Source organism: Azolla caroliniana, unplaced genomic scaffold, assembly GCF_043228905.1.
Source record: "Azolla caroliniana isolate FFs.n. ecotype wild unplaced genomic scaffold, voAzoCaro1.0.p SCAF_8, whole genome shotgun sequence".
Lineage (NCBI taxonomy): Eukaryota > Viridiplantae > Streptophyta > Polypodiopsida > Salviniales > Salviniaceae > Azolla > Azolla caroliniana.
In genome coordinates this window covers 3,846,605-3,918,693 of record NW_028230443.1, presented here as the reverse complement: position 1 = coordinate 3,918,693, position 72,089 = coordinate 3,846,605, and the positions used below count along the sequence as shown (strand labels likewise).

Genomic DNA, 72,089 nt, shown 5'->3' with positions numbered 1-72,089 from the left:
CGTTATCTCGGGCTCGGCTTGCCACGCTAGTTGTTGCCACTCTGACTAAGCCGCCGAGATCTTCGAAGCGGGCGTGGAGGATCCTTCTCCAGCATGTATATCTTTCCCGGTCTCTGACCCGTGCAGTTCATCGCGCACCCCTTTCAGTGTTCCCGGCACCATCGCGTGCGTGCCATCCTTTAGTCGTGCTCCGATTTGGCCCTCGATGGCCACTTGCAGGATTCTTCTTCAACTCTGGGTGTGCCCCTCCCGGCTTGGCACACCGCCCATACTTGCCCTTACCGGCTCCTTCAGAAACCGTAACCGGCCGGTAGGGGTTTTGCACTTAGACAACTTCCGTCTTGTTGGCTATTGTCGATGTCAGGTCTCGTTCCTTGCCGCCACCATCCTTCTCTCTCAGTCTTACGTTGCCACGTTGGCCGAACAGCCGGAGTCTCCGAATTGGTGTGAAGATCCCAAAGGACCGATCTTCGTTTCGTTGCTTGCCGAAATTCGGGTGTCTTTTGTTTGAGTCCCTCCCAGACTCTCCTCGTGTCTTCCACGTAGTCGGGTCCCGTTTCCCGTCGCCGCCAGCCTTCTATCACGGTCTCACGTTGCCACGTTGGCCGAACTACCGGAGTCTCCGGTCTGGTGTGGGGCTCCTGTTATGTACACATAACGTTGGTGAGGGTAGGTCACTAATATTTACATTAGTGAAGGGTATGTTCACTATTATTAAAAAGGGGACTAATGATTGGATAGAATGAATGATATGTGCATGCACTATCATGATTTAGACAACCAATGAATAGAGAGCCTTTTAGAAAGGCACATCTATTCAAGGGGCCTAGGAAAAGGTATAAATATGAGGCTTAGCTACCCTCATAAGGATCATCACGTCGGAAGGTTGCTGTCGTAGACACCGGTGGTGCGGGCTAGGCTTTCGTCTCGACGATCGTGTTTATCTCTTCCAAGGTATTAGTCATCCTAATATCCGGCGGTATGGGACGTCGATGGTAGGTTGGCTATGTCTAGATCATAGCTCGGGGGTGGTCGGGTGGAACGGGTTCTTCTATCCAATCTATTTTCTTCCTTTTTACTTGATTTGGTCTATTGATTAGTAATAGACTCTTAACAGTGGTATCAGAGCTTTTACTAACAATTTTTTTATTGTTTTGATGTTTTTTGCGTGTGAGCGAGGGGGATCTAACAAGGCTCGTCATGCTCTTCTCAGGATCAAAACAACACTCTAAACCCGGTATTCTTCTTTTTTGATCTCTTCTCTTTTTCTATTATGCGTTCTTTATGGTCGAATCAAATTGGTATTACGTTTTATTCTCTTTCTTTCTACCTCCTACTACGCTACGATTTTACTTATTATTATGCATCGGGCCGAGCATGTTTGCACTAATCGCACACGCTCAACTCATGGCCTTTTGCATATTGCGATATATATCCCACTCTCTCCTCTCTTGAACTCTTACGATAATAATTATTCTTGTGCATTGGGTCGAGCGTGTTTGCTCTAATCGCACACACTTATCTCATGGCCGTTTTGCATATGATGTTGAGTATACCACTCTTCCCCTCTATTGAGCCATCACTTGGCCGATTCTAAGGGATGATGTGGCCTTGACGAGGTGTATGTTGCCTACCTATGCCACTCTACTCTCTATTAAGCCATCAATTGGCCGATTCTATGGGATGTTGTGGCCTTGACAAGGTATATGTAGCTTACATATGCCACTTTCCTTTTTAATTAGCCATCAATTGGCCGATTCTAAGGGATGATGTGGCCTTGACGAGGTATATGTCACTTACCTATGCCACTTTCCTCTTTAATTAGCCATTACTTGGCCGATTCTAGGGATATGTGGTGGTCTTGAGGAGGTGCATGTCAACTACCCTAGGGTTTCGTATCTTAGGGCATGTTTGATTCCATACACCTAATTGTTGATTATTCTAATTAAATTTTAATTTCATAAGTATTGTTTCACTTATATGATTTTCTAGTAATTATTATTTACCCGCCCACAATTAACTCTCCTTTTTCCACTTCCTTTTCATGTATAAAGTATTTACATCGTTTATTTTAATGTAACCTTTACGTGTAGACTATTTTTTCGTATGGAGTGGCTTGTTGAACGATTTTTTTTTTCAACGGGTCATCTAGGTTTAACTCTTATCATCAAGCCTTAGAAAACGAGTAAAACCATATGAGTTCCCTTATTGATGTTTTACTCATGGATTTGAGTATTACATCTTTGCGCACAACACCGTCATCACTTGTATCAATTTGTGGCTTATGTCACAATTGTGCAAGTTATAACAATCATATTGGGATGTATATGTGCATACCTTGCACTTCCCATTTATTTGTGACATTGTTTTTTTCGTAGGTAACACATGGGTTCTTTTTTTTACCCTTGTTTTCGTCACTACTTAACTCTTATGAGTAGTGCCTTATTTTATCATTTTATCATCACGTTTGCTTATTGCTCGCAAGACTAGAATATTACTTGTGAGTGCACTTGTTTTTTCACGTAATACACTTTCTCGACCATATAATACATGATGGGTTGGCATTAATATAAGGCTATCTAGGAAATTTCATTGATGTAAGAACCATGGTTGAGCCTTGGGGAGCCGCCATGATTACTCAAGGTAGAGATCCGAGAAATACATCTTAGCTATGTTTTCCCCCATGGTTTTTAAAACACCATAGTGTTACCATAGTTATCGGATCTCGAATCACATCTCATATGTCTAGAGGGGTAAAGACATGAGATACGTTCTTGGATAAAGTTCTTTCAATCAAAATTTCAAGCATTCATTTTGCTTGTGTATTTTCTGAACCTCCTTATTTTATTGCATACCCACAGCGTGCATCATGGAACAAGTTTTGAACGCAGTTGGAACGATCTCTCCAAATGAGACCTCTCAACCCCAATCCGCATCTCGCACACAAGCTGAGATCACTATTGAGCAATTGCTCACTACTACCTTGAATCAATTGGCCGAAATGAGACAGGTCAATATGGCATTGGAAAAGAAATTCCAAGAATTAACTATTGAGTCCAAGAAAGAAGGTGAACCTTCCTTCGTAGTCACGCCTTTCAAGGGAGATAAGAAAGAAAGAACCGAGGAGGCCATTAGCACTTGGCTTGGTCGTTGGGAGTCTCACTTTGAGCTTCATCCCAAGCCCGATGCAGTAAAAATTGGTTATGTCGGTCGTGAGTTAGGTGGCCGAGCTGCTGCTTGGTGGCGTGGCCTAAGGACCGCAAAAAACTTACCCACAACTTGGGAAGGTTTCGTTGATGTTTTTAAGAAACAATTCTTGCAGCCACCTTCTCAAACCGAACAAGCGCAACACTTGCTCACATTGTCTAGTAAGCCATTTACCTCTCTCGAGGATTATGTACATCACGCTCGGACCCAGATCCAAAAATCGGGACTTACGGGTGAGAAATGGTTTGTCGCTTGTTTTTTGAATGGTATTCCCAATGGGGATTATCATTGGATTGTCCATGACAAGGACCCCACAACTTTCGAGGAAGCCGTCAACATTGTGCTGCGATACCATAGGACTTCCAAGAAAGACCACAATAAACCTGAGTTCGCCAAAACTCCGAATGTCAAGTTCATTGGGAAACGTAAGCAATCCAGTGACACTCTTGACCGCGACTCAAAGAAACCGAACCTCTTCTGTGCATATTGCAAGAAGCGGGGCCACACAAAGGATACCTGTCGTCGTCTTGAGAGGAAGTCAATGAACACCCCTCCTCAAGACAAATCTACGAGTCACACAGGTGAGTCTTTTGATATTGTTGAAGTTCATACCAATCACTTAAGTTTATGTGAATGCACTTTTCCTTCACATTTACTTGGACCTAATGATTTACTCCGAGCAGTCGGATATATCAATGGAACACAAGCACATTTCTTGTTTGATTCCGGTAGTTCTCACAATTTTCTTAATGATCACTTTGTGCAGCAAATGGAGCTCCACATAAACGCAAGTGATCATATCTATCAAGTTCACATGGCAAATGGAAACGTTCAATACATCAGTGGCATTGTTTGTCAACTGCCAATTCAAATAGATACTTATTTGGAGAAGCTTGACTTTCATGTTATGAAATTACAATCCGCAGATGTCATTTTAGGATATCCTTGGTTTTTTAATAAAAACCCTTCTTTGTCCATTGATTGGGTTAATCACTCAATCACATTTGAACTTAATAATTGTAAACATTTTATTCAATGTTCCAAACTTCCTTCTCATTCACTTGTGTCTTCTAAATCTTTAGGTGAGTATTCTAGTTCATTAATTTATTCGTGTGTAATTGATCCTGCGGTTCAATTTTATTATTTTAATATTGACGCCACACAATTACCACATTTTGAGCAACGATTACTCGACTCTATTTTAGAGGATTTTCAAGATGTGTTTCCTACTGAATTACCGCTTACTTTACCACCTAAACGTAATGTGGACCATCAAATTGAACTCATCCCTGGGGCTGCTCCTGTGAGCATTCCACCTTACCGACTTAGTCGATTAGAAGAGGATGAGATTGCTAAACAACTTAAGGAATACTTGAGTATGGGCCACATTAGGTATAGTAAATCACCTTGGGGTGCGCCAGTTCTATTAGTCAAGAAGAAGGAAGGTTCGTGGCGAATGTGTATCAATTATCGCCGTTTGAATAAAATGACAATTAAGAATGCATATCCATTACCTCGTGCCGATGATTTGATTGATCATTTGCACGGGGCTCGATATTTTACGAAAATTGACTTACGAACTGGTTATCATCAGATTCGCATCGCCGAGGATGATATTCCTAAAACCACCTTTCGTACGCGCTATGGCCATTATGAGTTTTTAGTCATGCCATTTGGGTTGACTAATGCTCCAGCCACATTCCAACAAGCGATGAATGATGTTTTCCGAGATCAACTCGGTGATTTTGTTGTCGTCTTCTTGGATGATATTTTGATATATAGCCGTACCTTGCAAGATCATGTTCAACATGTTCGATTTGTTTTGCGAAAGTTGCGTGACAACTCTTTCTATGCAAAACATTCAAAATGTGACTTCTTCCAAAAATCTATTGTGTACCTAGGTCATTTAATTACAGAAAATGGCGTTGAAATTGAACCTTCTCGTATTGAAAAGGTTAAACTTTGGCCCATTCCTCGTAATATTCGTGAACTTAGATCATTCTTAGGGTTTGTTGGATTTTTACGAAAATCAATTCGTAACTATTCCAAATTGACTACGCCATTAACTGACCTTTTAAAAGGTCATCCACGTAAGTCTGTCAAACCAATTTCATGGAATGAACAACTTGACAAATCATTTGAGACACTCAAGGAGCATGTGTGTCAGGCTCCCACTCTTCTATTACCAGACCCTTCTAAGCCTTTCTCAATTGAAACCGATGCTAGTGATTATGCTATTGGTGCCGTTCTTTATCAAGGTGGTCACCCTATTGCTTTTGAAAGTAAGAAGCTTGATGCTGCTCAATCTCGGTATTCGGTTCAAGAGAAAGAGTTGTTTGCGGTGATACACGCACTTAAAACATGGAGGCACTATCTCTATGGAAATAAATTTGTGGTTACAACAGACCATCAATCATTAAAGTATTTTTGTGACCAGCCCGATCTTGTTGGTCGTAAAGGCCGTTGGGCTGACCTTATGCAAGATTTTGATTTTTTCCATACGATATCGCAAGGGTTCTATGAACACCGTTGCTGATGCTCTTAGTCGCATTAAAGAAGTTAACATGCTTAGCTTCACGGAAATAAAATCTGATCTTTTAGATCACCTTCGAGGGAAATACCTTGATGACAGTTATTTCTCAAAATACTGGACGAAAGCCGAATCTGGTTTAGATGCCGATACTAGCACCCTACCCTCGAAGACGACCTTTCACATTACAAACGGTTTGCTCTACCGTAGTGGAAAGGTCTGTGTTCCAGATTTACCAAATGTTAAACAGAAAATTTTTCATGAATGTCATGATGCACCATCTGCTGGTCATCCTGGAATACAACGCACACTCGTTCTCATCTCGTGTACTTTTTTCTGGCCTAAGATGCGCTCTGACGTGCATAAATACGTAACTCAATGCTTACAATGTCAGATTAATAAGTCGGAACGACTTAAAGCTGCTGGTCTTTTACATCCCTTAGATATTCCCAACAATAAATGGGAAAGTATCTCGATGGATTTTATTGTTAGTTTACCTCGTACACAGAGGGGTCATGATGCCATATGGGTTGTCGTTGACAGGCTAACAAAATTAGCTAGATTTATTCCTACAAAAACCACGGTAACCGCTCAACAGTTGGCTTATCAATTTGTTGATGAGTTATTTCGTTTTTATGGATTACCGATGGATATTGTTAGTGATCGAGATTCCAAGTTTACTAGTGACTTTTGGACTCAGGTCTTTAAGAAACTAGAAACTACGTTGAGCATGAGTTCCGCAGATCATCCTCAGTCTGATGGACAAACTGAACGAGTTAATCAAATTATTGAGGACATGCTTCGAGCTTATGTAGCAAAAACCCCTTCTAAGTGGGAGCAATACCTTCCTATCTTAGAATTTGCCTATAATAGCTCTAAACATACATCCACTGGATATAGTCCTTTTATGTTGATGTATGGTTTTCAGCCACGTGCCCCAGTTGATGTCACGATTCATCGTGATACATTAGACAGTACACGCAATTTTTTGCAAGACATGAACCAAATGTTGCATATTGCCAAAGAAAATGTCAAGACAGCTCAAGATCGTGCTCGATTTTATGCTGATCAGGATAGACGTCCTCGTGCATTTACTATTGGTCAAGGGTAAAAGCATGCGAGTGGAAACACTATTATAGCTAATTAGCTACTAAAATGGCCATAGCTAATTAGCTATTTGTTTAGCTAGTCTTTCTTGTGGGAAAATCAAATATTTGAAAAACTAATTTATGAAAAAACTCAAATATTTGAACTTCTGTTTCAGACGTAGTGGAACTTGGGGAATATCACCATCATCTAAGGTCGACTTCAATGTCATCAATTTCCTGTTTAGCCTAAGTCTGATTTTGAACGCAGATGGAGTACTCAGAGCACGAACGCAGACGTAGCTCCCGCAACAGCAAAAAATCGACATTGCAGATTGAGAGCTACAACACAGAACCTGCTCGATCATCGTCCAGGTATGTTTCAGTTACAGAAACCCCAAACATTTGTTTTTTCTTTTTGACTACTGTCTGAACTTTGGTGCCGATTTATATTTCCCCAAAATCGAATAGGGCGAAGTCCTTGGAGTCCCATACAAGGATGTCTCGCAAATCGGGGAGTAGCAACAGGTGTGTTTATATTACTTTTTTTGTGTTTAATCCTGTCTTTAGTGATTAGGGTTTGTGATTGAAATTTCTGATTAGGGTTTGTGATTGAAATTTCTGATTAGGGTTTTTGATTATAAATTTCTGATTAGAATTTTTGAATAGGGTTTTTGGTTACAAATTTTGATTACAAATTAGAATTTCTGAATAGGGTTTTTGTTTATAAATTTCTGCTTAGGATTTCTGATTAGGGTTTGTGATTGAAATTTTTTATTAGGGTTTCTGATTGAAATTTCTGATTAGGGTTTTTGATTATAAATTTCTGATTAGAATTTCTGAATAAGGTTTCTGGTTACAAACTTCTGATTACAGATTTTGATTAGGGTTTCTGATTTCAAACTTCTGATTACAGATTTTGATTAGGGTTTCTGATTTCAAATTTCTGAATACAAATTATGATTAGGGTTTCTGATTTGCTAAGTTAAAGATTTTGCACCATTTTTGTTGTTGTTGATTGGGGTTTTTGATTCTCACATATTCTGATTTTGCACTATTTCTGATTTCTGAAATGATATTTCAGATGGCTCGTTCCTCCGTATACGAGAGTGCTAAACTTCGCAAAATTTTGCGAGACAAAGGAGGACTTCCACAACACCTATGGTCTGTCACTGGAGGGTGTTGACCCTGCTGTCCTAAGTGATAAATTGATCAGTGATATAGACTGGATGACAGTATATACAGTGCCTAGAGTCAAAGGCAAGGTCAAGCTGAAGCATGTACGAGCCGACTTGTACGATGACTGCATGAGACTGCACCAGAAAGTTCATCAGGAGATCCCAGTCAACAATGAGTTGGCAGTTTCATTTGCTAGAGCATTTGTATATGAGTACTGCAAAACAGCGAAGGAATCTAGAGACCCTGAAATGTATAGGGTAGCTTGGGCAATCTATGGTGAGGCATTGGTAAAAAGATGCCGAAAGATGGGGACCTTGGCACAAAAAATAGACAGATTTTGGAGCATGGCAGCTGTTGATGCAACTGCCGACTCCCAGCAAGACCGGGGGCATACACCACACCGACACCCAAGGAAAGCCAATGTCGATGATACAGGTGAGACATTGGTTAGCTATATGCTAAAAAATGTCCATGAAGCCTGTGAGACATTGGCATTTTTTAAGACTGATTTAGAGAAAGCCACAATGGCTTCTGCAATGGAGAGCAAAGTTACTTCTGCTGTTACAACAATTAGAAATAAGATTCAGGTAACTATTGTTTTGCTGGTATGTGATTGTGTTATAAATAACGGGTAAAATGTGCTAATCAAGCATTATCTGGAATAGGTTGCGCAACAGGAGCTTGAATTAGAGGGGCCACTGGATCCCCAGCGTAAAATAGAACTGCAAATAGAGATCCAGGTTCTTTCAATGAACCTGGACCTTCTAGGTGTAAATACTGTTGCAGATTACAATTTGGATAAGCTTCAAGTAAGTTAACGATTCCTGAGCAAAGTTGGTGTATCTTTCAACAACAAGAATAATTAATCGGTAAATTTCTCTATTGCGTTGAAGGAACAATACATTCATCAAGAACAGGTAGTTAGCTGCCTTAAGAAGAAGCTACATTTTGTGGAGGGAATGGTAAGGACCAGACAGGATTTGGACCTGAACATTCTTGCTCCCTTACCAAATGAAGTAGAACCAGAAAATGATTTATTGACAGTTCAAGCACGTTGCATCGCTTGCGGGTTAGGTGTGGAGGACAAAACTGCGTCTTTGTTGGTTCACCTACAACCATGCAACCACACATACCATCTGCTTTGTTTTCAACATGCCTGTCGAATTGCTGCATTCTGTTTGGGAGATTGCAGTACAACTCTACCAAATGAGTGGAGAAAACAAACAGGTATACCATACTGTAGCTAATAAGCTTAGTCTTTTCTAATTAGCTATCCTACTAGCTAATTAACTATTGGCAGCTAATGAGCTACTAGCTAATTAGCTATCCTAGTAGCTAATTAGCTATGGTACTAGCTAATTAGCTAGTACCATAGTTGTGTAAAAAAGCTAAATAGCTATCCTACTAGCTAATTAGCCACTGGCAACTAATTAGCTATCCTAGTAACTAATTAGCTACTGCCATAGTTGTGTAAAGTAGCTAATAAGCTATCCTAGTAGCTAGTTAGCTATGGTACTAGCTAATTAGCTAGTACCATAGTTGTGTAAAAAAGCAAATTAGCTATCCTACTAGCTAATTAGCTACTGGCAACTAATTAGCTATCCTACTAGCTAATTAGCTACTGACATAGTTGTGTAAAGTAGCTAATAAGCTATCCTAGTAGCTAGTTAGCTATGGTACTAGCTAATTAGCTAGTACCATAGTTGTGTAAAAAAGCTAATTAGCTATCCTACTAGCTAATTAGCTATCATAGTAGCTAATTAGCTACTGACATAGTTGTGTAAAGTAGCTAATAAGCTATCCTAGTAGCTAATTAGCTACTGGCAGCTAATTAGCTATCCTAGTAGCTAATTAGCTACTGGCAGCTAATTAGCTGTCCTAGTAGCTAATAAGCTATCCTAGCTACTACATAGTTGAGAAAGTAGCTAATTAGCTTTCATTGTAGCTAATTAGCTATCCTAGCTACCACCATAGTTAGTAAAGTAGCTAATTAGCTATCCTAGCTACTACCATAGTTAGTAAAGTAGCTAATTAGTTATCCTAGCTACTACCATAGTTGAGTAAAGTAGCTAATTAGCTACCATAGTAGCTAATTAGCTATCCTAGCTACTACTATAGTTGTGTAAAGTAGCTAATAAGCTATCCTACTAGCTAATTAGCTATCCTAGTAGGTAATTAGCTATGGTACTAGCTAATTAGCTAGTACTATAGTTGTGTAAAAAAGCTAATTAGGTATCCTACTAGCTAATTAGCCACTGGCAACTAATTAGCTATCCTAGTAACTAATTAGCTACTGCCATAGTTGTGTAAAGTAGCTAATAAGCTATCCTAGTAGCTAATTAGCTATCCTACTAGCTAATTAGCTACTACCATAGTTGAGTAAAGTACCTAATTAGCTATCCTACTAGCTAATTAGCTACTACCATAGCTAATTACCTATTGATGACATTTAGCTATTGACAGCTAATTAGCTGCATTTGATGTTGATTTCATTCTATTGATGACTATTTAGCTATTGACAGCTAATTAGCTGCATTTGTACAGCTAATTAGCTGCATTTGTACAGCTAATTAGCTACTGATGACTATTTCGCTATAACTTATAACTTAAAACTTAACAAAAAAGACATGATTTTATTGAGAAAGAAGCACAGAAAGCAGACTGTATACAAGAAATTGATTCCAAACGAATTTATTGATCTGTTTTCGCGAAATACATGTTTGTTTTACAAGAGAACATGGTAAGTGCTACTTGTAGCTACAAATTCCATGGCATACTATTGTAAATACATTTGTACAGCTAATTAGCTGCATTTGTACAGCTAATTAGCTACTGATGACTATTTCGCTATAACTTATAACTTCAAACTTAACAAAAAAGACATGATTTTATTGAGAAAGAAGCACAGAAAGCAGACTGTATACAAGAAATTGATTCCAAATGAATTTATTGATCTGTTTTCGCGAAATACATGTTTGTTTTACAAGAGAACATGGTAAGTGCTACTTGTAGCTACAAATTCCATGGCATACTATTGTAAATACATTCATACACATTAGCACCAACAGTGTATAAACCGGAGCAGCTATTGTATTCTGACATTGGGACGTTGATGCATCTGACCAAATGAGAGTACATATACGCCGTTGGTTTGTCTTCTAACAGCCTGTACACATATTCGTAGTCATCTAGTTTTGCATAAAAAATGCCTTCGATGTAGAATGTCCCGGCAGATACAAAATTTCCCCATGCATCTACAATATTCTGCCTTGCACACTGTTTACTAACCGTGCACTTTAATATATAGAAATCAGCACCCTCTGAATTGCCTTCTTCAGCATTTACAGCGAAGTTATCCCCAACGTTCAGGACATCACTCAAAGTATCTCCAAGTCCCTCATATGTGAAGTCAGCATTCTGCCCTGTTTCTCCATCAACTGCTTCCTTATCATTCAGAGTGTGATACTCCCAATTCTGAATGTATGCTTTGTTTAGACAATATCTCCAATTTCCCTGCACACAATGGAAGCAAAAACAAGTCAATTCTCTAACCGCAATACAATGACCATCCAACCTGGAATAACCGCGAACAGCATGCAGAGATCGCAATTCGGGAATTCCTTGGCACTCCCAGGTCTTCTCCCTATTTACTTCATCTATCTTCACTTCCCAAAATTCACGTTTGATATCTTGAACTTGCGAGGAATAAACACCTGTGGCACTCGTCGACATATTTGTTCTTAAAAATTCAACTACATGTGATGCACAATTCATGTGCACACCATCTGTCTTTAGTTGTTCATGGGTAAGTGCCCGCTTTATAACAGCCCCTGCACCATCATGTTCACCTTTACTATGGCCAGACCCAAAAAAATTCCATCTCATCTCCAAACCTGTTATAGCAGGATACCTCCCCACAAAATAAAATGGACGTCGAGCCTTGAATTGTGACGCAGCTCCGTCAGACCAGACCCAATGTTGAGTAAGCTCCTTACGTTGAGCTAATAACCACTGCCAATGTAACTTAAAACAGTGTTGGACGAACAAGGTATCATGCTTCTTATCATCGGAAATAAAGAAATGAATTACTTTTTTAACATCACCTGAAACTCGAAAATATGTTATGTGCACAAAAATGGTTACCTGAACTGAACACCAATGCATAGATTGAATTTCATTCTGCTGCTTGAAAGTATAATTCTCTGCGAAATCTACTACTGAGACTACTACATCATTTGGGAAATCAGATATGCAAGTCTTAAACTGATGGGCCTGCCATGAATAAATGAAATTGTGTTTGATGAACTTTCCTAGAGATACTACAAACAGAGACACCAAATCCCTTGGTTTAAGCATCTTCCGAACTAGATCCTTTCTTTTACACACCTTTCCTTCGAAATTGGTGTTCACTGACTCAAATAACTTCACAGAGATCAATATTTCACTACTCAATTCATTTGGACACCACCTAAATCTAGTAGGGCCACAATCTTGACATAAACCCATGACACATTTATGAATATGGAAGATAGCGTCAGATTCTCTCAGACACAATATTGAATCTAATAAATAACTCATGGAAGAGATAACGTGCTCAGATGATTTACACTCCTCTTGCGGGCTTGATCGACAGATTAGGCACCCACATGTGCAAACTTTATTAGTTAGGGATGCGCTATGGTGACGTAGTAGATTAATAGAGTCCTTCAGAAAACCCATCTGTACATGGTAAATGCAACAACATGTGTATCGATCCTTTAAGCGTCTCACAAAGTGTGGCTTAAGAGACTCGAATGTTCGTAGTTGAACTTTGATAGTTGGATGCATTCGTTTGAACCTAATAAATAAATCGACCTGCGTAATAAAGGGGAATTAGTTATTCTCGTAACTAGCTAACTATCCTAGTAGCTAATTAGCTATTCTAGTAGCTAGTTAGCTATTCTAGTAGCTAGTTAGCTATTCTAGTAGCTAATTAGCTATCATGGTAGCTAATTAGCTGTCCTAGTAGCTAATTAGTTGTCCTAGTAGCTAATTAGCTATCATGGTAGCTAATTAGCTGCTCTAGTAGCTAATTAGCTATCATGGTGGCTAATTAGCTTTCCTAGTAACTAATTAGCTATCATGGTAGCTAATTAGCTTGTCTAGTAGCTAATTAGCTATCATGGTGGCTAATTAGCTTTCCTAGTAACTAATTAGCTATCATGGTAGCTAATTAGCTGGTCTAGTAGCTAATTAGCTATCGTGGTAGCTAATTAGCTGGTCTAGTAGCTAATTAGCTATAATGGTGGCTGATTAGCTTTCCTAGTAACTAATTAGCTATCATGGTAGCTAATTAGCTGGTATAGTAGCTAATTAGCTATCACGGTGGCTAATTAGCTGTCCTAGTAACTAATTAGCTATCATGGTAGCTAATTAGCTGGTCTAGTAGCTAATTAGCTATAATGATGGCTAATTAGCTATCCTAACTAATTAGCTATCATGGTAGTAGCTATTGAGAGTAGCCAGTTACCTATGTAGTAGCTATCATAGTAGCTAATTAGCTATCATGGTAGCTAATTAGCTTTCCTAGTAGCTAATTAGCTGGTAATAACGAAATAGCTAACTAGCTACCATGATAGCTAACTAGCTAGCAGTACAGCTAATTATCTGGTAGTACCTAAATTAGCTATTGAGAATAGCTAATTAGCTATCATGGTAGTAACTATTGAGAGTAGCTAGTTACCTATGTAGTAGCGATCCTAGTAGCTAACTGAGGTAAATGTAACTGATAAGCTAATTAGCTTTTCTGCTAACTGAGCTAATTAACTTTCCGAGTAGAGTCAAAACAAATGTTGAGATAAATGTAAATACCTGAGGTACATCAAGAAGATGAATGGGATGCTCCTCGTATTGATTTCTTCCAACACGTTTCCTGCATAAATCCTTTTTATTGGGTGAAACCCTACTCTCATTAGTCCAAAACATTGTGATTACATCCTTGATTTCAAATGTTATGGGTGTCATTGGCTTACATCTTGTAGTTAGCTTTAGTAGACTAGTTCCTTCACCCGAGGAAATTATACGGTTCATTGTATTGTACACTGTTTTTCTACTAACACCAATTACCTTAGATAGCTCACTGATGTTTATATCGTCAACATCACTATTAAGTAACATCATTAGACTAGACCTTTTTAAGACAAGATCATCTTCTGACCTGCTCATGGATACGAAACTATTACGAAGATTATTTACTAAAATAGATGATATGTTTGCATTAAGACCATCACAATCAACTAAGTCCTTTATCGATGGATCATTACATATTCCATAAAGTACTACCTTCTTTTCTTCATTGCTGATGTGCTTGGTTTGAACATTGAAATAGTCTACAACCTTTCTCTCTATGATGGTAGTCGCATTACTTACATTCTCAACTAAACTATCCTTACCTTTACTGAGTGTGGCTTTCGTATCCTTCAACAATTGACGATGTTTCCTTTTTTTTTCTGCCCAATAGTTTCGTATGGCTTGTTGTGTCCTGATAACATCATCCCTATCCTTATGATCATTGAGGGGTAATTCTAAACACCCTTCTTCCCCTTCCATTTGGCTAGACATGTTAAAACCCTAAATTTCCAGAAAAAAAAACAAGTATTAAAGATGGCTATGGGCAACAACAATACACAAAAATATTCCACACAATACACAAGATTAGACACAACAATACACAAGATAATCAATAGACAGAAAAGTTATTGCAATCCAAGACCGAACAGTAGAGGATTTCACTCTGTTGGATCCAACAGTTGAGGAGGCAATCCAAGACCGACCAATGGCAACAACTGAGTGTAGAATGTTGCCGTTGGATGAGTGAACTCCGTCAAATCGAAATGTGGAAGCAATCCGGGACTGGACAGTAGTGGCAACTGAGTATAGAATGATGGCAATGGAGGAGAGAACCCTGTCAGATTGAACAGTTACTGATGATGCTTGAAACGCACATAGAAGGCACTTGAGAATAGAGTGGCATAGAGAAGAGAACCCCGTCAGATTGAACAGTTACCAATGATGCTTGAAACGCACAGTAGCGGCCCCTGAGTGAGAGTGGAAAAGAGAAGAGAACCCCGTCAGATTGAACAGTTACCAATGATGCTTGAAACGCACAGTAGCGGCCCCTGAGTGAGAGTGGAAAAGAGAAGAGAACCCCGTCAGATTGAATAGCTCTTTGATTATGCTTGGAACGCACAGTAGCAACCCCTGAGTGTAGAGTGGCAAAGAGAAGAGAACCCCGTCAGATTGAACAGCTCTTTGATGATGCTTGGAACGCACAGCAGCGGCCCCTGAGTGTAGAGTGGCACAGAGAAGAGAACCCCCTCAGATTGAACAGCTCTTTGATGATGCTTGGAACGCACAGTAATGGCCCCTGAGTGTAGAGTGGCACAGAGAAGAGAACCCCCTCAGATTGAACAACTCTTTGATGATGCTTGGAACGCACAGTAATGGCCCCTGAGTGTAGAGTGGCACAGAGAAGAGAACCCCGTCAGATTGAACAGCTCTTTGATGATGCTTGGAATGCACAGTAGTGGCCCCTGAGTGTAGAGTGGCACAGAGAAGAGAACCCCGTCAGATTGAGCAGCTCTTTGATGATGCTTGGAACGCACAGTAGCGGCCCCTCAGTGTAGAGTGGCGGCAGGTGGACTCGATAGGGTTTAGCAACAGTGGTAACAACTAACCCACAGTACTCAACTAGAGATGGCCTACGTGATGTGGCAAAGGATCATGCATAATGGACCTAGGAATTCGATATATAATTTATGGTACACATTTATGGTGCACACATCAATTTATGTTGCACATTTATGGCACTCATTTACATATGTAATTAAAACACTCTAGTATTTTCAATGGTAGTTTTTTGCATACTTAATTTATTAATGATGGCTTTTTACTAAAATGACTATTTATCAATGGTAGCTTTTTGCATAGCTAATTAGCTATGTCAAGGACATAGCTAATTGTTTCCACTCGCATGCTTTCACCCTCAAAAAGTTTTTTTGCGTGTCCCGACTGATTCTACGTCATTATCTACGGGCAAGTGCGCTAAGTTAGCCCCACGATATTGTGGCCCATTTGAAATCCTTAAGCGAGTTGGGTCATCTGCTTATCACCTTGCCTTACCTCGTAACGTTGGTATTCATCCTGTTTTTCACGTCAGTCGTCTAAAACCATTTTTAGGCTCTGGTGATAACACCATCACGATCCAAGATCTTGTAACATTAGAGGATTTTTCTTACAAACCTCATGTTCCTGAACGAATTCTTGATTCTCGTACTAAACGTTTACGTTCTAAAGAGATTCGGCTATTCAAGATCAAATGGATGGATAAACCTACTGATGATGCCACATGGGAACGCGAGCATTCGCTTAAGGCACAATTTCCTCACTTTATATTGCAAGAGTGCAATCTTTTGAAGTAGGGGAGTATGTTATGTACACATAACGTTGGTGAGGGTAGGTCACTAATATTTACATTAGTGAAGGGTATGTTCACTATTATTAAAAAGGGGACTAATGATTGGATAGAATGAATGATATGTGCATGCACTATCATGATTTAGACAACCAATGAATAGAGAGCCTTTTAGAAAGGCACATCTATTCAAGGGGCCTAGGAAAAGGTATAAATATGAGGCTTAGCTACCCTCATAAGGATCATCACGTCGGAAGGCTGCTGTCGTAGACACCGGTGGTGCGGGCTAGGCTTTCGTCTCGACGATCGTGTTTATCTCTTCCAAGGTATTAGTCATCCTAATATCCGGCGGTATGGGACGTCGGTGGTAGGTTGGCTATGTCTAGATCATAGCTCGGGGGTGGTCGGGTGGAACGGGTTCTTCTATCCAATCTATTTTCTTCCTTTTTACTTGATTTGGTCTATTGATTAGTAATAGACTCTTAACAGATCCCGTAGGATCGGACTTCCTTATGCTCATGGACCTTGCCGGAAAGCCCGATTCAGCTTGTGGCCGCTTCGCCAGCCTGATTCCTCTTTTTGCTTCAGTCTTCGATGTCGTCTCAGTTGCCCGCCTTGCCACCGCCATTGCCCGTTACTCTAGGTCTCGCGCCGGCTCTCGGGTTGGATGTCGGATGCCGGAGTGCCTAGCACCGTCGTTCATCTCCTCGCCCTCGGTACCGTTGTACCAACTCACCTCCTTTCCAGATCGGTCGTCCGGAGGGCCGATTTCCCGGTTCTTGCCCGGGTACATTCGCGTTGCCGCATCCTGCTTCCCGTCGCCACCGTCCTTCTCTCTCAGTCTCACGTTGCCACATTGGCTGAACAGGCAAAGTCCCCAGATTGGTGTGAGGAAATCAAAGAATGGGCATCCTTTATCCTCACCCACATGTCCTTCTCTCGAACTCATCGTCCTCCTTTTTCCACACCTGCCTTTATCTCCCATCTCTCCAGGTCTCACGCTAGTGCCTGTTGCCGGCTGCCTGAGTCACCAGATAAGACTCGGGGTAATCGTCCCGAAATGATTTGCAGACGCTCGTTCACGGTACCGATCCCTACGCACGTTCGGTGGGAAGCACCTGGTCCTCGATCGTTCAAGTGCCGCATGCACTTGATTCTCCAACGTCCGGAGTTTCGCACAGCGGTGCCCGAAACCTGTCGGTCTCTCTCCGCACTCTCGATTGGCAGCATGCTGATTTACAGCCTTTGCCCGGCCGGCTTTTCTCCCGATGCAAGAGAGGGCGATTCGTTTCACACCGTCTCCGTCGCTGTAACGGTCAACTCATTCGACCTCGCTCACGATGATGCGCCGCTTCTCGACTCCTCTTCTCGAAGTCCTCGGCCTCAAACCCCACTCTCCTTTGTCGCCTTTCACCTCCGGTTCACCAAAGATGTCGTGGGATTCCGCGCTTGCATGTCGAATCCAGGCGGGACCACTGGGGTCATGGACCAAGAGAGAGGAGGTTGTCGGAGGCTCGACTCCTTGGGATCTTGCCGCACTGCTGATTTCTTCTCAGTTGTGACCGATAACCGTCCGCGGAGTGAGAAGACGCGCGCTCATCTTGACTGCCCCTCGGTTCGTATGTACAAGCCATGGGGCAGTCAAGATCCACAGCCGAAGTCATGGCTTCCGCGAGATCCGACCCCCTCATCTTTCTATTCCTCTGCCGCTTGTTCACGTCGAGTTCACCAAATATGTCGCGTTGTTACGTGCGTGCATGGAGAACGAGGTGGGACCACCAGGGCCTTGGACCGAGAAATAGCTGAGAAGGAGGGGAATGGAAAGGCAACAGACGCACTTGCACACGCGTTGACACGGGAGCACACAGGAATCACAGTCCAACAACACAGCAAACGAGACGACTCAAAGTCCGAGTATATGAACACATATGTATATAAATGTATATATATATATCAAGGCGGTTACAACTAAAAAGCCAGCAAGGCAGACACCGACGCCTGTTCGCACACACACACAGAAGAGCAAGATGGAGTCTCTACCGGAAGCACACAGGCGTTCCGCAGAGCAGAGTCAGCCTCCTGAAAGCCTGCGCAAAAATGGCTATGGAGAGTGGCAGAGAAGAAGGGCTCAGTCCCAATCTGGCAGCACCTCGTCCTCTCTAATGCCCAAAAATCCCCCCTCTTCTTTTTTATTCCTCTCCTTCTCTTTTATAGCCCAAGGAGGGAGGCCGTTATCATCCGTTACATTATATTAATTCTCTGTCCTTTCGGACAGAGATACAATTCGATTCTCTCCCTATTGAATGTGTGCTACCTAGGATTTCACCTTAGCCGACTTGTACCTACCTACTTACTATACAACGAAAAGTGTGCTCGCGTGTAAGGGCCGGTTTACACATGCTAAACTCGGTTGCCGCCTAGGGACGGTTTTCTTCACGACATCCGCCCCCACCTAACCGCGCATCCACCGGCATGTGCCAAAATTGGGCTCTTGCCAGAGAAAACCAGTCCACGCTTTACTCCTCGTCTTCCGGTTCGTCATCCGCCTCGGACCGCCCTTCATCGCCGTCCAAGCTTTCCATATCCGGCTCGCACTCGTGTCGTTTCTTAAACGCTTTGACCCTCTTCCCCGCTACTGGTATTGTCGTCCTCGTACCGTCGAGCTCCGCAAGATGGTAGGTCCCGTTGTTGTTGGCGCTTGTCACCACGTAAGGCCCGAATCACCTCCGTGCAAACTTCCGCGTTGCCCTGTGCTGGTTGTCGAGGCTGCTGTCATACACTAGGACCCAGTCGCCTTCCTCGACCTTCTTTGGTCGCAACCGGTGCGTACGGTCGAACCGGGTCTTGTTACGCTCCCTTCCCGCCCGCAGCTTTTCCTTCGCCCGTTTCACGTCCTCTGGACTCCGCTCAAGTTGTCGAATCCGCGCCGCCAACAACTCCTCCCGGCTCATCTCGTCCTTCCAATCTACCGCCGCCCACGATGGAACCGTCTATTCCATCGGCATGATCGGCTTCTGTCCGTACATCAGCTCTGCCGGCATGAACCCTGTCACTGAACTATGCGTAGTTCGGTCCGCCCATAGTGCGTAAGGTAGGAGCCGCGGCCAATTCCCGACCTGCCCTCCGCATGCACGCATCAACGCCTTTACGATCAGCCCGTGTCTAGGTTCTACCTTCCCGTTCGCCTCCGGATTGTACGCCGTAGTGAGGGAGAGTTTGACCCCTAGTCGGTTGAACAACTCCTCAGCTTCCCGCGCATCTAGCTCTCCCCGGTCCGCCACGATCCTCCCAACGCACCCGTACCGACACACCACCTCTTCGATTAGGAACCGGCATATCGCCGCGGTTGTCTTGTTATGCAGTGCACGACCTTCCACCTGGTTCGTTAAGTCTTCCCTCGCAAGCACCAGGTACCGCATTTGTCCTACTCCCATCGGCATCGTCACCAAATCCACCATCCACTTGAAATGGACCGCAGGCGGGTAAGTCGGGTGTAGCTCGTCCCGATGTCGGACTACGGAGTGCATCTGACAGCTTTCACAAGTCGTTACGAACCGATGCACGTCCTAGTACAGCCCTGGCCACCAGTACTTCTCCTTCACCTTCTCGAACGTGACCCACGTTCCGTGGTGCCCGGCCCAGGGACTCTCGTGAAATGCCGCCAGTAGTTCCTCTCGATTATTACCTCTATCCCGATCAGGTAGTCTTTATCGGCCTTCACCGCTGAAACGATACCCCAGAGTTCGCGTTTAACCTGGGCGTATCCTCGCTGTCTCTCACTGAGGACCTTCGCGCCGAACCGGATGGGGAACCTCGTGCCAACGTCATCCTCTTGGTTGATCACCCATCCGATCCCGGTCGGACTCATGTCTACGGTTACGTAAATCGAAGTGTCTTTGCCGTAGACAGCCTTTCGGAGCGTTGGTGCCGTGGCAAGTGCTTCCTTCATCTTTCAGACTGACTCCGTATGCTCGTCTCCCCACTCAAATTTACGCCCTTTCTTTAGCAACCCATACAGTGGCTCCGCGACGTGGGCATAATGCAGGATCCAGATATGGTAGAACGCACATGCTCCCAAGAATCTCCAAACCCCCGTAACCGAATTGCAGTCATCCTTCATCGTGGAGATGGCTTCTACCTTTGCCCCCACAGGTGTCTGACCACCATGATCTCTGATTGCCCGAAGCCCAATTTTTCCCCGGAGAAGGTGAGCCTCACGCCTTCTAGTCTCCGCAGCACCTTCTCGCAGTCATCGACATGAGTCGCCACGAACTTCCGACATCCTTCTGGTCCGATTGTCTCGTCCCTTTCCTCCACCGGGCATCCCCTGATCGAGATGTCGTCTAAGAACGGCATGATGATGTCCGGGATACAATCCTTGAGCAATTTGTTCATCGCGTTCACCATGTGAGCCACCGAGTTCGTCCCTCCTTGTGGTAGGGTACACATCCGCACTAGGCCAAGAGGAGTCTGCATTGTCGTAATGTCTCTGCTTTCCACGGCTAGTTGGAACTGATCATACCTCGAGTACAGATCACCGACAGAGTAAATCGACCTTCCGGCGAAGGCCACCGCGAACTCGTCTATGGTCGGTCCGATTCCTGCATTCCGAATGGTCACCTTGTTGACCGGTTGCAGGTCTTGAATAAAACGTAACGTGTTGTTCTTCTTTGGCACAGTAAACCACCGATTCGAGTATGGGGCACTCGACGGTTCGAGGATGCCCATCTTGACCTTCTGTTTCAACAACTCCATCAGCTTCGGGATGTGAGCTCTGGGTACCAGAATCGGTCTGAGATTCCACAGCACATGCGGTACCGTGAAGATCACCATCAGTTCCACAACTGTCGGGTCTACGCACCCGATCTCCTCCGGCGAGAACGTGAAGGCTTTCCCATGCCTTCCGAGCATTCTCTGAAACTTCTTCTCCTCCACCGGCAGTAGAAAGCCACCCCCACCGACCTTGAGCTCCTGTAGCGTTATGTCGGTGACTCGGTGCCCTATGCCAGCCGGATTCCGTAAACTTGGGTCCGACGCGACCCCTTTTATCCGCTCCTCACTGCCCTCCGGCAAGGGTGCCGCAACTGGCCTCACCTTCCGGTCCACAGTCTTGTACTTTGTATCCACGCAGGCCATCCGATCCGAATCGAGCCCGTTACAGAATTCGGCGATGACTTCGTACATCCCTTCTGAAACTACCGGAATCGTCTGGTCCTCTTTAAGGCCTCCTCCGATCACTTCTCGTAACTGTCCCAAGGTGTCGTCGAAAGAGACCGCCTCCACGGCTCCGGTGATTTCCTCTCCAGGGCCGGGGACTCCGCATGCCCGAAGCCGCTCCTCCGCTCTCTTCTTCTCTCGGCCAACGACGCCGACAATTGTACAACCCCCGCTGTCGGAGAACCAAAATTTCCTACCTATGGTACAGGTCTTCTTCCCTAATGTACATTTGTGGGGTTTTTCCGGGGTGTCCGGACTATCGTGGCCCCACGCCTTGATAGCCCTCTCTAAAAATCCCCTCGGGTTTCGCCACCGAGGGTCTCGTGGTTACGCTCATGGTTTGGTCGCACCGTCAGGAACTGGACTGAGTGATGCCCGTCCTAGCTCTTGACTCTTGCATAGGTCGAACCATTGTCCAGCACCTTGGTCTCCATCCGTGCCATCGTGATGTGTGGTTCTCCTAGTATAACCGGATGTGAGGACGTCTCCTGCACGAAGAAGTGTTGGTCGATCTCGACATCGCCGATTTTCACCCGTACGTTCGGGCAGGCTCCATGTAGTTCTTCCGTGGCGCGCATCACTGCCCGTATTTTCCAGCCGTGTTTGGTGTTGATCGGCCATTTCCCCTTTTTGTAGAAGTCCATGGACATCAAGTTGATTTCTAAGCCATGGTCCACCACCGGCTCCTGGACATCCCCGATCTTAACAGGGGTCTCCGTGGTCGCTCTGGCCCAGTGCGGCCTCGAATAGTGGCTCTCCGTCAACTCGTCTTCTAGCGCCATGTCCTCTATGTGCGTCGTTCGCACTTCCACCGGCTTCTCCGGCTCTGGCTCTGTCGACAGCCTCTTCCTCTTCACCAAGTCTACGATGGAGTCGTGGAACTCCTTCTTGGCGATCCCGAGCACTTCCCTGAGCGACAGCTCCACTTTGTTGTCGAGGATACGTTCCTCCAGAACCTTTCGTAGGTCCGTGGTCCTTTCGATTTCCGTGCTCAACCGGTACCCGGCCTTCTTGGCTTTATCCGGTGCGCCGGTCGCACCGGCCTCATTCTGCCTTTGACCGAATCGGGTCTCGTACCGTTGCGAGGGCCCGGCCCCTCCGGTTTTACCTACTCTCTTGTCTTCCACCAGAGCCTCGTAGTTCTGGCACACGGCTTCGACGAAGCCCGTCTTCTCTTCTACCGGGTCACTCCACCCGGTTACCTCCTGGACCCGTTTTTCCGCGCGGTGCGCTTCTTCTTTCCTTAACCGTGCGCCGGCGAGGTCTTCCAGCATCAGCGGCCAGAATCCAGCTTCGTTCGTCTTCCGGGCCTCACCACCTCCGACCCGGATCCCAGCGGACGCCGAGTAGTGGATGGTCTCCGCGTGGCGAGCCGCCGCCTCTTCCATCAGCCGTTTCATACCCCCCTGTCCGACATTCAGGTCCAGGGCCCTTCGGGTCTCGCTAGCGTGCACCCGACCGTTCCATAGGTACACCACGTTGGCTCTCATTGCCTCGGCAAAGTCCCCGCAATCCTTCCGGACGTGGCCGACCGTGTCGCACCACACACACCAGGTTCCAGCCAGAGGCCTTCGGTCACGGGCCTGTTCGCCGCCGTCGCTCCGTGCCTGTGTAATTTGGAGGTCCTTTACCATCCTAGTCAGCTCCTCTAGAGCTGCTCCTCCGGACGAGCCTTTGACCATGCCGGTCGAAGTCGATCCAGTCTCGAGCCAGTCTTGGGCCTCTTCCCTTCGCTCTGGCGGGGTTGGCTCGAGTTTCGTTGCTGCTACAGAGCCCACCCCTGTTGATCCTTTATCGACCCACTCTCGTCGTTTGTCGAAACGGCCATAGGCTCTCTTCACCACGGCCCAATCGGCCGTCAGCCCGTCATCAGTCTCCAACAAGAGTCCCACTTGCTCCCGATCCCTCGCATCCACCGACTTAACGAACAGGAAGACGCGACTGGTGTCTAGTATGGTCCAGTCGAGCGCCGAAAGACGCGCGAAGCATTCTTCAAACTCCCGGAGGAGCACCGACGCGTTTCTCCCCTTTTCGGGGGTCTTTACCCATTCCATGAAGTCTCGTTTCACGAGCCGAAGTGCGTCATCAAGCCCTTATTTTTCAAAGAGCCGACCTTCAAACTCTTCCCAGGTCCGGCACTCAGCCCGTACCTCAAGCACCTCCGCATGGATGCCCGGCATCGCCACCCGAGAGAATCCGGTCAGTCGCCTTTCTTCCGGAATGTCTCTCATTACCATCTCGGCCCGGTAGGCCTCCAAATAGCTCGTGGCGTCCTTCCCGCTGAACCGGCCTATCGCGTCGACGACCGCTTCAATTACCCTATCGAGGGCGCCTACGCGTTCGCGCGCACTCACTATCTGATCCACAACAGAAACCATGGCTTCCGCGAGATTCGACCCCCTCATCTTTCCATTCCTCTGCCGCCTATTCACGTCGGGTTCTGACAAGAACTCAACGCTCCTTAAGCGCAACGCTCGGCCACAACCGAGCTTAGAATGATACACAGAAAACGGGAAATAAAACACGACACGAAGAAGAAACGAGTGCACAAGATGTTTACGTGGAAAACCCAAAAGGGGGAAAAAACCACGCCAGCCCACAGGTTGCAAACTATCACTATGCTAGAATGTACAACAGTGAGTTCACGGAGGCAACGACCTCATGCTCACGATCTTCGCCACAGGCGGCGGTTACAACAGAGGCAGCGACCTCTTTCTCTCTCTCTCTCTGTACATTGTTACATGCTCTCTCTTCTTCTTGCACCAACAAGAAAAATGACAACAACACAACAAAAGTTTGCCCTAAGTCATATTTATACTAATATGACTTTTCGGCTATTTACAAATATAGCCTCGATGGGCTCTCAGAAACATATTTACGAATATATCTCTTCGTCCGGTGAGCATTCCTCACCGGGTCAGCACCATCCGGCTCTCCGTAGCCGGGTACTCCTCATCCAGTCTTCACCGGGTCTGCATCATCCGGCTCTCCGTAGCCGGGTACTCCTCATCCGGTTCATACCGGGTCTCCACCATCCGGCTCTCCGTAGCCGGGTACTCCTCATACGGTTTCCAGCACTGATCTTCTCCCTTCCCATCCGGAGGGACCTCTCTCCCAACAGGTTCACCAAATATGTCGCGTTGTTACGCGCGTGCATGGAGAAAGAGGCGGGACCACCGGGGCCTTGGACCAAGAAATAGCTGAGAAGGAGGGGAACGGAAAGGCAACAGACGCACTTGCACACGCGTTGACACGGGAGCACACGGGAATCACAATCCAACAACACAGCAAACGAGACGACTCGAAGTCCGAGTATATGAACACGTATGTATATAAATGTATATATATATATCAAGGCGGTTACAACTAACAAGCCGGCAAGGCGGACACCGACGCCTGTTCGCACACACACACACAGAAGAGCGAGATGGAGTCTCTACCGGAAGCACACAGGCGTTCCGCGGAGCAGAGTCAGCCTCCCGAAAGCCTGCACAAAAATGACTATGGAGAGTGACAGAGAAGAAGGGCTCAGTCCCAGTCCGGCAGCACCTTGTCCTCTCTAACGCCCCAAAATCCCCCCTCTTCTTTTTTATTCCTCTCCTTCTCTTTTATAGCCCAAGGAGGGAGGCCGTTATCATCCGTTACATCATATTAATTCTCTGTCCTTTCGGACAGAGATACAATTCGATTCTCGTGCTACCTAGGATTTCACCTCAGCCGACTTGTACCTACCTACTTACTATACAACGAAAAGTGTGCTTGCGTGTAAGGGCCGGTTTACACATGCTAAACTCGGTTGCCGCCTAGGGACGGTTTTCTTCACGACACCAGTCGGGGAGCACCCGGGCTCAGACTCGCGACGGGATCCTCGTGTAGGGCATGCCCTTTTCTTGAACGACCACCTTTTGCTGCCGAACCGCCTACCATGAGTGTTCAGCTCGCCGTCTCATGTGGGTCTTGCATGCTAGAGAAGAAGGAGCCTGCTACCAGACAACCGAGTACACAGTTCACCACGAACGACAACGAAGACACCTTAACACCCGCACACACACACACTGACACGCACAAACTCACATCTTCAACAGAACGGAAGACCTTCAAAAAGGACACACAGAAACCCTAACAGAAATAGAGAAAAGAGAACAAGTCGAAAGGAAGAAGACACAGAAGTAGAACAGAAACTGTTGTGTTATATTACATAGGAACAACAATGGAACCCTAAAGCATACAAATCAAGACAACCTAAATGGAGAAAGTGCAAAATTGAAACCCAAGCGAAAAACTGGGAACCCCTATACAAAGGGTGCACCCTCCCTTTTATAGAACAAGGTGAGGATCGAGTGGAATGTGAGGTAAACCCACGATACATGGGATTCTCTGTCCCGTATTTGTTGTCGTTAGGCGCCATAAAGGCGCCCCTATTCCTTATACAAATTTACAAAGATGGGTGCACACGTTGCACCTCGCCGATCCCTCCAATATCTCCCGGTTTCTCACTATGTGCCGGAAACTTCACGACACCGTTTCTATTATTACTTCAGCACCAATTAAGTAATCTCTATCTGTCTTAACTACTATTACTATCCCCCATAGCTCTCTTTTCACCTGTGCATATTTTCTTTGTCGACCACTAAGAACCTTCACTTTGAATCGGACTGGATACCTTTCTTCCCCATCTTGTTGGCTTACCACCCATCCAATTCCAATGGGACTGGAGTCTACTGTGAGATATATGGGCCGGGTGTAGTCAGGTTGCTTTAATGGTGGAGCTTGTGCCAAGTAGGACTTCAATTTCCTCATTGCCTTTGAATGCTCTTCACTCCATTCAAATGTTTCTCCTTTTCTTAGGAGTCCATATAAAGGTTCATATAGATGGGCATAATGCCAAATCCATCTATAGTAAAAAACACATACCCCTAGAAACCTTCGTACTTCTGAAATGGATGTACATTCCTCTTGCATATTTTGAATTGCATTGACCTTGGTTGGTGATGGCTTTCTCCCATACGGACCACACATATGACCAACTATTAATATTTCTTTTGCCCCAAATATTGACTTCGCCCCTGATAAGGTCAAATGCACTTCTTCCATCCTTGATAGTATCTTCTCACAATCCTTGGTATGGTCGGCAATGAATTGTCGGCAACCACTTTTGTCCAATTACTCCTTCTTGTCTTCCTCCTTGCATCCCTTAATCGGACCATCATCTAAAAAAGGCATTGTAACATGAAGAATGAAATCACGAAGTACCTTGTTCATTCCATTCATCATATGTGCCATTGAGTTGGTCGCTCCTTGTGTCAAGGTACACATCCGTACTAACCCTATATGTGTCTTGTTAGAAGTAATATCTCGACTTTTGATAGCAAGTTGAAATTTATCATACCCGGACCGGAATAAAGGTCTCCCATAGAATATATAGCTCTTCCTGCAGACATCTCAACAAACTCATCCACAATTGACCCTACTCCCGAGTTTCAGATTGTTACCTTATTCCCGGGTTGCATAGCTTGGATAAATCGAAGTCGCCCATCTTTCTTTAACACAGTGAACCATCGACTCGAGTAAGGGGCATTCGATGGTTCCAAGATACCCATCCTTATCTTTTCTTTCAGAAGTTCTAATAGTTGAGGGATTCTAGCCCTAGGCATGGGTATTGGCTTAAAATTCCATGGAATATGAGGGATAGTGAATATAAGCATGGGTTCCACTATTTTTGGATCCACACACCCTATTTCCTTAGGTTGGAATGCAAACACCTTTCCATGCCTTTTTAACGTTTCCCTAAATTGCTTTTCTTCGGCTGGTAATAGGAAGTCACCCCCTCCTATTTTCATCCCTTGTATTGTTTCTGGAGTAAACACATGTCCCACCTTTTGTGGGTCTCTGATCACTGGCTCTGTGGCTGCTTCTTTAATTGCTCTTTCATTATCCCCTAGAAGTGGAGCAACAATAGGACGAACCTTCTTCTCCACTGTCTTGTACTTTATTAGGACATGTGCTTCATGATCCTTTCGAGCAACTTCTTCAATGACCTCGTACATCTTGATCGAATGGACATGAACTTGGATTTCATTGTCATCCTCCATTGCTTCCAAATGAGTTATTGTATCTTCAAAACTTAATTCTTCAAACATATCCTGAATTTCTTCATCATCGTTTGTTAATCCAGAACACTTAAAGTACTCGAAAGCATTTTGTATTTTATTATTATCTACTTTTAGTATAAAAGTAGCACCATTAGATGAGATTGTACAAGGAATATCTTTATTTACATATTATTATTCATAGGGTTCTTTCATGTCTGGGCTATCACAACCCCTACCTATAAAAGCCCCATCTAAAAATCCTGGGAAAATTCTTCATCTACCTCCCGAACTAGATGTCCCCTCAAGCATTCTTTATTTCTTTCGTGGTTGGGCCTCACAGTTAAGAATTGGACTGTCTTCCTTCCATCTTGACTCTTAATCCTTGCAAAAGTTGAACCATCACCAATCACCTTTGTTTCCATCCTTACTACAGTGATGTAAGGCTGACCAAGGATGACGGGGTAGGTTGATCGATCCTGCACAAAGAAATTTTGATTCACCGACACATCACCAATTGTTACCTTCACACTGGGACATGCTCCGAATAAATCTTTTGTGGTCTCTGTGGCAACTCTTATCTTCCATCCATGATTCTTCTCGATCAGCCACCGTCCTTGAGCATAAAATTCCGACGACATCATGTTAATCTCGGATCCATGATCGATCAAAGCAATACATGGAATTTGTTGCTCCCCAATTTTTGCAGGTGCCTCCATTGTTGCTCGAGCCCAATGGTCCCTTGTATAGTGACTCCTATCCTCTACATGAACCCCAACATCATTTTTGTTTTTTACACTTGCAACATTAATGGTGCCACCATACAAATCTCGAAGTGTTGTTGCACACCCTCCCGTAACTTCCGCCGTCACCTGTCTCTTTCTTCTAATAATATCTATGATAACTTCATGAGATTCTTTCTTTGCTATACCCAACAGTTCTCTTAAAGTAAATTCTACCTTACTATTTAATATTCTTGTTTCTAGTACCTTTTTTAAATCCATCGTTGTTTCTATGTCTGAAGCAAGCTTGAAAGATGGGCATGTCTTCCCTTTTACTCTATCAGCTTCCTTCGTCCCAGGAGCACCCTTTTCCATATCCCTTCTCTTTTGTTCTCGTGTCTCATGTTTCTTTGCCGGATCAGCCTCCTCAACTCTCTTTCGCTTCTCTTCCACTAGTACCTCTTGTGCATTCACTTGGGCGAATGTTGATAGTGCGTCTACTAGATCATTCCATCCAGTGAAATTCCGTATTTCATCTCCTACTCTTTTTTATTCATCCACTCGAACCTTCCCTTTTCTTGCATAATCCATCACATCTTGCCAAAAGCCAGATCCACCATATGAGTCTTCTACACGCAACCCTAACGTTGCGACGGATTGTATCGTTTGAGTTGTTTCTCTCTCAGCATCTTCCATTAGTTTTTTCATTCCACCTCGCCCAAAGTTGAGTTGAAGTGGTTGTCGTGTCTTTGTCGAGTGAATCTTACCATCTTGATAATAAATTTTATCATGATTAAGAGCATCCCTATGTTCTTGGCAGTCTTTCTTCTGATGGTCGATACTATCACACCACATACACCTTCAGACCATTCCACCTCCTTGCCTTAACGAAGTTGAGCTTTGTCCCGATTCTAGCTTCATCACCTTGATCGACAAGTCTTTCATGCCTTTCACCAACTCGTGCAAGAGTGAATCTTCTATTTTCTTCTCTCCCAAGTTGTTTCCCGTTTCGTCTCCCTTCCTCTCCGACAGCTCCATAAACCATAACTTTCTTTTACAGAAATGGGGGCAAGCCCTTTTCACCTCCTCCTCGGACTATTCTGATCTTCCAGAAGCATTCCCAAGTCCTTCCTGTCTTTAATATTAGTAGCTTGTAGAAACAATATTCTCCTCCATTAGCAGAGGTCTGATTCCGCAAGTAAACAATCGTCTTTACGGCTTCAACCCAATATAACTTCGGCATATGCTTCTCTTCAAGCATTGCCATGGCGGCTTCTTCGATTGTTCGATTCTTCCACTCGACTACGTCGTTCTGCTCTGGCATATATCTACACGAGAATTCACGTCGAATTCCTTCCTTCTACTGATAACTCGTGAACTAGTTGGAGAAGTACTCATTCCCGCCATCGGACCGTAGGCACTTGATCTTACGTCTAGTTTCCCTTTCCGCAAGGCTCTTCACCTTCAAGAACCACGTGAAGACTTCGCTCTTTTTCACGATCAAGCACGCCCAGGTATGTTGAGTGAAGTCATCAATGAAGGTTACGAAGTAATGGCTTCCACCAAGACTCACGTTCTGTGTCGGTCCCCACACATCCGAGTGGATCAAATCAAGCGGATTTCAACTACAATTACGCTCATTGGGGAATGGAAGTCGGTGTTGCTTCCCGAGTTGGCAGGCTTCGCAAACTTGGCCATTACGGCCTCGAAATTTCGGCAATCCGAAAACAATGTTCTTCGTCTGCATTTCACGAAGCCGTAGGAAGTTAACGTGGCTGAACCACTTGTGCCACAAGTCGATATTTGATTTGACCTTTTGTCCTTTCGCGAACAGCGCGGTTCCGGTTTGATTGGTGTCGAGGATAAACATCCTCCCTTCACGGCGCCCTTGCGCGATTACTTTGCCTTCTTCTTCGATGTAGCAGTCGAGGTGCGTGAATCGAACTTGCATCCCCTGGTCAACGATCTAACCGACCAACACCAGGTTCTTGGTTATTGTCGGGACGTGCAACACATTCATGAGATTCCCTTTTTGCCCAACGTGGCTGAGGGGAACTTCTCTGACATGTTCGATGGTATGCGGAGTGTCGTCTCCCGTTTCGATCACTCCTCGCTTTTCCAGTTTCTCCAAGTACAAGAACCATTCCTTGTGACTCGTCATATGATTCGACGCTCTGGAATCAACATACCACACCTCGCTTAGTTTCGAGGTGTTCACGGCCATCGAATTGGCCTTGTGCTTCATTACGAAGGTTAGGCCCGATCCACTTCCGGCTTGTTCGGAGCCCTCGGCGTAGTGCGATTTCTAACGCCTTCCTGCATCTCTTCCGCTCAATCCGACTTTGTCCGAATCTGAACCGGACCTTCTGAATGAAAGACTTGGGGCCGACAAGACAGGTATTAGGAATGCACATCATCCGGGACCGGTCGAAGAAGTTGTTGTGGTTGTCATAGGAGAAGTATGTGACAAAGGTGCTTCAACGGGTCAACATGTCTAAGGCGAAACCAGTCAAATCGACACTTTCGGCAAACTGCAAGCTGTCTGGAAAACAAAGCCCGAGGACAAAGGCGGAGAAGACGGATGTGATGAAAATATCATATGCCTCTGTCGTCGGGAGCTTAATGTACGCGATGGTATGTACCCGACCAGATATCAGATATGCAGTCGGAGTGGTGAGCCGGTTCATGAGCAATCCTGACAAAGAGCACTGGAACGCGGTCAAGTGGATACTCCAGTATCTGAAAGGCACTTCGAGTATGTGCCTCCGATTCGGCTCCGGTAATCCTCAACTTGACAGATTCACCGATTCGGATATGTCGGCTAATGTAGATACCAGTCGGTCTACATCCGGATATGTCATGACTTATGCAGGGGGAGCTGTTTCGTGGCAGTCGAGGTTGTAGAAGATGGTTGCGTTGTCAACCACGGAAGCAGAATACATGGTAGTTGTAGAAGCCGACAAGGAGATAATCCGGATGAAGGACTTCATTGGAGAGCTAGGAATCCAACAGGTGGAATACTGGCTCTACTGTGACAGTCAAAGTGTCATCCACCTTGCAAAGAACGCGGCCTACCATTCCCAGATGAAACATATCCAGCGGAGGTACCACTCGATCCGGGAGAGAGTAGAAGATCAAGAGTCCGTGCTGACGAAGATCCACATGGAGGAGAACGGGTCGGACATGCTGAGCAAGGTCCTGACAACCGACAAGTTGGACGCGTGCCGAATGCGAATCAGGTTGACAAGATATCCCATGCTAGAGTGAAGGGGGAGATTGTTGGGAAATCAATCTCTCCGGATGGGATCCGGTGATGAATAAGGAAGACCCGATGAGAACCGGAAGAGATCTGGAAACCGGAGGAGAGCTGGTAAGAACCGGAAGAGAGACATATCCGTAAATACGTTTCTTGAGTAAGCCTATTGAGGTTATATTTGTAAATAGCCCTAAGTTCATATAAGTATAAATATGACTTAGGGCAATCACTTAGAAAAAGATGTTGTCATATTGTTGTAATTATTGTTGTATAGATAGCGGCAGAGAGAGAGAGAGAGAGAGTGTGTGTGTGTGTGTAAGATACAGAGAAATACTCTGTTGTAACCGCCGGTTGGCGTAGATACAGAGCTTGAGGTTGTTGCCTCCGAGGCTTTGAGTGTACCTTTCTCATATAATGATAGTTGGGCTCCCGTGGTTTTTCCCATTCAGGGTTTTCCACGTAAACATCCTATGTCTTTCCTTGTGTGCTCTCCACTTCCCATTTCTGTGTTTCATTCTCAAAGAAGTGTTCGAGACTCGGTTGTGGCTGAGCAATATTCCGCGTTATTCCTCTCACACGACATGTGGCACAGATCAAAATGCGTAAGGAAGGATATCATAAGTCCAAGGCTAGTCCATTAGACCTTGTGAGTTATAGGTTCTTTATGATACCTAAAGGAGGTCCATAACATGACCAACAAGTTAAAAAATTGGGAGTGCCATGTCAGTGGTTGATTGGTCTTTGATGATGCAAGATGCCAATGCACTCCAAGATCTTGGGAAGGTGGCTCATGTTCAAACTTACTTGCTTGGTGAATATGAAGCTCCTGTAAGGCAACCGTCATCTTAGTGCTTCAAGATGAATGGATGTTAGAGATGTGTGAGTGACTATCAATAAACAACTCTTGGGCAATCGACTCTACGTTTAAAACAAACGAATTTGGGTTGTCATTATATGCAGTTGTGGCCCCAAACGCCATGGGAATTGGTATCCCATGATGGTACATGATATGTAGTTCTGATAAGGGGTCAAACCATGAGCAAGTAGCTTTAGAAACTTGCTTGAGAGTCATATTCGCACAGATGCCCGATGTGAGGCCAAATGCGATAGTCATCGATAAAAGTTGGACATCATATAATGCCATAAGTAATGTGGTTGCAGCAGACCAATTATCATGGATTGTTGCAAATGGGCAAAGGTCGCACACACATTGTCGACTTTTGTTGTGTCAATTTCATGCCAAAAAAGCATGGGTGGACAACATGTTGCCAAAGGTAAGTGCAACTAAGAGAGCCCATCTTTATAATTGGATGGGCCAACTCATGCACTGCATTATGGAATCCACATTCAGTGCCCAATGTGAGGAGTACAGGTAGAATATGCAAACAAGCTAGGTGTTTGGCAATACATAGAAGGAGGATAGTGTGGCTTGACATGTGTGTGGAGGAAACTATGGCCCAAGTTTGGTAGAATGTTCAACTACGGACATGTTGACTCTATTAATATTGTGGAGAGAAATTGGTAGTTTATCAAATATACTGCCTTGAGAGGGAGAATAAACTAATCAATGACCGATCTTGTGCATGTTTTAATCGGGGACAGTCAAACTGGCACTTGCGTCGGAGGCATCGTTATTGAATGGTACAAGCAACGACAAGAAATAAGTGAGAGTGGTAGATTTGCATCCTGTGCAAATTGTAGGGATCAAGTCGAGCTAGGAGACGAAGAAGATTCGATGCGTGCATTGTTATGCCTTGGCCCTTAGATCAAGGGCCTCAAATGTTGATTGTTGCAAGAATTGTGGCCACATCTTGCCATCATCTCTGGATGAGCCATAAACATAGCTTGAGTGGTTTTGCGAACCAGTGCATTTTGGTTTACGATGTTTAAAGTGGATTTATGTTAAAAGGATGACATATGTTCTTAAGTTTTATGTTTCAAGTATGTCGTATATTGACTTATGTTTTAAGTTGTATGTTTCAAGTATGTTATAAGTTTTTTTGTGTTTTAAGTTTTATGTTTCAAGTATCTTATAAGTTGATTTCTGTTTTAAGTTTTATGTTTTTTAACTTTGTAAGTGTTATGTTTTAAGAGGATGATTTGTTTTATGTTAACTATGGTGAAGTTCGTCGAGTTTGGAAATTTTAATGTTGGATTTTGTGACTGTTTGATCTCTTATTGTAAGTTTTAAGTTTCAAGGTCAAGCTTATTTGAAGATTTTGGTCGAAATGATACATTTGGTTGGGCGACCTACAACGGTACAGGTTGGGCGACCTTTGCAGGTGAGGGTTGGGCGACCTGCAATAGTCGGAGTTGGGCGACCTTTGACAGGGTTGGGCGACCAATGGCTCAGAGTTGGGCGACCTCTGGCAAGGTTGGGCGACCTTTGGAGGTGAGGGTTGGGCGACCTGCAATAATCGGAGTTGGGCGGCCAATGACTCAAATTTGGGCGACCTTTACCGACGTTGGGCGACCAATGGCTCAGAGTTGGGCGACCTCTGGCAAGGTTGGGCGACCTACAATGGTCCAGGTTGGGCGACCTGCAACAGTCGGAGTTGGGCGACCAATGACTCAAATTTGGGCGACCTTTACCAGCGTTGGGCGACCAATGGCTCAGAGTTGGGCGACCTCTGGCAAGGTTGGGCGACCTACAATGGTCCAGGTTGGGCGACCTGCAACAGTCAGAGTTGGGCGACCAATGACTCAGATTTGGGCGACATCTGACAAGGTTGGGCGAGCAATGGCTCAAGAGTTGGGCGACCTCTAGCAAGGCTTTGGGCGAATGTGAGGGACCCATATTTTTTTCGCGCGTTCTTTCTTATCCAAATCGGACGGTAGAGATCACATGCGCCAATCAGCCGAGCGACCTACAGCCGTCGGTGGCCGCGATCCCCTGGCGAAGACATAAGGAGGAAATGAGCTGACCCACCATAAGCTCCAGATCTGCCCATCTACTGCAATTTTCTTCACTCTTCTTCTTCTTCTTCTTCTTCTTCTTCTTCTTCTTCTTCTTGCTGCTGTAGCAAAGAAGCTATGGTAGTGGGTCACATCACTCATTCTTCTGCCTCAGCTCAGCCTTACAGTATCCCCACCAAGTCTGGAAGAAGGAGTGCCATCACATCATCCGACTCTTCCATCACTACTAGAGATGACCGCCGCGGTGATGGTGATGGTGATGATGATACATTGTTAAATCTTTACTCTGCAGACCAGAATACATGGGCGTTAGCTTCTAATTCACGGGGAGAATACATGGACATTAACAGTAGTGGTTGTAGTAGTAGCAATGGCATGGCTACAGCTAATTCGCTTCCTAATTCTTCCTCCCCATCTTCTCTCTTGCCGTCTTATCATAGTAACAATTCCATTGATCATCATCATCATCATCTTGAATCCGCAACTGATGTACACAGAGTTCTGTATCAGGATTTCGTTGAGATCATCCCACTTCTCGAGTCTTTCATGGTAAATATGAGAAAATTTGGGGCAAATTTTGGGAATACAGGTTCCTTGTTATCTCGGCAGGCACCCCGGAGCTTTTGTGATTTCCTGCAAATGCCACTGCTCACAGACTACTCCGAACTCCATATGTGGATGAAATTCACCGTGGCGTAGCTCACAAACCGCATAAATGTGAATCAAAACCGATCCAGATGGCTTGACACTAGTGCATTTGGGGAAATAACAAAAGCTTTTGGGGCATTCTGGACGAAATAAAAGGAGAACCCAGCCTGGGGTATTTCAGGATTTTCTGATGTTAATTCTCTTCTAAATTATTGATAAATTATTATGTAAGGTTTCCCTTCACCTATTTGTCTTGTATCATGTCAAAATCAACAAGCAAAATTCTGAAATCTGTTGTAGGATCGACACAACAATAAATCTTTCACACGACACAATGCAGCCCTTGTCTACACTCCATCACCACCTCTAACAAAGGTCAAATAGATTAACTGTTTAACTATTTAATTATGTAGAGTATAGCTCAATCAGTGACTTCAATTTTGGTTCTAATGCTCTCCAATGATTATAAATAGGGGCGATATCCTTCCAAAGGAATTAAGGATCGTGGACAGATGTCCGGTAGTTGTAAAAGATCGGTGACCATGTCGAAAGACAGTGCATTCTGGGATAATGCCGAAGACAATAATAACATACATTATGGTGTGATAAGTAGGAGGAGTTCTCTCTCCTCATCCACCATGGATCACCGTCGAACACCACCGAATCGCAACAAGGCAAATATAGTTGCAGATCTACAATGTCGTATCGAAGAGCTGGAACAGAAGCTTAAGGAAAAAGAGGACCGATTGCAAGGTGTAGAGAGTGCTCGAGAAATGGACATGCTTAGCTTGCAAACAAGGGTCGATGAAATGCGAACACAGATCATCGAGCAAGAGAAGGATATCCAGATGAAAATGGATACACTAATAAACAATCAGGTTAAAGTGCTAAATATTTGTGGATTCATTTATGCATTTGAATTCGTTTGGTTGAACTAATTCTCATTGGCATGTCCCAGTAATTTCTTACAAAAGTTATCAGCATTGTGCCTTTCTTTTATCATAACTCCTTGCATATAATCTTATGTGTTCTTACACTTTTATTGTGATGCTTGCTTTGTCCATTATCCACCATTAGAATGAGATTGTGAATTTAAACCTGCTTCTCAAACAAGCGGAAGTGGAGGTTCAAGAATCACAATTGAGCATGGAGAAGGTTCGAGAAGAATTGCATAGCTTGCAAAGGAATGTGGCCACTTTTCTTGTCAGAATGCAAACCATCTCATCAAACCAACTAGAGAATGATGACACATTCAATCAAGTTGAAATTCGTTCAAGCAATTCGATGGAAACCAAGGTAGATTGAGGTTGGAGTATCTTAAATAATACTCAATAGGTTATGGATCCATTGATTCTTAGCAAAACACTTTGGAGTAATGGTCAATGTGAACTCTACTTAACATATAGATATGATTTCTTATAATGTGGTAATTTGACAGGAAAATGGGCAAATGTACGACCTAGAAATGGACGAATGCATGGAATTGATGAGACGGAGATACATAGCATGTTTGATTGCGGCAAAAGAGAATCCGAGCGAGGAGTTACTTTTGCTTACCACACAACTAAGAGGGCAGTTGCAATCTTACTTGATTAAAACAAGAAGACTGCTAATGTAACCGATTTTTTCGACCCTTTTATGCTCGCTTACCGATGGTATATTCATGCACACAATGTACTCACTTGGAATTACACGCATTGATGTTAGAGGATTTTTGAAAATCTGTGGAGGATGTATATAAAGCTTTCCACAAATATTTGTATTGTTAACATGGAGGCAATGTTGTGATATGTTAACATGGAGACGATGTGTTTCCCTTACAGCAATGTAATGGGCTGAATTAGGCCAGTGATACAGAAGTGCTACCAATTTTTTTCTTAACTTTCCCAATAATTAAGTTGGATGCTAAGGCCCTAACAATGGTATCCTTCATGGATTTTCTTCTACCAATTTTTTATCTGTTCTTAAATGCGAATCGCATCACTAGTCACCGTCTTCCACACGTGCAAGGAACAAAAGGGCAAACCATAGTTTCACTACGGAAGTATGTTGAGCATGATTGCAATCTTAATTGAAGAGGAAGATACCCTAAACCCTAGGATAAGTAGCAAGGAACTGGATGGGATTGACACTTACATTGTCATAACATGTACTCTAATTCTTTATTGTACATGTATTAGCTGAAAAATGATCAAATCTGCCTAAATCTTTTGAGTAAACATGGGAATTCCTATAAATGTACATGATACTGAATTCAAGGTAAACCATTGGGACATAGCCATCAACCTCTCGATATTCAGGAAAACAAGTTTAGAACAAATAAAAAAATTTACACAATTCCTTTTTGCCTTTACCACTAACATATGTAGACTATACATTCACTCAAAAGCTTCTCCAAAATCGTCAACACATGCTTCAAGGGAAATTAAGTCATGTTAGTTTTCTATTTCCTTGGGTGTTATCATATTTAAGCTGGAAAAAAAAGGATAATGCCAATGGAAGCCTAAAATTTTACAAGTATGATTTACTACAAATCCAGTGTTGAAACTTGATATAAATATCAAATAAAGAGAATGAGATTTCTACAACATTCGTGCCCTACAATGTTTACTATTCATTTATTTCATGCTAGACCATAAAACCACTTTATTGTTTATTGAGTGACAGCATTCTCTTTTTATAAGGCCACACATCTATAATTTCTTAATGTTTCTTGTTTTTGACTCTTGGGTTGTGGAAAGTGAACCAATAAAGCCTTTTTCAAACAAAGACTTTCCATGATGGTATCTCGAGCATTTAATTGATTCTGTGCTTTTTAACCATTGGTGTATGTGATATTAAACAAATATGAATTGTATTTAAATGTACAGGCAAACTTATCACCAACCAATAAAGTGCATGCTTACCAATACAACATCATGGCTATAGTTTTTTGCGATTTAACATATAAAGCCAATGATTCCATATTATAATTTTGCATATAATATCTTATTTTATATCTATTTGCATAGTAACATGTGTTCTTATGGACTTCGGTTGTATACATAGATGTTTGAAAATTAGGATAAAGGTTGCAAGATGTTACGTTAATACATACTTTTACATTGCATCCTGAAACATCTACATAATGTGTGTGTCTGTGTGTGTGTGTGAGAGAGAGAGAGAGAGAGATTTTTTTCCCCTGCCCAATAAATCAAAAAACAACTTGAAAACAAAGAAAACTGGCTACATAGATACAAATAGTATTTAGACATCATGCAGTATTAAAAAAACTATAAAAATGTATCCACAAGTCTTAAAACACCTTAGCTATAACATGAAAAGGTGCACCTCTAGCCCTTTTATTTGCTGTAGATGGGCATATAGTGATAAATGAGATAGAAGTGGATATTTAGTGTAACAACAGAAAGGAGAAAAAAATCTGAAGCTAATTGTGTGACCAATCTAATTAAGTCCAATTGTTCAAAAAGATGGATTGGAATGTATAAGGAATTGAAGATATGAAAAAGAAAACTTCTTTTGTCCTTAAGAGAAAGGAGACACGACAGCTCCTTTGGGTACCACATCAGATCTACTAATGGCGCCCATGCCACAAATGATGCAGATATGTGATCCAACTGTAGAGAATTTTGAGCTACATACATTGCAAGCATCGTGCCCAATAGTTGACAACCTCCCTAATGTGGCAGCACAAAAATGTGAAGGATCCTCAGCTGGATCAATTGATCTGTCACTCAAACCCCTTTGACTGCAAAGATTGATTAAACTCCGCAATTCATCTTGCTTATTGGTTGGTGCCCTTGACAACAATAACTCCAGCATTGACTTTGCAAACCCATAGTTCTGCACATCCATATTCTTCTTAATGGCAGTCCGGATACACATAGTTCGATGTTTTGCCATGAGAGGGAGTGAGCTAAGATGACGTGCAAGCCGCGCTATTTCATCTTTGGCACTGATTGCATTAGGCCCTTGGACTTTTTGAAGCCTTGCGATTTCCTGTGAAACAAAGTAGCATACACATGTCAATAATATTATAAGATCCACATCACTTGCATAGTGTGGTTCACTTGAAATCCTATGACAGATATACTGCAATAGGCAAGAAAAAGACCTGCAGTAGCAAAACGGCAAGCTTATACTGGGCACAAATTGTTGCCTGTGCTTTTATGTCCTGACCAAGCGATTGATCTTTGGCCAAAGCAAGAAAACCCTCATCAAAGCAAGATAGTGCGTCTGTGAGTTGATTTTGTTCAAGATGGGCTATCCCTGTTTTGAAGCATCTTGATGCAGGTGCTCCTCGGGGAACCTATAAGAGCAAGATACCCCAAAGGTTAACAAAGAGAATGAATATGCATGTAAAACATTAATACTTCAGAAAACAGAACTAACCTGTCCAGGGCGGGCAACAATAGGAGGTGATGTAGGCCTAGCATCAGGTACAGAGATCCCTGCTGATGTGGCATTCATCACATTGTTCGGCATTACTAGAGAACCGAGATCATTTGATATACCAGCTCCAGGGTAGGATGGTGCCGGAGCAGAAAACGGAACCACTTCTGGAATAGCCGGGGGTACCCCACCAGCAAATGGATCCACATTAGCACTGCTTGGCTGCCCCGATTGTGGAGGAACGCCAAGCCCGAATGGGTTAGGCATGGAAAGTGCATTGCTGGAACCATCCATCAAATGCATACTTGTTCCACCTCCTTGGACCTGTACTTCACGAGCTGATGAAGGGAATCCTCCATCACCACTACGGTTAGCCGGGCCTGATTCAAAAGATGCAAGAGTTCCAATGGCCGACGTGGTATGCTGAAAGAAGTCTTCCGGGATCGGCCCTCCAGTAGTAACTCCCATTCCCATGACCATTTGTGGGGGAGCTACAAATGTATTTCCACCACTCATCTGTGGTCCACCTTGCATAAAAGCTGGATTCATTCCAAGGTTCATTTGGTTTGGAATTTGTGTATTTCCAGAAATAAGCCCTGGCGTTGGTACCGATGGACCTGGAATCGGCAAAGAACCTGAAATTCCTAGAAGATCCTGTGTTGAGCTTCTAGTTCGTTCCATGGGGCGAGGTAAACCAGCAGGACCTAATTTCAACTGTTGAGTAGCCTCTTTGACTTTGCTAACGTCCACAGTTGTTCCTTTCGGATTGATAACAAATTTAATTTTCCTCTTCTTCGCTGCTTCATCTTCCTCATCACTGCTGCTATCATTCATCACAGGATTTTTGAACTCCTGTACAGCCTTGGCTTGTTCATCATTCGCTGGATGGTTACGAATAAGGTCTTGGAAACCCTGTCGTGTTGAACCTTGAGCAATATTACCAGAAGTCTTGAAGTCAACAGAAGCAACCGAACCCAGTAGTCCATGCTCAATAGTTGTCGAGTTTACTAGGCTTTTTACCAAAGTAGTCGCTTTCACTTCCACAACGGTTCCCCTGCCTTTCAATGTTCCCAAATAAACTCCCAAATGGTCAGGATTAATAGTTGGAATGGGTCCACTGGGTGTCTTCATATATGCAGTGACTTCATTAGAAAGCTCCCACTCTGGAATAGTCCTTGTTTGGACAGGAGTTTTTATTTCCCAGTTTCCACCTCCCCACTCTGGACCTTTTGGAAGCATGCTTTCTGCTGCAAAATTAGACAGCAATGATCCTTGTCCCCAGCTGGTAGAGCGGACACCCAATATTTTTGCGCATTGTCGTTGAAGTTCTGGACTGGACCCAGACTCTTCCAACTTTTCAGACAGACGCCGAAGAGCGCTTGGATTTAGATGGCAGATAAAAATATCCAACAGGCTTTCATAATCAGATACCACTTCAAATGTCTCTTTTGCATAATCAAACTGGCCATAACTGGTAAAAAGAAACACCATTCATACGATAAATACAGAAAAGGTACAGTTCACAACCTTACATAACTGGTAAAGCATGCAAGTTCACAACCTTACAAAAGACGACTAATTAATCATATTGTTGTCTAGCTTTCTTTCTGTATGCATGTGTGAGTTATGATGGAAAAGGGCAATAACTAACTTTTTATTAAAGCAGAATACCATGGGAATTTATCAACTGGCAGCATCTTTTAAATAATTTCACCAAATGACAATGTAAAGGGTAATTATTAGTGCACATGTTGAATTGCATCCATCCCATTTAGACAATGCATACATACTTGATGCAAGCATGACCAAGCTCCTTGAAACGTTGGAAGAGTCTTGATGTTGGAGGACATCGAGGATAATCTCGTGAATGCTGGAACTCATCTACCAAAATTGATAAGGCTTTTTTGAAACGGCGTGCAAGCACAGCATAATGACACCGCAAGACCTACATCCTGTCCCAATTTAGGAAACAACTCCAAAAAAAAGATTCACAATGAAAATATGGACCCTTGATGTCTAACTATCACCTGTGTAAATTGAGGTCCTGCCAGTGCTAGCTCAACAGCTAAATCTCCGCAGATCTCAGGGCCAGTAGCGAGAGTATCGAGTAAACGAGGAGTAACTCGAAGGCTATCAAATCTAGGTATAACATCACAAAAAGAATGTCAACTTGGAGCTCTTATGATTGGAAAATTCTATATATAATGTCACAAAAAGAATGTCAACTTGGAGCTGTTATAAGTGGAAAAATCATTATCACATTACTCCACAAAGGGAGATTGTGCGATCCACAGAAATTTTCCAAATACCAGAAACCAGTAACCTGTTACAATATTTAACACACTCCAAACATCACAAACTTATTTATAAAATTAAATCTCACATGTGCTGCATATTATTACATTATCCTTCATGCATTGTAGATTCATCCAAATTCAAACAAATATCTGTGTATTATTATGGAAAAATATCAAACAAATTCATCCATACCTAGATGTTAACTGGAACATCAATTCTGCAAGCTCGAGCTTCGGCTCAATAGTCCTTTGCATTGTTGCCCACCCTATCAGAAGTGGTTCTAGCAAACCTACAAGCCGTACCCTAATTTCCACACCCTGTTTTTGCCTTGGATTTGAGTCCGTTGGACATGCAAGGAGTACCCGATCATTTAAGAAACCCACTAATGCTGCCAAAACAAACCCTGTATTAGATCATATATCTACCTCTATGGTTTGTTAAACAGGGAATAGATGTTACCAGCATTGGGAGTGGCAATTGTCACTATAGGTCGTGCAACGCCATCCCAACCCAGAACTGCCAGTGTTGTAGCGGTTGAGAAAACCAAGGCTGGTCCTACCCAAACAAGCGTCCTGAAGTTCTAGGGAATCAAGGAGACATATGTAATTGCTATGTAACTATTAATTCCTATAGAACAGGCATAGGCACCAGAAAACACCATCGCTGCATCTAAATCATAAGGATATAGCAGGAAATCCATGATCAAATTTTGTTGTACTACTTGATAAAATCTCCAATTTTGAAGAGAGTATCATAACCCTTTGAGTCGTTATCACTCCTGCAACATGACCGCCCGGTGTTTCTTGCCAATAAACCTGTGATTCAACCACCAAAAACATATGAAATAAATGTACGTAGAAAATTGATTATCCATATTCAAACAACTAACAGAATGCAGTCAAGCAGAGACACTCCACATCCAAAACTCTTGAGAATGCAACTTGTGCAGAATCATACGAGTTTGAATACAAACTTATATGACAGTTCAACAAATCGCAATTTGAATCCTTACTTGAGCTAAGTTCACAATCATGCTTACTTTTTAAAAAGATACATCTTTATCAACCTCAACTCAATATGGATAACATTGGTTGCGGTTAAACATGCGCTTCTATGCATGCTTCACAAGGATAGTTGTCAAACGACATTTTAACATTTTTTAAAGAACAGAATTACTTATGAGACCAAAGAAATTACATCCAGTTAAGATCTGGTACAACGTCTAATCATAAGGGAAAAGATAGAAAGAAACTCTACCTATTGAAATAGAACAGGGCAAAAATGGATAATTCTTCAAGTATGGACCACAAAAATCCAGTGGGAGACATGTGTTACAACTACTACAAAGATGAGCAAAATCATATCATGTAGTTTCACATGGGTCCCTCTAGAATGACAGCAATATCCTCCACAGTAAAATTCCTAGTCAAGTGTGCTCAATGATGCTCAATGGCATAGGAGGCCACCAACAATGTCCAAGTGAGATGACTTAATCAACTAGGTTCCCTGAGAGGGATGATGTAGGGGTACTACCAGGTGTGCCCAGGTGTGTTATTGGACACAAGTTTTTGTGGTTGATCCCTTTGAAGAAACACGAAGCCAAACCATGCATACAATGTTGCGGAAGCTCCCAAGTACTGTGGATGAAGGATACTGATCTAGGTAAGGCCTCAATTATAATTGGTGGCGGTGCCCTCTAAGCTCTGTTTACCTTATGGACAATGAAAGTTTCACTAGAATTATCCTGGAGACCATGGAGTGGTCTGTATTAATCTCCAATCATATGAACCTGGAGGTTCTATGCATGCCCAAAATGGCCTGGTAATGCAAATACAATGAAAATCCTTATATATGATTAAAAGCGCAGAATAAGCATCAATCCCAGATACAAAAAAACCAAACCATTAAATGCTGACAATAATCATTCAGAGATTATTTTTATAATTTAACAACTGTGAGTTGAGGACACAACTACAAAATGACTGGATAGTGACATTCATTACAGTGGAAACTCCACAAGTAATCATTGGTGGCTATTGGCAGAAAATTGTACAGAACCTTCTGCAGAAATTTCTAAACCCTGTGGAGGTTAGAGTAAAGCAACATGTTTTCTTACGTAAGTCATATAGTAAATCATACTGGATAACATACAGCAACGGCAATGAAAGCCCAATGTGAAAACCTTCATCCATTAGCCAAAAAAAAGCCCCTACTGGCAGCATGCATGAGCAAAAAGAATACTTGGAAATTTGTCTAAGATAAATTAATGCATTTAGCATGCAGTAAGCAATGGCAATAACAATAAAAGATGGAAAACAAGAATATACTTCTAACACGATCTGAAGCCCTATTAGACTTGTGGGATTCCAGGAGAAGAAAAACTATCTTTCTATAATCCCCCAAAGCTTTATATTTTTGAATCTCCTAGTAAAAACGATGATATTTTCTCAGAATTTATTTTAGGGAAAAGTACCAGGATACCCCTGGAAGTTTGTCTATTTACCAGAATGCCCCTGGAAGTTCAAAATTTACCGAACTACCCCTATGTCCAAAAAATTACACTTTATAAAGTAATTATACACTCAAATCTACAAGCCCTAGTTACCCGAACTAGCCCTATTTACCAAAGATTTGAGTGTATAATTACTTTATAAAGTGTAATTTTTTGGACATAGGGGTAGTTTGGTAAATTTGGAACTTCCAGGGGCATTCTGGTAAATAGACGAACTTCGAGGGGTATCCTGGCACTTTTCCCTTTATTTTATATATCCTCTTTTGAACAGCTGTTATATAGCCCATAATGGACAATATACATATACAAATGTATTCACAAAGTTGTGCTTCCTGTAAAACAACACCTGGCTCCAAGAAAAACATCTGACAAAGCACATCTAAAACAAAGTATGTAAAATATATGTACGAAAACAGCATTGCTCATTGATGTATGTGATGTTTAATGAGAACTGCAACAGTGGAAAATGCTGGATTTCCAAGAATATCTCAACACACAGTTATCAATTTAAATAAGAAGTCCTTGCAATGAGGACATGAGTTTTCTTCATCTATTATTACGGTCAGTTTTGACTCTATCAGGATATGTTGAGAAAAAGTTCTATTGACATCCCAAATCATTCCGTCTTTAATACAATGTTGTTGAAACTCACATACTTAAACCTTCATGATTTTAAAAAGAAATGCACAAGAAAAGCATGCATGGTATGGCATGACTAATATTCACATCATCAACATTATTTGTACCTGCAAAACTACTTCTGTTGATTTTAATTGTAGACATGGTCCATCTTCCTGCTTTGTAGAAATCTCAAAGACCTCATTGACAATACCCATTGACTGCACCAACAGTTTGGCCAATCCCAAATGGCTACCTTGTGCAGCATAAAGCAGAGTAGAGTCTAAAAGTACCACAAGTAAAGAAAATCAAAACTGTGTACATCAAATTCTAAATCCAGAGCACACTTTCCAATATCATCCAACTAACCTAGTGGAGTTGAGAAAATACGTTGAACAGGAGTGTAAAATACAAACTGTATTGGACCTTGTTGCAGTGACTCTCGACTCTTATTTGTGACATTAGACTCAGAAAATGAGTTCTCATCAAGGACTGAATTTTTCTCAGAATCCTTGGATGTTTTCTGCAAAGTTTTTGCTTCAGCATCTTCTTCCAGAATATAAAGGGAAAGCCCAAGACCATCATCTTCAAGAATTGCATATTTATTCTCATTATAGCCAATAAATGCACCATCACAACCTGTGACCATGAACTATGTAAGGTGAAAACATTATATATACATTGAAATATTTCTGGAACTAGGAGAGTCCACAACAAAAAATAGCACATGAAGGTACACAAAATTGTGAGACATAGATGAAGATGGAAAGCAAGATGCACTAAAGTCTATACAAGGCCAAACTGACCTATGACATACAACAAAAGATTACATTTGACACGAAATCTCAAAAACAAGAACAACGAAAAAGAATTATTATGCACCCATTTGTAAATTGTCTCTATGCCCATGGGAAGTTTAGAGTTTAAAGATATCCATAGCATGGTCCAACTGTTTACTGAGTGGAAGCATAGTGCTAAATTCTAACTCATCTCATGTATATCTCTAGTTTTGATGGCATCTACTCTACAATCTAGTCTGCTTTGATATGCAATGTGGAATCTATGCACTATAGGAATCAGAATCAAAATACATATGCACTTCTATCACACACTCTTCTATCTTTACATAGATGAGATATATAAACACATAGAGGGATAGGGTGGTTCAAGAGCATACTTAGCAGTAGTAGCCATACCATTCTACTGTATGTCGATGACATTGTGTTGATCTCTGACTTTCCAGAGAGACAACAACGAAATCTAAATGCTTTATAGTCATTTTGACAAACAACTATTTATAGATCAACCTTAATCAAATAAACGTGATTATGTGATCTCTGACTCTCCTGAAGGACTAAAACGAAATCTAAATGCTTTAAAGTCATTTTAACAGACAAAGATTTGTGGATCAACCTTAATTAAACTAAGGTGTTGATGTTTAACACCATCTAATCTTGATGATGCTTAATCAAACTAAAGTGAATTATGAAGTTTTTTTATGAAATAAGAAAGTGACAGAGAGAGCCTTTTCATGGAGAAATAAAGGCCATTATCATCTTGCCCCGAAGGTGCTTCCCTTGCTTTGGAGACCTCTCCATCTTGGAATGGTCCATGTTGGAGAGATTTTTCAAAGGCAGAAGTTTCCGTCTATCTAGGTTCAGAATCTCAAGTTCTCTGATATCTAATTTCTTTAGTGCCCAATGTTTAGTTATATTTATTTTGGTTTGTTCTCAAAGACGAGAAAACACTGTAAGATGTAATCTCTTGTTCATCCTTGTACGCCATTTTGGCCTCTTAAAAGACATTGATACAGCTTTCTTTCTTTATACTCGAGATATCCTACCATGGGAAACCTCGCCTATATTGCACATTGGTCGCACTTGATTATCTAGATCTAGATTCCTCTATGAAGTCAATAACTTCCAAATATAAAAAAGAAACAAACAGACAAATACAAGCGCATATAAATATTGTTACAGAGATAAATGTGCATGCACCAATTATATATATGCAGCTATTTCCTAACAATCATTGAGTTCCAACAAGAAAATATCCAAGCTCACGCGTACCTATGATTGTATTCACTCTTTCTGTTTGATTATGCATGTCCACATGATCACGATATAAAACCACCTCACTTGTTGCACCACGACATTCAAAGAAGATTAGGAAAAGATTTTTTTTTGTGCTGTAGATCATTCGATTTGGAACCCGTTCATTTCCTCCAAGAGCCTATTGCAACAAAATATTAGCCAAGAGTTATCCAACTATCTCTATCTGACACATTTGAATGGTTCAGGAAACAATAAAACATACTAATATATATAAACAACCTTGTGTGCATTCATACTAAGTTCTTTGAGAACTCTAAGAAGATCCTTAGTAGTTTAGTGGCAATGCAGTGAAGAAACCTGTGCAGTACATGCCTCGGACAGCCTCGTGTAAAGTGTTCTACTAAGAGGTTCATTTACCCTAGTAGGCACTTCTTTCTGCTATCTGAGTATTGCATATCTTTCAATGCAATCTTCTCTAATGCTACAATCACAACTTTCTTTAGCCCCATCACTCCTACTAATGTTGCAAGTCAATCAAGGGCTACACAAATCAACTCCCAACAAGGACATACAAAGGGGTAACAATAAATAGGGCAATAGCAATTTGTCATGCACGTAGGCCCCAGCCCCATGGACCACGACCTCACCACCCTTGCCATCAACAGATAAAGGCCATTATCTCGCGCCACCCAGGTGCCTCCCTCACTTCGGAGACCTATCCATTCTAGATCGACCTATGCTAGAGATCTTTGGAAGACAAAAGTTACAATATATCTAACTTGAGAATCTTATATGTGCCGAAAACCAAATTCTTTAATCTCTTTTTATCTTATTTACTTTTATATTTACTTAGTAATATTTATTTTATTTTGATTTGTTCTCAAAGACGAGACAACACTTAAGATATAATCTCTTGTTTGGTCTTATTGGCCATTTTGGCCTCTTAAAAGACGTTAATGTATCTTTCTTTCTTTCTTTCTTTCTTCTAAGAGTGTTCCTGTGACAAACGCATTGTAATCTTAATATCACAACCTCAGAAGGCACCATTATTTTTATTGATGCCAATACATTCATCAATGTAGTGATGACATGGTAATTCTAAGGGCTGGAGTGGTGATATAAACATCAAAAAACTTCTTAAGGAATCTGAAAACAATTGTAGAGGTTTCTGTGTGCATAAATTTACAGTATTATGACTGCAGTGTGTAAATTTGAGGTACTATTCTTTTGTGAAGATAAATCACGTTTTTCATCAAGGTTCAAGAATGTTGAACTATCTGTCACATTTTTGCAGGCTATTTCAGACCTTCATGGCTCTTTTGCAGTAGCTTCACAATTACCAGATGCAAGGCTTACGGTTCTTAAACTGAACAACACACAAATGAGATAACAAGTAATCACATACAATGGCCAGAATGATCTGGCACCGGTTAATAATGATTCTGTATGTATAAGAAGTTCTGATGTGAAGAGAAATTAATTATTCACGAGGAAATTACAAAAAAAAAGTGTAGCAACTGCAGGTAAGGAAACCTACCGTTGGAGAAAGCTTCTTATAGATGTTGTAGTCGCCTGATGGCAAATTGTAGGCTGTAAGATTACACGTATCCATAAAGAATACACGCACAGGATAATCAAATATCCTTTGCTCTGAATTGAAAAATCTCAAGTGCTGGTGAATCGGCTGCGACCCATATTTTGCTCATTAATTATTGAGTAAAAAGTACTATTAAAACTCACTGAAGTTTTTCACATATGATAACAACAAATGTATTCATTAAAAAATTAGTATAATTCTAAGAACCTAAACAGATGAACTCAGAAGAGTCTGAAGCACAATGTAATATATATTTTAGTGCATTAGAACTGTATTACTTCAAGATTTCCAATTACATGCATATCTCTACTGATAATACTGAGGTTTCTCCAGTTATGGGTAGTTTACCAACCTGGCAGACAGGAATATCACGGAGCACATGGTTTTGATCTGAAACTGTGAGGAGTGGAAGTTTTGTGATGGGACCACTTTTTAATTTTCCAGCACCTGAATTCTGAAGATTTTAGAACATTCAATAATTAGTTTCTCCAGGAGCTCTAATTCATCAAACAGTGAGAAACAAACACTGCAATACATTCTCATAAAAACTGTTCTCATAACCAGCAATGATGACAAAATGACAGTATTCAGGGTAAATTTATTCAGAAAAAAAATCCGCAGAAGAAAAATAGATTGTAATAGTATGCACATACTTTCAATCTATACATTGCGAGTTACATTTGTGGGCCCTAAGTTCGACATGACGAAGGCAGCACATAATAGATTGGCAAACAGATAAGCTTCTTTAGGATCTTTAGAAATAAAATGTACTTACACTCAGTTCCAAGAACCTACAACAACATTTTAGTTGTTCGGCCCAATGGTCACACTTGTACTGCTTTATGGTGCATAGATATGGAGACCAAGCTTGATTCATATACGAAGATGGAGGCGAGGTATGCCTGAGAAAGACGATAGTGCATCGGAAACACATGATAAAGTGGCAGGAGTTTGCTACTCACATGTGGCTAAATGGATCCATTTAAATCGGCTTGATTTACAAGCATTACCACCATTTTAGTATAGCATGGAAGCCCATCTTACCCATCATCATTGCAACAAAAAACTTATGAGATTGAATACTACTTTGGGAGAGTCCAGTGAAGCCTCTGAGAACAAAAGGGCATTCTATACAGGCCATCTTCTACCTGTGACAACCGATGGCTTTCTAGTTTGACCAAGTTACATGGGCACACCTCTCTAAAGATTTGAGATGTGCAGATGGCCAACTCCTTCATCAGGTTTACAGTCACTAATTATGTTCTCTTCAACGTATTAATGCTTTAAGAGATATTCTCAGGCTTACCAACCAAGAAAGAAATAAAGATATTTCAATTTCTTTTAAGAGACCAAAATGGCCAACAAAATCAAACAAGAGATTACATTCCAAAATTTCATCTGTTCTTTGAGAATAACAATATATATATATATATATATAAAACTAAATAAAGGTTACTGAAGAATTCAATTATCTAAGCAGTTAAGATTCTGAATTTAGATAGACTAAAATTTCTGCCATCAAAAATCCTCCAACATGGGCTGCTCCCAAATGGCGAGATCTCCAAAGCGAGGGAAACACATCTGGTGCCGGATGATAATGGCCTTTATTTGTCAATGACGAGGTTTATGGGGCTGTGGTCTATGTGCACAACACATTGATATTGCCCGATCTAGTGACCTCTTTCAAGTTTTTTAGTTGAGACCCCACTGTGTAGCCCTTGGTTGAGTTGTAGCATGAGGAGTGATTGAGCTAAGGAAAGTTGTGATGGTTCTCTGTTGATGCGTTTTTGTGGTTGTAGCAGCAACTTCTCTCTCTGTCTCTTGAATTCTAACAAGAACAGTCCTAAGTACCGTTTCTTTATATTCCATTACCTTGCATAGAGACGAGGCAATGATATCTCCCTATTAATTCATTAAAAACATCAAATGACACACATAGTGTTCTTCTGATTCCACTCCCTGACGGCACAATTGGGAGATTTATTTCTTCCGTAGATTTGTGTGCATCCTACCTCAATTTCTAACTAATGTGATCAGGTCTTGAGTTGCCTTATCACATTACGGAGCACATGAGAGAGATTTGTATCCAAACCACCACAATTTAGTTCATGGTTCATGGAATTGCAAGTGCCCATTGTCTTTTGAAGGCATCAAGATCTGCATAAGCACAAGAAAGTCGAGCACAAGTAGGCCCCATGGGGGGAACCATGGCACCTGTGAATGTTACCCATAGATTGAAATATTCGCATTCGTGGGGCCTGCCCCACGAATCCATACGAATAGGAATACGAATACACGTAAATATATTCGTTTTCTTCTTTTTTTTGAAATTAAAAAATAAATAAAAAATTGTGTTTTATTTACAAGCGAGTGAACAGTGGCCAACAGGAAGCGAGGACGCCTCACCCTACTCCCTCTGCGTGCTACTTACACCCTCACCTCCCTCTATATCCTGTTCTCGGCCAGAAATTAGGGTTTCGACAGAAAACCCTAATTTCTGTCATAATCCTAATTTCAACAAAATTTCTTCTTTTTGGCCTGCGTCATCGACTCCCTCTCATGGTCTACCTAATCCTACATCCTGTTGTCCGCTGCAAATTCAGAGTTTCACTGAAACCCTAAGTTTTGCCAAAGCCCTAATTAATTAATTATTAATGCATTAATTGATTATTAATTAATTAACTAATATTTTCCAATGAATTAATTAATGTGTTAATGAATTAAGATATGTATTTGTAAATTAATTAATGTATTAGTGAATCAATTAATGTTTAAGTGAATTAATTAGTTAATAGTAAATTAATTATTATATTAATGAGTTAATTAATTATTGATGTATGTCTGTGTACACATATATGTATGCGTGTGTCTATATGTATCTATGTATATGTGTGTATATGTATCTATGTATGTGTGTATATATGTATCTATGTATGTGTGTGTGTATGTATATATATATGTTTGTGTATGTGTGTATATATGTATGTGTATGTATGTATGTGTGTATATGTATATGTAAACGAATGGTTTTATAATATTCTTAGCGCCATTTTCTATTCTCGAATACCACGAATATTACGGATGTCGAATCTCAAGAATATCACGCATGGGTCAATCTATGGTTACCCCTAGATAAGTGTAAGATTGTATGCCACATTTTCCTCTCCCAAGAAGAATTTTGATTCTGATATCGTTACCCATGCTTGAGTTGTGTTAAACACCATCACTTTCAGTTTTACCACGATTGATGAATAAATTTTCATGTACGCAAAATGACTTTGTAGTGCCTCCAGAAAGTCAAAGATCAACACAACGTCATTGGCATATAGTAATGTAGGTATGGTTAAGCATGCTTCTGAACCATCCAATCTGTGTAGTTAGATATATCATCTATATAAAGACCGCAGAGTCATGTATCCATAGATCCCCAAGGAATTCTAGTTGCCGCATGAGCTGAGCACAATATAGTGTCAAGGCTTTCCGGAAGTCCACAAATCAACAATAGATTCAGCTTTTATGGGCTCTTTCCTCCTTAATGAAGACGTGGATTTTCAATGTGTAATCCAAAGTTGTGAACTCCCTTCGGAAACCTTCCTGACTGGCTGGACGGCAGCCATGTATTTCTGCCCATGGACTCAATTCTCACTCTAGAATCAAACCATACAGTTTAGCCAATGGACTTTTGTTTGCAGAACTGTTTCTGCTTTTTTTAATCTCTCATATGTGTTAAACCCATAGGTGTTTTTAGTTTCTATATGTCTGCCTCTAGATATTTCAGAAAACTGTCATTCTATCTTCTACTTCTTTAGAACACATATCTCTATTAAAGGTGTGTGCAATAAGCAGGAGCAAGGTGCTATGGGCATAGATAAAATGCCCACCTACAAATCCATCATGATCTTGGGCATTTCCAAATTGTAATATATCAATGGCATTTCTCACTTTCTCACCTCGTTTCTTTTCTTTTCATCTTATTTACTGTGTAATATTTATTTTATTTTGATTTGTTCTCAAAGACGAGACAACACTTAAGTTGTAATCTCTTGTTTCGTCTTATAGGCCATTTTGGTCTCTTAAAAGACATTAATATATCTTTCTTTCTTTCACCTTTTGTGCTCTGAGCATGAGCCATGTGGATGGGGGAGGGGGCTGCTTGGAATTCCATGGAGTACTTTCACATATTTGTGCCAAACCTCACCAAGCCCCTCTTCTACAAGGTTGAAGTTCACCACTTTGATGTGTTAGCCTTTATGTACAAATCTCAGGAAGGAGATTTCTTTGAACATTACCGATCTCCTTCCTGACATTTGTACATAAAGGGTTGAATTTCATTGCAGAATCATATCATATCTCTTGCATTCTCAGAAACTCTTCTAGGAGTTTTAAGACATTCAGGGAAACATGAGCACGTGATAGTTCATGCTTTTAAATTTGGAAATTCATTATTGATTCAACAAAGGAAGATTATCTGATTCCCTATTGAATGAAAGACTATAGTAAACACAAATGCATATCCTCAATAAAACTGCTACCTTAGAATGTAGTAAACCAAGCATTATGAAGATATGGGATTTTTCTTATAGAATGGTTTTGAGATCATACATTATGAAGAAACGCCTTCCTTGCCAGATCTGCAATAGTAAGCTGTGGTTGTCTGTGTCAAAAAAATGAAAATCTCATTTAATCAGATCCATTCATGAAGAAACAATACCACACTTTACAGCTACAGAATAGAATGACACAGAAGTATCTTTAATATATACCCAGACTGTCCTCTCACTTGCTGCATTTGTAGCTGTAATTGCTGATCTGGTAAAATCCCAGCTGATCCAAGTATAGCAAGTTTCTCTTTCAATACTGAACCTGAGAGGAACCATCAATTCTCAAACTAGATGCCAGACTTTATATAAATAGTACATGCACAATGATTATTTAAAATATATTCGCATTTTGAATTGTCATAAATGTTGCATGCCTGGTGATCCCCTTGCACTTTGCAGTACAGCAAATAATTGCTTTCTTCCTTCCCTAGACAGTGTCGACCCTCTACCTCTTGAATCTTCAGCTTTTCCAGCACTCTGAAAAGAATACAGAATAAAAAGGTCTAATTTAGACAAGAAATAATATGCAATCCCACCATCAAGCTCAGGTTCATTGTCAACCTCAGCAGAAACCCACTCCCCCCCTAACCAAAAGGCAATAATCCACGACTCGGTCTTCGTATTTCAAAAAAGCAATAATATATACCGTAAGTAGACATATTGCTAAGTTAAGCTTTGAATGAATTAGCAATTCCTTGATGTGCGGCAAAGGGTAAACAGCTTCACCCCCCTGCTGTGTCAATATATTTGCAACATCAAACACTTCCAAACCTGCAAAAATATGTTCCAGTTCATGCAAAATTATGTTCAGACTCCAGAATTTGGTAGACAAATGAATTCATAAAGTATACCCATGCTGTAGTTGACAAATCAAAGCATTGAGGCATCAATAAAAATACATTCATCTAACAATCAACCGATTAAGCTAGGTTGTCAAGAAAGGTTATTCAGCTCTGAAGATCAAAGTTAAGGGTTCATGTTGGAGTTCAGCAAAGATAAGGTGCCAACCTTACGGTGGAATATTGCAACTTTGGTAAATAAAATCTTGTATTCCTAATTAAAATAGAATATATTTTATCATATATTGTGTCAATTCTACTTCTTTAATCTATCATATATTGTCTCAATTCTACTTCTTTAATCCTACGCTATCTCTATCTCTTGTCTATACTCATCTCTCTCCCTTTTTTTTACAAACTCTCTTTGTTCAAAACACCGGTGGTTTCGATGCACCAATCATGAACTCAAGACAAAGTGAAAATAATGAGTGTAATCTTCACCCCCTAGAATGGCTAGCTGAGGAAGTAAAAGAACATCAAGTTCTCCACGCATTTGTCCATGAGTACATTTAGGCTCATACAAAAACTAGTCAATCAAGTTTATAATATCTATCACAAATTGATGGGAAAATCAGGCATGACAGCAAATTTCTCTCCCCTGATCTTTCCACATTTTCTCAGTTCAACCTCCAGCAGAGCCCAGATACAAGACCCTTTAAACAAACACTCTTACAATACCTACTATGGACATTCTCCCTAAGATTTCTATCCATACTCATTCTAGGTTTCATAGGATACACCACATGAGTAATATTTGTAAGCTTTATTCACATGGTTCACAATTTACAAAGGACGTAATAACCTTATACTGCATTAGTAACTTGGAAGCTGGCATTGCCAAACAACAACTTTCCAAGCGTAAATATACAAACAATTATGAAGAAGTAATTTGTAAACTTATGAATCCTCATAAAAAAGTAAAAACATCTTGCAAGATCAAGTTCTAAGACTACAATATCTATCCCATGGATAAACAAGGCAGCACTCAAAGATATTGTGCCACTTGATTCAAGAAATCCACCAAACAAGGCTCAATATATTGATGGTTCATTCAATAACAAATTGTTGTAGTAAAGTTCATATGATGCACAAACATCATGAATCATCATAAAAGATGAGCCATAAAGAACACGTTTTGTAGATAATAGAAAACAAGAACCTATTGTATTACCCATATTTCTGTTCCCAAGTAAAGATATTGATAATCCATACATAAAAATTCTGTTTTGACAGCATAAGTGTGTAACATATTACATAAAAGAGGAAAAAACTAACCAGCAGGCTCAAAAAATTGAGCCTTCATAGGTGGCCTGTTTGGATTCAACATTGCCCGTGTTCTCCAAGCTTGAACATTTCCTTCTTTTGTAAGTGTTATCAATAGTTTCAGCATTGGATTCCACGCCACTGTTGGTATTGCATTTGAGCCTACCTGAGTGCTGGTGTCTCAACAACACATTCAGATGTTGAATCAGAATTACAAAAGAATGTACATCCTGAAGGGAAATGTTTATGAAACTTTTACTTTTGATGGCATGGATATATCATAAACAAACTATGCCTTTTAGGTCAATGTACATTTACACATTTTTCCTAGTGAGTTTTCAGACCATTTCTAGTATTCAGGCTCCAGTGCACAATGACCATTAGAACAAATGTAAATAGACTGTAAACAAACATACATTCCATATAGCAAAAAGAAGACAACTTACATTCCAATCATGTTCGGCCGATTAGGAACAGAAACATCCCATGCTATCAGTGTTCCACTTCGATCTCCAATAAAAACCCATTCCAGAGTTGAATGAAATGCAATAGCCCCCGCTCCCACTAGCTTTATGGTGTTTATGGTATTGTCAACTGATTTTTTAACATAGAAAGGGTAATTTTACTAGGCTCTTTCGAATTTATTTAACACCAACATGCATTGAACTAGAAAATTTCCGTAACAATTTATTATTAAGACACTTACTTTGCAGTGTATATTGCACACCGAATGTCTGAATGTTATAAGCACGAACAATGCCATCCAGGTAGGCAACATACTGTAATTTTTAAAGGATAATAAACACTCTGAACAAGGAACATGTCTGAATGTATATTAAACTATTTCAATTAAGTTTGATACCAAAAGGGGGCTTCGTGGATGGCACGCAAGATCTGTAATTGGTTTCTTCAGGTCCGTCCTGATCTTTGTTACTGGCTTTGATCCTTCCACAGTTCCAACAACTGCATCAGAAAAAGGGAACAACCATGATATAGATAAACTTCCACAAACCATATGTCCTTAAACTGAGTATGTCGAAAAACTGCTCACCAAATGTTTTACATTTATTTAAAAAGGAAAATTGGATGCCATTACCGTTAACAACCATTTGTCGATGATATCCAAAGAAGAGCCATGGCTGTAATGGTGTCAACGCTATGTGCACTTCAATAGATGCCCCAATAAATTTGTCTGACTTCTTTTCTGGTGTGTGGAGGACATGTGTATGTTCAGTATCAAGATCACATGCCTTGATCGTCCAGTCCTGCGTTCATAAATATAATAAGAACAAATCTACTACTGAACATTATGCAAATAGATAAAATCCAAGGCCTGAAACCCTCCATCTGATGTTGCTCAACATTCACAGTGAACACACCAACTAGCCCTTATCTACAGTTCCCTAGAACGTTCCGTGAGCAGGGAACCTCTACTATCATACACACTCAAATTTCAGCCTAGGTCGTAAATGGCCAATATATATGATGATCATACGGAAGCAAACAAAGATACTTAATTTTTTAGAATTAATGCATTCTATCTTCTTTCAAATTCATTTTGAATATTCCACAAGACCATACAAGAGCCTTTTGTGTGATCATAAAGATTCAGTTGTAAAGTTATTGATCACTTGTATATAATTTTCTACCAGGATTTGAGACCACTATATCAAAGAGAATGTGATATGTTCAGAACACCTAGCATACCCCACATCATCATCAATCTCAATGAACGACTTTGATTCTCTCACACCATCGTCCAATGCACAAGTGACACGTGAGCTTCCCGAAAGAATCTGTCCAGGATCTCCCTAATCCCTCAACAAAGAACTACAAGAATAAACACGTTCAGCACCCAAGTTCAGAGCTTGAAACCATGTTCCTCTTGATACACAACCAAGCTAATACTACCTTGCCTCACTGACCCTTCATAAAAGGGTTATTTTCACTATTACTCAGTCATTCCATACCATCATGCCTCTTTCTCCACAACTAAAGATATACCTCTGAAAACTCTGACAACATTAAACCTTTAATTCTATGTTGATAGGAAAACCGCCCACATGATTAACTTCAGGATCCAATAAATCAACAGGTTATCTCATGTAAAAGTAAGGATCAGAATTGTTCCTGCTGTTGTCCATGCACCTTCATAAGACCAGAGAGTCTGGATTTACACATTAAGTACATGGAAGCAAGTGTTTTAGTAAATAAAATAATTCATTAAATAGATAATAAAAATAGATTACTAGCCTAGGAATATATAAACGTAAGTCGACAATGACATTACTCTCCAATATTGTTTGAAGAAGGCAAGAACAAATAGCCTTCACATCGAGGTTAAAGTAGCCACCAAATGAGCTCAAACTCAAGTCTCTATCATCCACTGAATAGGGCATTATAGCACTAGTAGTAGTATTTTACTCCAATGAGAACCATTTAGAACGGTATGATGCAAACGAACTAGTATTTTACTCCAATGAGAACCGTTTAGAATGGTATGATGCAAATACAACGAATAAGTACAAATGAGAGAGTTCTCACCTCGAGAACTGCAATGATCGTGTGACCTCCAACAGGGCTATAAGCCATACGAACAGTGGGAGCACCGACATCAATGCTTGCGAGCTTACAACCCATCAACACATCATACTCTGTTTTCATTAAAAACAAACAAAAATAACCTTGAATTGACCCGAGGATAAAAATGACAACAATCTAAAAAGACAGCAAAAGTATATTCTTTATGCTAAAAAAGAAAAAAGCAACATTTGATCACATTATCACAAAAGAAGAAGACAAAACATCAACAAGCAGAACCATAGTAAAACAAGCAAAGTGAATAGCAATTAGCATTAAGAAAAAGGAAGCCAGAGAAAGAAGGAAACATACCATATATATGATGACCTACTGCTACAGCCAGGAGGGCTTGTGTGGGATGAAAAACTGCATGATGAGGCTGAAGGGTTACGTCGAGGTGATGGGTAGTGATCCACTGAGCCATGGCAGCATATACACATATACTAAGATCTGATCTGATCTGATCTGTTCAGACTAAAGTGTGGAGGATGGATGGATCGGGGCTGATCTGCACAGGTGGAAGACTTCAGTTTGATCTTCTGTTTCTGATGGCAATCAGATCCGATTTGGAGCTATATATTTTTCCTGCTGCTTGGGAGTTTCAATTCCATTAATTAAGATGGGTCATGGGCAAAGCTGTTACATACATAATCTCTGTTGTTCTGACTAATTTAATTAATCTTCACATCATTAGTTAATAGTAATTATGTACTCAAGGGGATGATGTTTCCCCTGGCCAATTGGTCCGGAGATATGTCCGTCCGTCCTCTCTGACCATTTTCGGGCCAGATGCCCAGTCAATCTCCGCTCATCTTTCATTTGTGCTCTAGCAAGACTTGCATCTAACAATCGGCCATGGTTCGGTTCGGTTTGAGAGGGCCAAAACCGAACTGGTTTGGAACCGAACTGTTTAAATTATTTTGAAACCTGAACCGAACCACGAAACCGTTAAACTGAACACCATTTAAATTTTTCAAACCCTTGAAACCACGTTTTCGTGGTTCGATTTCGGTTTTCAACTTAGGTCAAATTTTAAAATTTTAAAATTTTTAGAATTTAAAATATTTCATTATTTAAAACTTTTAAAATTTTAAAGATGTTCCTAAAATGTGGGAATAAGGTCTAAAAATGAAAAGATTGTTTAAATTATTATTTTTTAAATTTAGAAAATAAAAAATAATAATAAAATAAAAAACCGTTTAAACCGTGGTTTCTTATTGTTGAAACCAAATCAAACCGTTTTAAAAAACATTAACTAAACCATGTAAGCCGTGGTTTCGCGGTTTGGTTCGGTCCAAACCGAACCGTTGCCGATTGTTACTTGCATTGTTTCGAGGACATTGTTTGCTTTCAGCCCCCTTGCCCACGCCTGCCTTGCTCCTTACCTCACATGCCGGATATGGAGCTAATCGGATTTATGACCCACCCCTCATACCTGTGGTTTGATTCGTTTTCGTAATTATGTGTGACATTTTGTCGATGGTGTTTTTTGGTTTTTTGTGGAGATGGTGAATTCGAAAAGGGCATGGAATGTTCATTTTGTTTATAGAGGAACCTACAATTCGACTCTACTACTTGCTTGGGATCCTAGTTGTTGGTTTCCTATTAGAAACATGGAGACTTGATTTTCACAACTTTTAGGAGGCGTAGACAATCCTTGTCTTGTCGGGGGATGCCACGAGAGTCATAACTTAAGAGTGTTGTTGTAAGAAACTTAATTAATGTTAAGCAAATTAAAGGAGGAAATAAGGACGAAAGGTTTTAGCGTAGCGAACCGAAGTGACAAAATTGAATCCCTTGTTAGTATCCCATACCACCAATTTTGAACATGAATCATACCTTGTAGTTGAAGAATGTGGAACATACACTTGTAGCTAGAGCTTTGCCACACTATTAGAGAGCCTCTATATAATAACTCTACGCTTCATGAAAGTGTCTAGACTTCTTATATAGGCTCCACCCCTCAGCCCCTATCTGTTTCACACTTTATTACTTTATTAGAAGCGGTCAATTGATGAAACACTCAAAAGTTATCTCTCATAGTAGGATCGAGAATAACTCAATCCTTACCCTACATTTGTTATTAATTAGCCCAAATCTACTAATCCTTGAGGAATTAGAGAACTATGGCTCATTATACCACATTAAAACACCCTTGTATATTTCACACTCGACTACTTTATTACGAGTGATTAAGTGATAATAATACACTTAAAAGTTTACTCTTACCATAGGATTGAGAATAATGAAATATTTACACTTTGTTCCTTATGAATTAGCCCAAAGCTACCAGCACTAAATATACCATACAATTATCCTCATAACATTTGCACTTGAAAGAGTCACTACCGAGTTCCATGGGGTTGCTTTCCTCATGGTGGACTAACCTAGGGATCATGGGCGTCACTCCACTATGGCAATGACCACATCATACTTCAAGGCATAAAAGCACTTACTCTCTACTCTGTGCAATTGTGAAAGCCTCGAGGGCATCTTAAGTTAAACTAATGTTAAAATACACCTAAACACTACAACAATCATGAAACACAATTGTCTTAATTAAAAAGATAATTTCCAAATAAGAAACATACAACGTATCTCAATTAAATAGATATTTCTGAGTAAAAAAACATGCATATCTCAATTAACTAGTGTAGAAAATCTACGTCGAGGGAAGTAGCTTTTTAAAGCATGCGAAGGAAAGAGAATGAAGACCAAAATATAACTCTAAAGATGTATTTTACACGAGAGCTCTAGTGTTTTTATACACATTGCAAACCTCTATGGGTCCCTTTCATAGTACATCCCATTAGGCACTAACCATTATAACCTAATAAAGGGCAATTCCCCACAAACTACAATATGACCATGTTTATTTATAAATTTGGCATATGAACAATAGTTTACCCATAAACTTTCATCCCTTATTTGCATGTGTGTGTGTGTGTGTGTGTGTTTTGGGGGGGATTGGGGTGGTTGCATGTGTATAGTGTACACGTGAGAGAAGAAAGAGGAGATAGAGAATTAGAATACAAGGAGGCTAGACAAATGGGAGACGCTTACGCAATGATAAAAACACAAATAAAATTTTAAACTCAATTGCATATAAAGATAACCCACAATAGATACAAAAACGTTATATATATATGTAGTAATTAATACTTGTTTCCATAACATTTGTAACAAGATTGTTGAGCTCTAAAGGGATTTTGAAAATTATAATAGCTTCACGAGTGAATAAGGCCATAAACCATTATAAGGAATGTAGAAAACTTGTCAAAAAACAATAAACCCTAAACTTCCTCATAACTTAAAAATCTCATGCAAAGAGTCAAAAAAATTCTTCAAGTGAGAATGGACAAAATGGAACTACCAAACAGGGGGCGGGGGGGGATTTATATGGTAGAACCTAAATTTATGAAATAAAATCCACAAGACTCCTTCATTAATTTTCTTAATCCTAGATCTGCTCATTGGCGTTGATAACGTGAGTAGGCCGAACTTGGTGTGACTTGGTGACAAAAAGTCAGACAAAAAAGGAGTCAATTTCATCAATAGGCTATACATTCCCACCTTATGAAACTTCTTAATAATCTGATCATGCAAGTTGTTCTCTAAAACTCATACATTGATTATGACCTTTGAAGATTCCTCAAAAAGTCTCTAAACACCTACAATATTTGGCATGAACCTAAAGAAGACCTTAACTCCCACATAACACCTAGTAATATCACAAAAGAGAGTAGAATACCCAACAAAATATGTCATATGTGAGAATATATTGTGCCCCACATGCCAAAGCCATGAACTAGACACCTACAATATTTGCCATGACCCCAAAAAAGACCTTAACTCCCACACAACACCTAGTAGTATCACAAAAGAGGGTAGAGCACCCAATGTTATGTTGTATGTGAGAATATATTGTGCTTCACATGCCAAGGCCATGAAATTGGGCATGAATGTGCATTCAATTGTAATTAGTCTCGTAAAAGAGAGTAGAATGTCCAAGGGACTATGTTCTACACAAGAAGATATAGTGATCCACATGTCAAGCCTATCATATGGGGTATAAATGCCCATGTCTTGACCAACATCGATCACAATATTATAGGTAGTGCAAAGCATTTGGCATGCACCACCTAGACAATTACTAGAGGACACTCATAATGAGGTTCAAATAATGACTTTTTGTGTACCACCCTAAACAACTAGATCACTCCCTCGAACGGTTTTATATGAACACATTGTGTTCTTAGGTGTTGAGAATGAAACTCAACTTCCCTATAGTGTGAACACATCCTGCGTATAAGAGATGATCGCAGAATAACAAACCATATGTATGGTGAAGTGGTCAAGGTTCATCCTTCTCGGCGACTTGGAGGGATTTTGTAGACTATCTCGAATCTCGTTGGCAAATGCATAAGTCGTGGATGCATCAATGATATGTTGGAGTAACAAATCATCTTGCAACATACAAGTGGCAAAAATATGCAATTGGTCGGGTTTCAGCAAACAACGAGATTGTTGAGCATGAGCGGCATCCTCGGGGCGGATGGCAAATTCGGGTTGATGAGAAAGAGCATCGGCCTTCCCATGTTGGCCACCAGGTCGAAATACGATTTCAAAATCATAGTCAGTGAGAAATGTCGACCAACGAGCCTGCCTTCGATTCAAAGTACGAGTAGTGGAAAAATAAATCAAATTCTTAGGATCAGTCACTACCTGGACACGGTGTTGTGCTCCGGCCAAATAGGGGTGCCATTCTTCAAAGGCGACAATGATAACAACAAGCTCCTTGTCGTATATTGGATATTTGATTTCGGATGTCATGAATTTATGGGAGTAGTAATCCATCGGGTGCATTATGTTGGAGTCATCGGCCTGGGATAAAATGGCGCCAATGGTGAAATCAGAGGCATCAGTTTCGACCTAGAAGGGTTGTATGGGGTCAACATGTAAAAGTGCGGGGGCAGTGGTGAATGCGTGTTTGAGTGAGTCGAACACATTTTGTGCCGCCGAGGTCCATAGAAAGGGAGTACCTTTGTGAGTGAGGGCGATAAGAGGATGGGCTAGAGTGGAAAACCCCTGAATGAAGCGACGGTAAAAATTGGCAAAGTCGAGGAAGGATTGTACATCTTTAAGTCGAGTTGGAGTCGCCCACTCCCGAATGATGGAAACCTTCTTCATATCCATCGTGATGTCACTGGGCGAGATGATGTAGCCCAAGAATTCAATTGAGGTATGGTCGAACTCACATTCTCACTTTTGGCATAAAGGCCGTGCTCCCTAAGTTTTGCAAAAACTAATTAGACTTGACGGGTGTGCTCCACCATGTTTGGCGAAAAAATGAGAATATCATCTAGGTAGATAACCACAAAATGATCGAGATATTCTCGGAATATATCACTCATCATATGTTGAAAAACAGCTAGGGCGTTAGTAAGGCCAAAAGGCATTACCTTATATTCGAAATGCCCATATCGTGTTCGAAAGGCAGTTTTCCATTCATCACCGGGCTTGATGCGGACCAAATTGTACCCGCCACGCAGATCAACTTTGGAGAAGACATGCGCATCGCAAAGCCGGTCGAGGAGTTCGGGGATCAGAGGGAGCGGATAGTAGTTGCGCACAGTGAGTTTGTTGAGACCCCGATAGTCTACACATAAGCGTAGAGAGTCGTCCTTCTTCTTCACGAATAATATGGGGGCCCTGGCTGGCGACTTAGAACGTTGAATAAATCCTTTCGCAAGGTTCTCATCGAGATACACTCGAAGGGCCTTTAACTCTGGTGCAAACAATGCATATAGAGGACCAAAGGGTGGACACGCGCCTTCTTGAAGATCGATGGGACAGTCATAGAGCCGGTGTTCAGGCAAACGATTTGCATTATGTTTCTCAATACATCGGAGAAGTCTTTATACTTGTTGGGAATAGCATGGAGTGTGTTAGAAGTAGCTCCACAAATGGCGAGGGGGTGATGAACTAAGGGTGGAGTAGCCGAGTTGGGATCAAACGTCTCCGAATGATGTGAAACAGAATTGGCCTTCATAGTTGTAAGCGAGCATCCTGGCTCGTTAAATGTAATGGAACGATTGCACCAATCCACTCTTGGATTGTGCGCCTCCAACCACGATAGTCCTAAGACGATCGGATATCGAGGGGATGCGATGAGGTAAAAGGGGAGCTCCTCCTGGTGGGAGCCCACACGAAGCCCTAATGGGATTGTAATCTTGGTAATGGCTCCTAATGAGAGGACACACCCATCAATGGCTTCAACAGGAATGGGTTTTGAGAGGCATACGAAGGGTATCTCCTGTGCTCGGGCGAATGTGACATTGATGAAGCAAGAAGACGCTGTCGTGAGGATTTTCGGCCATGGTGAGAAAACCCGAGCGGAACGAATAAAATGAGATGTGCAACATTGCACATATACTTAGGAAAATTGTAACATAGGAGTAAATAGACAAACGTAAGAAGGAAAAGTAAAGTGTGGGGTGTAAATGTGATGTGTACTTTGTAGACTAGAGGAAAGTACATGAAGAATGGGTGTAGGGAGTAGTGGGCATTGAGTGTGAATGTGACAGGAGAGAGAGTTAAAGGCCCACCGATTTAAGATCAAGGCCAAATATTCCCCATTGAAAGAAGGGGATTTGAGCTCTCCTTTTGTAATGTGTCTCACCCCTTACTATTATAAAAGGGAGTGAGGGGTCTCTTGTGAAGGGGTTGCCTATTTTGAGTGAGGAGGGGCTTCCACTTTTGGGTTTCTTTGGGTTGCCATTAGGGTTTCGGGTTTTAGGGTTTATTCTTCTTCTTTACCTATCTAGTTAGGGTTTCTTCTAGGGTTTGATTCGGCCTACACAGCCATGGTTGTAATCGTATAGTGGATTCTTAATATAACTCGTTTGTGTATCTTGCCTCCATCTATTTCTTGTTCCACGTTAATGTCTTATTCTTTCTCCTTTCCTCTTGAGCTCGAAGGTCGTAAGGGTTAAGCTCCCATTTCTCCTCTACTCCCTAGTCCAAGACCCCCGCTGTCCCGCCTAAGATCCTACATGTACTCGCGGAATACCGCAACAACGCTCTAGAATCAACTAAAGCGAGAGATTGAATGGAACTGGAATTAAAAGAAAGGCATACCTCCAACGTGAAATTGCCTGATGTTTTAGCAATGGAACCACGAGAATGTTGGGATTTACGGTCCCTCCGGATGGGATGTCCGGAGATGAATGACGGCAAGCCCGGTTGCGGTTACGGAACCGGAGGATGAAGAGTACCCGGCATGAAGCCGGATGAAGAATACCCAGCTACGGAGCCGGATGACGAAGACCCGGTTACGGAGCCGGATGATGAATGTACCCGGAGAGAGATCCGGATGCGGGGACATATTTGTGAATATGTTTGCCAAGGGCCCTTGAGGCTATATTTGTAAATAGCCCGAAAGTCATATGTGTATAAATATGACTTAGGGCAAACAGTTTTACTGTTGTTGCTCATTCTATGTTCTAGCTGAGAGAGCGAAGTGAGAGCAGCCGAGAGAGAGAGAGAGAGAGAGAAAGGAAGAGGTCGACGCCTCTGTGTATTGCCGCCGCCTGTGGCGAAGACAGTGAGCTCAAGGTTGTTGCCTTGAAGCTTCACCATTGTACATCTCTGTGTATAGTGTGAGTTGGAGTTTGAGGACTCACGTGGTTTTTCCCATTTAGGGTTTTCCACGTAAAATATCCTGTGCACTCTTCTCTCTGTAGTCTTGGAGCATTTCGTATTTCCTGTTTTCTGTGATTTGATCCTATTTCTCGGTTGTGGCCGAGCGCGAGGTTCGACAAGTGGTATCAGAGCGACGGTAACACAGAAAATGGAAGGCGGCGGTAGCGGGCCTCCGGGCATGATGGTGCTAAACGCGCAGAACTACGCCGACTGGAAGATAAAGATGGAGGACCTGCTCATTGTTCGGGACCTGTATGAACCGATCGACAGGTCGGAAATACCCAAGGGGGTACTTGAGACGGAGTGGAGGCTTCTGAACCGGAAAGCCGTTGCAACCATTAGGCAATACGTCGACGTGAGCGTTCTACAACACGTGGCGAACGACACCAACGCATATGAGATGTGGAGGAAGCTGTCGGGCCTCTACGAAAGGAAGAATGCGTTGAACCGGACCTCCCTGATGAGAAAGATAGTGAACCTCAAGTACCGGGACGGCGAGAGTATGGTGGAACACGTAAGCACGTTCATGGGATTCGTGAACCAGCTTGCGGCGATCAAGTTCCCGTTGGAGGATGCAATGCAAGCCATCATCCTGATGTGTACATTGCCGGACAGCTGGGAGAACTTGGTGGTGACTCTCAGCACCTCTTGCACCGAAGATAACTTGTCTCTACAAACGGTAAAGACAAGTATTTTGAACGAAGAAGCGCGTCGGAGAGATAAAGAACCGGCCTCCGACCCGAAGGCGCTGCTTACCGAATCGGAACGGGGAAGACAATGGAACCGGAGTCCGCAAAGACGGGAGAAGTCGGGGACCCGGTCGCAGTCAAGAGGAAGGCCCACATGCTTCCACTGTGGGAAGCCGGGGCACTTCCGGAAGAATTGTCGGCATTACCGAAAAGACAACGGAGCCGACGACACCGATTTGAAGAAGTCACCGGAGCGAAACGGTGCATACCGGGGAGCCACGGACCGGAGAGGTTCGGATCGGCGAGGGCAGGACAGGAAAGGAACGACGGCACTCGCGGCAAGTGAAGAAGAGATAATGCTCATTACCGAAGAAAGGGAGCTGAACCTTGCCGGTGAAGAGATGACCTGGGTGGTCGATTCCGGAGCGTCGTTCCACCTGACCCCGGAGAAGAAATACTTCTCATCCTACACAGCCGGTGAGCTTGGCTGTGTCCGGATGGGAAATGAAGGTACGTGCCGGATTGCCGGCATAGGAGACGTGTGGCTGATGACATCAACCGGATGCAAGATGCTGCTGAAGGATGTCCGACACGTTCCGGAGGTTCGATTGAACCTGATTTCGGCCGGGAGGCTAGACGATGAAGGCTACACAGGTAGCATCCGGAACGGCGTAATGAAGTTCAGCAAGGGGAGCTTGATAGTGGCTCGGGCCCGGAAGGTCAACACACTGTACCTGATGAATTCCCGGCTATGTCCGGAGGAGCTGAACGTGGCAGCTGACACTGCCGGTGAGCTGTGGCACAAGAGACTGTGCCACATGAGTGAGAAGGGGATGAAGAGGCTTGCAGAAGACAACCTTATTCCAGTGAAGCATGTGCACCTGGAGAAGTGCACCGACTGCCTGGCCGGTAAGCAAAACCGGGCCTCCTTCCACTCAAGGCCACCGACGAGACGTACTGCACCATTGGAGCTGGTGCATACTGACGTGTGTCAAGTAGAAACGAAGTCACATGGCGGAGCCCAGTACTTCGTAACATTCATAGATGATCACAGCCGGAAGCTGTGGACGGCACCGTTGAAGACAAAGGACCAAGTATTGTCCGTCTTCAAAGAACTCCACGCGAGAGTGGAAAGGGAATCCGGCAAGAAGCTGAAAGCGGTACGAGCGGATAACGGAGGGGAATACCGGGGGCAGTTCGAGGAGTACTGTCGCTCGAAGGGAATCCGGCTCGAGTTTACTGTGCCGAAGACGCCGGAACTGAACGGGCTGGCCGAGAGGATGAACCGGACCATAATGGAGAGGGTCCGGAGTATGCTGGCGCATGCGAAATTACCCAAGGGGTTTTGGGCTGAGGCAATGTCGACGGCGACATACGTGATAAACAGATCACCCTCAGTACCTTTGGATGGAGACACGCCACAGAGAGTGTGGACCGGTAGGGAAGTATCCTACCGGCATCTGAAGGTGTTCGGGTGTCTCGCATATGTGCATGTGGCAAAGGACCGGAGAGGAAAGCTAGATCCAAAGACCCGGCCATGCATATTCCTCGGTTACGGCAACGACGAGTTCGGCTACCGAGTATGGGACCCGGTTGACAAGAAGATATTCAGGAGTCGAGATATCATCTTCATGGAGGACAAGACACTCGCCGACTGGGAGTCGGAGAAGAAGATGAAGAGCTCCAAGTCGACCGGTGAGGATCAACTCTACAAGGAGCAGTCCCGACCGGCAAGAGACCGGTTAGCACTCGAGGATCCGGCCGAAGACGGTGAAGAAGCAGAACCGGCCGAAGAAGATGAAAATGATACCGGAACCGGCCCCGATCCCGAAATGGATTCGGATGAAGAAGAATCGGAAGAACCGGTTACCGAAGCTCCGGAACGGAGATATCCTCTAAGAGAGAGAAGGGCCCCCCGGAGATTTCCGGAACCAGAGCACGTGCTGCTAACCGACGAGGGGGAGCCGGAGAGCTTTGAAGAAGCAAAGCATGACACCCATAGCCGCAGGTGGTTAAGTGCCATGCAGGAGGAGATGGATTCCCTGCATGAGAACCACACATATGAACTTGTGGAGCTGCCGAAAGGAAAACGGGCACTCCGTAACAAGTGGGTGTTCAAACTGAAACCGGGAGATGCCGGAAACCCCCCGAGATACAAAGCCAGGATCGTGGTGAAGGGGTTTCAGCAGAAGAAGGGCGTCGACTTCGACGAGATATTTGCCCCGGTAGTGAAGATGACCTCCATCCGGACGGTGCTGAGCATAGCGGCAAGCATGGACCTCGAGGTAGAACAGATGGACGTGAAGACGGCATTCCTTCACGGTGACCTCGAAGAAGAGATCTACATGCAGCAACCGGAAGGATTCGAGAAGAAAGGGAAGGAGCACCTGGTATGCCGGTTGAAGAAGAGCCTTTACGGACTGAAGCAGGCTCCCCGGCAATGGTACCGGAAGTTCGACTCCTTCATGACCGACGAAGGGTACCTCAAAACGCAGTCCGACCACTGCGTGTTTGTGAAGAAGTTCGAAGGAGGAGACTCTCTAATACTCCTCCTGTACGTGGACGACATGTTGATCGTCGGACGGGACCAGGTCAAGATACGGATGCTGAAGAAGGCTCTTCACCGAACCTTCTCAATGAAGGACCTGGGTCCGGCGAGGCAAATACTAGGGATGCACATCATCCGGGACCGGAAGAAGAAGCAGTTGTGGCTGTCACAAGAGAAGTACGTGACGAAGGTGCTTCACCGGTTCAACATGTCGGAAGCAAGACCGGTCGGATCGACCCTCCCGGCAAACTGCAAGCTGTCCAGCAAGCAAAGCCCCAAGACAAAGGGTGAGAAGGAGGACATGATGAAAGTACCATATGCCTCTGCCGTCGGAAGCTTGATGTACGCAATGGTGTGTACAAGACCGGACATTGGATACGCAGTCGGAGTGGTGAGCCGGTACATGAGCAATCCCGGTAAAGAGCATTGGAACACGGCCAAGTGGATACTCCGATACCTGAAGGGCACGGCAAACGTGTGCCTCCGATTCGGCTCCGGTAAACCCGAACTCGACGGCTTCACCGATTCGGATATGTCAGCTGATGCAGATACCAGCCGGTCCACATCAGGGTATGTGATGACGTATGCAGGGGGAGCTGTTTCGTGGCAGTCGAGGCTGCAGAAGACGGTTGCGTTGTCAACCACGGAGGCGGAGTACATGGCGGCTGTTGAAGCCGGCAAGGAAATAATATGGATGAAGGACTTCATTAGAGAGCTCGGTATCCGGCAGGAGGAGTACCGACTCTATTGCGATAGTCAGAGTGCCATCCACCTTGCGAAGAATGCGGCCTACCATTCCCGGACGAAACACATCCAGCGAAGATACCACTGGATCCGGGAGAGGGTAGAAGACGAGGAGTTCGTGTTGACGAAGATCCACACGGACGAGAACGGGTCGGATATGCTAACCAAGGTGCTTACACCCGACAAGCTGGAAGCATGCCGGAAGAGGATCGGATTGGAGAGACATCCCATGCCGAAGTGAAGGGGGAGTTTGTTGGGATTTACGGTCCCTCCGGATGGGATGTCCGGAGATGAATGACGGCAAGCCCGGTTGCGGTTACGGAACCGGAGGATGAAGAGTACCCGGCATGAAGCCGGATGAAGAATACCCAGCTACGGAGCCGGATGACGAAGACCCAGTTACGGAGCCGGATGATGAATGTACCCGGAGAGAGATCCGGATGCGGGGACATATTTGTGAATATGTTTGCCAAGGGCCCTTGAGGCTATATTTGTAAATAGCCCGAAAGTCATATGTGTATAAATATGACTTAGGGCAAACAGTTTTACTGTTGTTGCTCATTCTATGTTCTAGCTGAGAGAGCGAAGTGAGAGCAGCCGAGAGAGAGAGAGAGAGAGAGAAAGGAAGAGGTCGACGCCTCTGTGTATTGCCGCCGCCTGTGGCGAAGACAGTGAGCTCAAGGTTGTTGCCTTGAAGCTTCACCATTGTACATCTCTGTGTATAGTGTGAGTTGGAGTTTGAGGACTCACGTGGTTTTTCCCATTTAGGGTTTTCCACGTAAAATATCTTGTGCACTCTTCTCTCTGTAGTCTTGGAGCATTTCGTATTTCCTGTTTTCTGTGATTTGATCCTATTTCTCGGTTGTGGCCGAGCGCGAGGTTCGACAGAGAATACGGATGACAGGAGACGTCCAGTTGCACGGCTCCTACTACAACCGGACGATGTTGTTTTCTAGGTACTAGGGTTTGTTAGCTCGATGGAATGGTGCGTGATTACTCCTAGGACAATGGCGAAGGAGATGACCCGAGGCCCCACAATATAGGCACAATCCATTAGCCCGCCGAAATTGTCGTTCGACATTAGTCAATGGCTGAAAGCGAGCTTAATCAATTTCCATTGGGATTGGAGCATCTGCCAAAGTAGGGGAGCGTGACGCCACCGGCAGGAGTGATACCTGGGGTTGTACGACTAGGGCGTGTCGTGGAAGTTAATGAGTCCAACCCCAAGCCTGACGCTCTTCCTGGCGAAATTCAAAAAGGCGATTGTCACAATGGCCTGCTTGTGAAATTGGTTGGGATAACGAGGTGGGCTTGGGAAAGTTCAAGAGAAGATTCTTGACATTGCTCCAAAGGCCTTGCCGAAAGTGATCAGTTAAAGCTTGATCATCCCAGTTGACATCACATGCTAGTTGTCGGAATTCCGAAGCATAGATAGAAGCTGCACGCGAACCTTGTTCAGTGCATAAAGCTTGGTGAGCGGTGTACGTCGCCAGTCCGTCTCTCAAAATGTGGCCTCTAACTCGGCGAGGAAGGCAAGAAAGTCCTCCAATAGAGGTGACGAAGTTTCCACTAAAGGTGCAAACCAAGCTTGGGTCGGACCGGAGAGGAGGGTGACCACAAGTCCAACTTGTCGAAGACCATCTGCATAACGTTGAGGTTGTAGCCGAATGATTAGGCGAATTTGGTTGATGAACCCCCAGAAACATGACCTCGTTCCATCAAATGTTTTTGGGAGGCTAATCTTAGGCTCAAGAAAATTAGAAGAAGCTAGATCAGATGTTGGTAGAAGATTGGGCTCCGAGCTAGGTTGTGATGGGACATTCGGCTCTATGGGTTGTGAGGATAGGGAGGCATCGACTTGAAGTTCTCGTAACGAATTCCGAAGGGCTTCATTTTCAAGCTAGAGTTGTTGTAAGGTTGTCATTATCTAGCTTAAGTCACAGGCTGGGTCGGACATGGCTATGGCTAATGAGAAGGAGAGCTACGAGGATGGGAAGGTGAACAAACTATCATGAGTAGAAGATATACACAAGAGAGTAGAAGATAATCAAAGGGATGAGTTGATTAATTGAAAGACTTCGTAACTGGTGTTGTTCACCTTGATTGTAATCTAGGTGAGCACACATATTTATACAAGTTATGAGATTGAATATCTCTAGAATATACCTAAGAAATATCTCTAGAATATACCCGAGAAATATCTCTAGAATATACTCGTATAAAATATATCATAGAACATTTCTAGAATAACACTAGAATATTCTATATGCTAGATTATACAATATTAACCATATACAATCTATATATAACTTAAGGGTTTCCAAATGGTTTATCTAATACTAAGTATTG

General features: G+C 42.5%; 2 protein-coding genes across 2 annotated transcripts; one reads left to right on the top strand and one right to left on the bottom strand.

Annotated features, from left to right (window-relative positions):
• The first annotated feature begins 34,671 nt into the window (after nt 1-34,671).
• LOC147860836 (protein MICROTUBULE BINDING PROTEIN 2C-like) lies at nt 34,672-37,182 on the top strand. The gene is made up of 5 exons (XM_087323972.1): nt 34,672-35,202; nt 35,602-35,676; nt 35,775-36,179; nt 36,379-36,597; nt 36,740-37,182. The coding sequence occupies exons 1-5, from the start codon at nt 34,771-34,773 to the stop codon at nt 36,917-36,919; spliced, it is 1,311 nt and encodes a 436-aa protein (XP_087180098.1). The 5' UTR covers nt 34,672-34,770; the 3' UTR covers nt 36,920-37,182.
• Nucleotides 37,183-38,506: 1,324 nt separating this feature from the next.
• Nucleotides 38,507-58,643, bottom strand: LOC147860835 (Transducin/WD40 repeat-like superfamily protein). The gene is made up of 24 exons (XM_087323879.1): nt 58,368-58,643; nt 58,020-58,129; nt 56,572-56,740; nt 56,338-56,438; nt 56,182-56,254; nt 55,922-56,069; nt 55,488-55,648; nt 54,020-54,144; nt 53,748-53,850; nt 53,536-53,635; nt 53,375-53,426; nt 49,125-49,226; nt 48,713-48,859; nt 47,191-47,353; nt 45,491-45,760; nt 45,250-45,404; nt 42,678-42,806; nt 42,451-42,568; nt 42,188-42,379; nt 41,721-41,836; nt 41,484-41,638; nt 39,694-41,164; nt 39,416-39,610; nt 38,507-39,300 (listed from the first exon to the last, which is right to left on the bottom strand). Exons 1-24 carry the CDS (start codon nt 58,477-58,479, stop codon nt 38,827-38,829), a joined length of 4,941 nt encoding a protein of 1,646 aa, XP_087180005.1. The 5' UTR covers nt 58,480-58,643; the 3' UTR covers nt 38,507-38,826.
• Between the last annotated feature and the right edge of the window lie 13,446 nt (nt 58,644-72,089).

What these genes read in the sequence shown, in the direction of transcription:
- LOC147860836 (XM_087323972.1), top strand. Translation starts at nt 34,771, where the DNA reads ATGGTAGTGGGTCACATCACTCATTCTTCTGCCTCAGCTCAGCCTTAC. An exon ending in CATCACCACCTCTAACAAAG is followed by an intron (nt 35,677 to 35,774) that starts GTCAAATAGATT and finishes GATTATAAATAG; the next exon opens with GGGCGATATCCTTCCAAAGG. An exon ending in ATACACTAATAAACAATCAG is followed by an intron (nt 36,180 to 36,378) that starts GTTAAAGTGCTA and finishes ATCCACCATTAG; the next exon opens with AATGAGATTGTGAATTTAAA.
- LOC147860835 (XM_087323879.1), bottom strand. Translation starts at nt 58,479, where the DNA reads ATGGCTCAGTGGATCACTACCCATCACCTCGACGTAACCCTTCAGCCT. An exon ending in CTTGGTCATGCTTGCATCAA is followed by an intron (nt 41,165 to 41,483) that starts GTATGTATGCAT and finishes TCTTTTTACCAG; the next exon opens with TTATGGCCAGTTTGATTATG. An exon ending in TTGCCGTTTTGCTACTGCAG is followed by an intron (nt 39,301 to 39,415) that starts GTCTTTTTCTTG and finishes TTTGTTTCACAG; the next exon opens with GAAATCGCAAGGCTTCAAAA.